This window comes from Acanthopagrus latus, chromosome 14, assembly GCF_904848185.1.
Source record: "Acanthopagrus latus isolate v.2019 chromosome 14, fAcaLat1.1, whole genome shotgun sequence".
NCBI lineage: Eukaryota > Metazoa > Chordata > Actinopteri > Spariformes > Sparidae > Acanthopagrus > Acanthopagrus latus.
This window is the reverse complement of record NC_051052.1, coordinates 8,920,873-8,981,820: the sequence shown is the minus strand read 5'-3', so window position 1 is coordinate 8,981,820 and position 60,948 is coordinate 8,920,873. Positions and strand designations below refer to the sequence as shown.

The 60,948-nt window shown below is 42.6% G+C and overlaps 2 protein-coding genes across 4 annotated transcripts; one reads left to right on the top strand and one right to left on the bottom strand.

Moving 5' to 3' along the window:
- Window positions 1-535: 535 nt before the first annotated feature.
- Window positions 536-31,252, bottom strand: LOC119032315 (protein phosphatase 1H-like). Of its 2 annotated transcripts, XM_037121339.1 has the most exons (10): window positions 30,219-31,252; window positions 22,711-22,900; window positions 19,684-20,055; window positions 17,015-17,127; window positions 16,791-16,875; window positions 14,827-14,945; window positions 10,770-10,833; window positions 9,647-9,754; window positions 5,829-5,980; window positions 536-5,358 (listed from the first exon to the last, which is right to left on the bottom strand). In XM_037121339.1, exons 1-10 carry the CDS (start codon window positions 30,452-30,454, stop codon window positions 5,211-5,213), a joined length of 1,587 nt encoding a protein of 528 aa, XP_036977234.1. In that variant the 5' UTR covers window positions 30,455-31,252; the 3' UTR covers window positions 536-5,210. The 2 variants fall into 2 exon arrangements, with proteins under 2 accessions (XP_036977234.1, XP_036977235.1); XM_037121340.1 differs by lacking the exons at window positions 536-5,358; window positions 5,829-5,980 and adding an exon at window positions 8,781-9,516.
- Window positions 31,253-31,263: 11 nt separating this feature from the next.
- il17rel (interleukin 17 receptor E-like) lies at window positions 31,264-51,438 on the top strand. Of its 2 annotated transcripts, XM_037121338.1 has the most exons (19): window positions 31,264-31,904; window positions 36,875-37,100; window positions 39,390-39,417; window positions 40,059-40,208; window positions 41,890-41,996; window positions 42,890-43,004; window positions 43,264-43,308; window positions 43,420-43,562; window positions 44,182-44,253; window positions 44,354-44,408; window positions 44,500-44,663; window positions 45,953-45,997; window positions 46,721-46,778; window positions 46,945-47,090; window positions 48,343-48,402; window positions 48,497-48,554; window positions 49,348-49,473; window positions 50,844-50,900; window positions 50,994-51,438. In XM_037121338.1, the coding sequence occupies exons 2-19, from the start codon at window positions 36,999-37,001 to the stop codon at window positions 51,113-51,115; spliced, it is 1,653 nt and encodes a 550-aa protein (XP_036977233.1). In that variant the 5' UTR covers window positions 31,264-31,904; window positions 36,875-36,998; the 3' UTR covers window positions 51,116-51,438. The 2 variants fall into 2 exon arrangements, with proteins under 2 accessions (XP_036977233.1, XP_036977232.1); XM_037121337.1 differs by lacking the exon at window positions 31,264-31,904 and having other exon boundaries at window positions 35,299-37,100.
- Window positions 51,439-60,948: the final 9,510 nt, after the last annotated feature.

Sequence of the window (60,948 nt, the reverse complement as noted above, 5' to 3'; positions counted from 1 at the left end):
TTAACCTCATCATCATTAAGACATGCGTCTGTGTTATTGTGCACATCCACTGAGTCCACAGCGAACCGTACGAATGGACCCTTTTCTGTCAGTGTGTTTTGCCATTGCTGAGATTCAGCGAGCACTAATGAATCCCTCTGCTCTCTGCTCTCAAAGTCTAAATAGTCTTTCGCAGGCCAGTTGACCCTGTTTGTTGGTTTTTGCTTTTCCGGAGAAGCCGGGGAATAGCAACAGCAACAATATTGATTAGCGTTTCTGTACTTCTGCTCCTCTGTTGCCTGCTCTTTCAAATTGATTGGGTCTGGCAAGCGATTTGGACCCTGAGCAGAAAGATTCTGGGAACCATCTGTGTGTCTGCACATAAACATTCGATTTTCTTAAATGACACAAACTACTTATTTTTTTGTTTTACATTGATCTTGAACATTTATTTTCCGTTTTTTTATTTTTCCGTTTATTGAAAAGAAACACTGAGGGTAAACATTTCCTTACCCCCCCCAACAAAAGTCAGAGATGCACAAAGGAACATTAAAAATCTTTTTTTGATCTTTTAGTTATACAAAATGTGCATTTCACATTCACAAATGGGTAGGTTGAGGGTCGCTCACTTAAAAATGGCTCCCCACTGGGTTTCAAATTCCTCTTGCTACAGAAAAAAACACGTCCCAGCCCTTCTAATTTTCCCATAATGAACTGTATAGTCTCAAGGTAGAAAAAAAAGGAACAACAGAGTCTACTTTCACAATAGAACAGCTTCAAAGTGGGAAACCTACAGTCAGGCTTGAGGGACAAAGTAAACTTTTAAGTCAAGCTTCTCAAACACAACAATCTCCTTCCATGTAATTAAAAATGTAGTGGAACTAATACACCACCTTGGGGGACTCCCCCACCTTCAACAGCCCGGTCACTTTAACTACACATGATAATAGAACCTGAGTTGATGTGCAGCAGTTGGGTGGCACAGTAGGATGAGAAAAATAAATTATATATTAATTCTTTGACATTCATCTAAGAGAAAAGGCTTAGTGACAGGTATATGGATAAACATTCAACGCATACTGACGCCCCATTCAGACACTGTCTCTGCATGTTCACAGTCCAAATCTTTCACTCACTTCACATGTCGGACGAAGCCTGGTTGTTTGAAACCGCTCTGTTGAACTGAGACACATGTGAAGACAATGGTTAGGTGGCGGCAGGACAGTTTAGACTCAACAAAGTAAAATAGATAATAATAAAAAAACAAGTTTTTTTCTAAACTTTGTAAATGTCAAACAGCTTATATGATGGAAGAACAGATGTAATGGGTTACAAACAACCACAAATCATGATGAATACATCATTTTAAAAATGAAATATTTCTTTGTCTGGAATGTACAGGAGGAAAATATGCACCATATGAACTTCAGGCAAAAGAAAATGACTGCTGCTTGGAGGAATGTAGACAATTGTCAACTGCAATAAAGTTCAAGCTAAGATGACAAGTAGCCCATGCAACAATGGCACATATCATGTGACGTAAAGCAAAAGTTCAACATTTTGGGAATTATGCTTATTTACTTTCCAGTAGATGAGAAGACTGAATGGTAAATATGAAGCTAATGCTATCAGACTGTTAACTTGGAAACAAGGAAACTGTTTGCCCTTTAAATCTGAAATGTAAAAATGTTGTAAAATAGTACATTTTCATTTTTGCACTCCAGTTTTTAAAGCAGTTAAACGAGCAAAAATATGTTCATTATGCTACACTAGGCTAAACTAAGCTAGGTGCACTATGTAGGAATTGGCCACCTGTAAAATTCATGCAAAAAAGGAGCCATATCACCAGAGAACTGCTATTAGCTAGTAAAGTAATTTAGCCGAGTTAGCTGTGCAGTTAGCGGCCCATACAGGGAGTTCAGAGCATTGGGTACGTGTTGGTGTTTAATCGCTAGCACTGTAGCTCTGGAACTGGATGGGAAAGGGTAGCTGGTTACACAATACATACCGTTTTTTCTTCACATTATGTTCATTCTTGAATGTATCCAACTAAAATTCTTACATATTGCACCTTTAAGATTACTAGCTGTCACTTCACGTTTCTTGCACACAAAAGAGTGGCTTATTAATCTTCTCATGTGACCGTCAGAAAGCAAATAGGCTACACATGTCCCAAATAGTTGAACTATTCCTCCAACAATGGCTTCCTCATCCTGGCACGGCACCATTTCCAAATTCTTTGGATTCAGTCTAACGCCTCTACGCCCTGTTTAATACAACAAGGAGACATCTTCACAATCTACAGTCAAGCCTAAAGTACGCCAGTGCTACTCCAAAACTCTACTTACCCACTATTGAGTAAAAAACACATAAAACCTCAGCTATCACTGCTTATTTTCAGTCATGGATTTAACCATGAAAACACGAATTTTGTTTTAATTATATGCTGTCAGTATTTCTTTTTTTCTCAGCTTGAAATCAAACTTTTCAAAAAACTTTTATACAAGTTTCTCCTCCCCCAGACGACTTCTCCTCCGCTTCATATAACCCAGTGCGGCTGGCTGAGGCTTGCAGCCCGAACAGATGCAGATTAATGATAAAAGGAGGCTGGAAAACACATGATTTGGTTTCGTGTCTGGCCATTACCATTTTCATTTCGGTCCCTTCCTTCGCAATCAATCGCACCCAGCTCTTACGCTAAAATGTCTGGAATGCTAACAGCGCTAAAGGGAAAAACAGCCTTATAAATTTATGCATTTCTTCTGCACATTTACAAACAAATAACATCACCACTAACTCGTTGATACATTACAGAAATACAAAGTCAGTCCATATAAAAACAAACAGCAGTGTAAACCATTGCACCGTCTCTCATATTCCCAGGCCTACAATATGTCACTGCACGCACTGACACACAGTCAATCACCACGTCTGGACGTAGCATATTGCTACTCCCAAACCTGTCCCTCTGAAGACAAACGTGATCTACACCAAGCATCTAAAGCCAGACGTGTTAAAGCAAAAGAAAGCTTTCAGAGTTTTGTGTTTTTTTGTAAAACTTCTGTTCGCCATGATTTTGATTGTATTTCATGATTTAAAATGACACGTAGGAGTTTAATTTAATCCTCCCTGCTGCAGGGAATATTCGCCTCTCCATCACTTCATGTATCACTGCTCCTTGGTCAATGATGCGGGTCAGCCTAAAGTGCGAGTACGCTGATGTACAAGTCATTAATTCTATGTTCAGTCTCACTAAGTTAATATTCCCTTGAAAAACCACAAATTCCCAGTGTATAGCTTAGCTCGTCTAAAATATGTCCTCTTAAAGGAACTGATTTACAGGAAGTTAGAACCAGGAGACTTTTAGCTTCGCTTAAAGGGGCAATCTCACAATTGCAGATGTATTTTAAGACGTCACTGCTTCCCAGAGATCCAGTGTCGCAGCTTTGCCACACCTCCATAACAACACCATATGAGAGCGATTTGCACAAGTTTCACTGTCCGCTGTTACCGGTCTTTTCGTTGTTTGTTGCGCCACGACCGTTAACAGTAACGTTGACCTGTTTACTCCCAACGCTGGCAGAGACCAGGACAAACAAAACTGTATGCGAACCATCTACTCTCTCTGGCCGACCGACAGACCACTGCTGGGTGGGAAGCAGCTAGCTTGACTCAGTCCAAAGGTTAAAGAACATCTATGAAGCTCAAAAGCTAAAATGTCATATGTCATTTATTTAATCCATAAAAACACATTTTAATTTGGAGGTTTTAGAGCTTTTTGGGCCAAACTAGCTAACCTTAACCCCCCTTCTAGTCTTTAAGCTAACTGTCTCCTGGTTGAAGCTTCACTTGTAACGCACATATATCAGAGTTGTACCAATCTTTTCATCTCGCTGCAAAAAAAGCAAAACAATGTAATTCCCTAAATGTTCAATCTTCGACATTTCATGAAATATAAAGCTAATCAGGGCCCAGTCGCAAGAAGAATATGCTGCTAGTCTAACGTTTCTGCAAGTTTGTATGCCTAAACCCAACCAGAGCACGAGCACAGTGTTGTCACGATATAATGTGGAAAACTTAACCTAAAGAAACGTAAAGCTGCAACATAAAGAAGTGTAAAGCTGCAACATATACGTGGTTTGCAGAAACGTGCATTACCAACATTTACTCCGGTGACCGGGTTATCTAATCACCATCTGACTAACCAAACAATTGATTTATTGATTGAATGATTGATTGATGTTTGTTTTTCGAGAAAATGCTTGCGTTTTAAGACTCAAAATCTGATTCAATAACTTAACAGCGAATGACTGAGCACTTCTCAGATCAAACTCTCCTCATAAAGATCAAGCTATATCTCCGCTGTTGGTCCATACAGTCTCATGAGTTCTCACTCCGTAATAAAAACTGCTCTCTGATCTGCCTTGCTACTGTGAGGTGCTTAATGTCAGGTCCTTGTCTCTTTCCTTCAGTGTCGACTTTGCTCAGTTGTGCACTTGCTCTGAAAAATGAAAACTGACTGCACAAGGTAAACCCACCCTCTCTCCTTTCCCTATTTTCCATGCAACAGTTTGTAATCTGAACAGCGATCTGGAAGCAGTTCTTCGGCAAGTGAATCCTTCAGAGCCACACTGTGGCGAAACAGAAGACACAGCTGACCTGTCAGCCTGGTCCGTGGTCACTCACGACATAAAGGAGGTAATCTTTTTTTTGTTTTTTTACAAACGAGTTGACTGTACAGTACAGCAGAAGAGGGGAGGACTAAAAGAGAAGGAAGAGGAGGAGCCAAGTATTGTACAGCACTGCAAGAGAGGTCAGAATGACAGAAAGAAAGAGGTCTTTTCTTCACTAGGGAGGAACATTTCACCTTTTTCAGCTTTCACATCTCTGCAGAGGCTCAGGGGCATTTTATGTAACTACCATCACTGATAACAATAATTTTCTCCATTCTTTCCTTTTTTTTTAATCAAATTTGATCAGGTCAGATTATCCCAGCATCCAACATTTGTGGCTCACCAATTCTGAACTCCTACAGAGATGTGAAACACCAACAAATCTAAATATCCGGATATAAGAAAGTCCTTAGGTCTTAGGAAGAGAGGAAATGTGCAAACAGCACTGAGGGAACTCAAAGGGGATTCTCAGCCCAGGACTAATCAGTCCTGCTGGTTTATAAGTTCCTACACGCCCTTCAGGTCCTTGAACCTTTCACAGCATCTGTGTTGGGCTCCTCAGGGCTGACGGTTTCCGTACATCAGTGGTATGATGAAGACCGAGATGTCATCTCCGGAGCCCAGGCGCTCATTGGTGATCCTCCAGCCTCGGTCCCTCAGCACACCACGCGCTCTCATCACCAGGTCTTGTGCTGCCATTGTATACCTGGACAACAGAGGAATCAGTGACTGTGACAACAACTGAACTATGGGTAATATTTTGCTGTGTGAAAGACAAGGTCACCCATTACTTGGGGTGAGAATTTCGTCATAATAACTGTATTATTTGCTATTTTTCTTCAAAATGCCGTCATTGGATTTGAAAAGATATTGTATCCACTCTGCACTGGTGAGATAAAACGTCTATTTCTGTCTTTATATGCCTGTGTAATAAAATGTGTGAAATATATGAGAGGAACTGATGCGTGGCCAAGGTTGGAATTTATCCTTGAAAGGCAAACAATATGTGCAACACAGCAGCACAATGTGCAGCAGAACAGCTTAACATTCAGATGGAATAATGCAGACGCTTGACATACACCGGAGAAACGGAACCGAGATGTTCTTGCATACAGAATTAAAGCGTCAAAGATGTAATTAAAGAGTAAGAAGAAGGACAAAAAAATAGCAAAAGACCTGTGCACGTCATCGGGGTCGCAGTTGGCCAGGAACGTGGTAACGGCTTCGGCTACTTCTTGGTTGGAGAGGACGTCCCAGAGCCCGTCGGTTCCCATTACCAGAACATCATCGGCCCCGTGCTCATACTGCATCAGGTTGTATACTTTTACCTGCATGACGAAACACGGAACATTCAGGATTTCATCGAGATCACTGCCGGAAGCAACAAACATAATTTCGTCATGTTATTTTACATCACGTCTTGTGACCTCCTGTAATACTTTGCTACTGAGGTACCCGTGTTACCAAAAAATGTAGTTGTTGGCAGAGCTAAAGGGAAAGTCAAGAGGATCACCAACAACCAGCTGCTAGCGTGGTAAACGTGTATAAAGAACATAGAATAAACTGTTGTTTGTATCATATTACTTTCTGCTTCTTTTTACTTTTAATTTAAATGCACAGTACATCATTTCTGCCACTGGGTCTTTGGAGCTCGACCAATAGGTCGGTTGGCCGATATTGGCCCTTAACAGATATTTCGCTATCGGTGTAAGTGTCGGGCTGATATGAAAACTTTGGTTTATTTAGAGATTGTAATGCAGCAAAAGTTGCCTGGGGTAATTCATATTACCTCAGTTCTGAGTTAGATGAATATTTTTGCACACTGATGTAATTTTTTGCAAACAGGTTTGTTATTTATCTGTGAAATATCCTGCCTCTGTTACATATCTTTGTTACATGTGTTTGCTAACCACACTTGGGGGATCGCTTTCAGAAAAATGTATTTACATTAGCCGTTGTTAGGTGACTAAATAAAATACAACGTTACCTCGAGTAAAGGTAGGATTTCTCTGGGTTTGAACATTTGTTGAAGAATAACGGAAGTACATAGCTCCAAGAAATATATACTGCAAACGCCTTGTTGGTTTGAAACATTTTGAGGCAGAAATGTAAATCTTTAAGGTGATATGTACGTATGTCTGACAACAACCCTGTGACAACTCGACTGGCAGCATTAGAAACCAGAATAATGACATCAGAATTCTAAAGTTACATCGGGTAGAAGATTTCTTTCAGCAGCTGGCACGATCGAGCACACTCAGCTGAAGTGGTGCAAGGATTTCAGCCGTAAATAAATCCATACTGACACGGCACAGGGCACGGTAGTTTCACCACTTAATGAAGTCAATGCAGTTTTCATTCACTGAAAGCATCTCGAGGAGCCACTCGAGACGTGCTGGTGAGAGGTGAAAGTTGTGTTTTTTGCGAGAGAAAGAAAGAGACGTGGAGTGCCGAGAGGAGTTAAGTCTGCCATGCGAACCCGGTATGAACTCCGGGTATTAATGAATTAAAGATCAAGCGGAGAGCTGTGGGAGGGAAAATGCAAAACTCTATAAGACAAACTACATCAGAAGACGAAAGCGCTTTGAAACCGGCGCCAGACAGTCAGACAGGTGAGCTCGAGTTCTCCTGCAGCAGAGGACCCCGCTCAGACTGGGACTGTAGTGCAGATAAGACAGGGGTAGAATCAGGTGAAGTCGTGTAACAGACTTCATGTAGGATGTGAGACAAAATAAGGGAAAGGACGGGGACGGCAGGAGGAACTTGAGTGAAAAGAAGAAGAAGCAAAATGTAACATCTGATTTTGGGATTCTTAAGAGGTTTGTTCAGATTGTGACTGTAACAGCTGAGGGGAAGAGAGTCTGAGGGGTTGTTGGGTTGCTGTCAGCCCAAAATGAAACACAGGCCGACCACAGACGTAAGCTGATACCTACCGTATTATTCTCTGTGCCTGATTGGTATTAGCAGCAGAGAAAGATCCATTTGTACTCCCCCTCCATTGTCAACATCTATCACCTTGCTAGAAAACAGGAAGGATTGGCTCCTCCACAGCAAACCAAAATCAAAATTCTATCATGACATTTCCTGTGAGCATTTAATATACAGGGTTAGAAATACTGCACTTAAAACCTCACGTTCTTTCCTTGATAGCAGATGCTTAGATGCAAAGAGTTAGATTGATACCACCATTGTATACATTATATGCCGTAAATTGGTAACTGGAGCCAGCAGCCACTTGGCTTAGCTTAGCTTGTCTTAGTTTAGCTTAAGATTGCATAAAGATTAGAGAGAAAAAAAAAACAAGCAAGCCTGTCAATTATTGAGCTTTGAAGGCGCTGGTATGCAGATTTTGTCACCATTTGACAAACCGGGTTAGCTGTTCCCAGCAAAGGTAATGTAATAAAAGCTAACTGACCGCTAACTCGGGCTACATATTTAAACACAGATGGGTTTCTTGTCAACCAGCTCTCTGCAAAAACCATTTTGCTCTGATAGTATTATTCTTTTACCAACAACTTTAAATTATATAAACACTCCCAATGGTAAAGAATCAATTTAAAGCACTGCAAACTAATGCAATATTTACTTTGACTGTGATTCCCCATGAAGCACTGTGTGTCTTTGAAGTCTGCCAAATGAGCTGAATGGAAAACTTTCTTCATTAAACATCTACAAAGCTCAGTTTTTGATTATTATTAATGCTGATAAATCAATTAATTATTTACATTGTATACATTGTTGTGTTTCTCTGAGTGTTGGTAGATCACTAAAACAGTGTGAAACCAATGGTGGGATTAAATCGTGCAAACTGCGCGCACATGTGTACACGTGTCAGACGAACAAAACGGCAACCCTCGCTACTTGTTGTACAAAAGCACCCTAGGGTACCTTTAAAGGGGCACTATGTAGTTTTGGAGAAGAAATTCAAACTCAGGATTTTTAATACTTCCAATATTAATGAGGTAATAATACAAACTCAGAAATATTTTTCTCATACACCAGCTGTTCTCTGAGGAAGATAAGCTCCCCAGAACACCGTTTGAAGCTAGAAAGGCGGCAGGGTCCGCCACATATAAACAAAGTCAAACAGTATGAAACTGTGTTGTCCTTTAAGGTCAGTTTGTTTATTCACTTTATTCAGTCATAAAAGCAAAGAGAGGTTGTTTAATTAGTTTGATTAGGCATAAAAAAAATCAGTCTTTCTCTTCTGATTAAAGTTTCCTTCCCAAATCAACATACTGTAGTGCAGTGTAGTCCAAGGTCAAAAATGATGCACATTTGTTTTTTGCTTTTTTTACTAATAATTATTCATTATTAAGAGCAAGAAAGAAGGTCTTTGGGGAAACATCATTTTTGTCTCAGCCAGCTGGAAGGTTGTGTTGCCAGCGTGCAGGCCGGCTGCCAGCCGGCTGGTGTTACACCTCTGGGAACCACAGACAAAGCAAATAAACTTGCGCTGTAAGCCTACATGTCACGGACAGATTGTGTGTTGTTAGTGGCACTGCAGAGTACCGACCACACCGGCGTCCCGGGTTCCGTCTCCAGCTGTTCAGCCTGCTGCAGCGGAGCACATGATCAGTGATTTAACCTGCACACTGACATGAACTGTGCTCTTTTCCCTGGTGAAAGTTGGTCAGGTCGCGCCTTCACCAAGCTAAGGTGGGAAAAACCTTTGTGTTCATGTTGTAAGTTAGATAACTTAAGAAGAGAAGCTGATGTTGACTGTTGCTCAGAGTCTGCGGCTCATGTGTTGTGGCTGCTGTGTGGGTCAGCGTGACTGTGTGCTCTTCCCTGTGATTGGACGCTGCTTTTTTGCCTCTATCGCAACAAGGTATCCATTTGCGCAGCATACTGGAGCGGTAGTCTATCAAATGAGTGCAATATTCAGGATAAAGTGGCATCATGAAAATAGGAATAAATATAAATCCCTTTTGGCATCAGAGGAGAACAATAAACAATTGATTTCAGTTGACTTTCACTTAGCCGGCTCTTACCTCAGGGCAACAGGAGAGGAACGGTTTGATGTAGATGTTGGAGTCGTGGACTTTGAGGTCGTGGTCACCGAGCCCGCGGGTCACACCGATGGTGGCCAACACCCGTGCCTGGAAAACACAGATTTCAGCATCAGTTTAAAAAAAAAAAAAAAAGAGAAAAGAAAATCTGGTTTCTGTCTACTTCGCTAAGAATGAGCATATGGCTATAGACATATTGACTGACAGTGACCGCGATGGCAGTGTTTCACCCTGTTTCCTCCCAGTCAGAATTTACAACACGAGTGGGTGGTGGAGCTGCTAATTGCTCGCAGTGCAGTCGCTTTTTTTTTTTTTTTTTTTTTTTTTTGTGAAAAGTGTATTAAACAAACAAATGTAACATGCAACACTGTCAGGGATCTGCGGAGTGTCTTGAGTGCGCTGAAACGTATTTTTCTATTCCTTGCATTATCAAATTCTCTCTCAATTTTCTCCCGCTCTTTCATCCCTACGTGAAACCTCCTCCTTTTTGCCTGTCCTTTGAATCCGGCAGCCACTCATCAGCTGTGTGGTCGTCAGATGTGCGTTCCTCCCCTCTCTGGCGGGGGCTCTTGTTACGTCTCTCTTTTGCATCGAACCCCCGGCCGATTGAAAAATATGAAACGAACACGGCCACGACAGAGAATTTCCAAGCGTTTTGTGCAATTTATTTGGTGGAGAGTGTTTGCAGTTTTTTTTTTTTTTTTTCGCTCTCCTCGTCTCATCTCTCCCCCCGCCGTCCCACTGGGGATTAACTTCACTTCTCGGAGAGACGACTGTCATCTCCCGAGTGGTGTGTGTCTGTCTGAACGTCCGTGTGTGTTAGATGTAGCTACTGGAGTGAAACAGATGGACCGTCTGCTCCCCTCTTCTAGTGAGGGTGTACGCTGACACACACGCGCGCGCGCACACACACACACGTATGCACAGTGTGTTACTCGCACATCAGAGACCAAGTGTTCGCCCACTCTCCGGGTGGCTGGCAGGCATGTAGAGTGTGTGTGTGTGTGTGTGTGTGTCAGACTGACAATGTTAGAGCAAGATTTTTCTCTGCAGTTATGAATTCTGGAGCAGAAGCGCAGAGCTCGGAGTCGACACACACTCTTACCTTCTTTCCTTCCCCATATATGAGCGGAAACTTGAGATCTTCATCCTCGACGGTCTTGTACGCCCTGTGTTAAAGGAAAGGGAAGAGGAGCAAGACAGTGAATTAATCCTCTGTCTTTCTGTCAGACACAAGGGCTCACACACAAACATTAAACACACTTTGGTACAATGAGGAAAGTGAGAAGAGCAAAAGGAGATTTCTCTTTAAAAGGTGCAATGAGGGCAACATATCACTCGCTGCTTACTAGAGCTGCAATTAGCTAGTTAGCTCAGTTAGCCGTGCATCTAGTGGTCCAGACTGGGAGCTCGGAGCACCACGGGGCTGTTGGTGTTTACACCGAGAGAACAGCAGCTTTGGACAGGGGCGGTGGGAGGCTAGCTGGTTAGCATGCTAACCACAGTGGTTATCTCTGCAACGCAATACACACGCGTCATAAAATCAGCTCACACCCTGGTCATATATTGAGTTCTTTTCCATTTCAAAATGTTTTCAAATAGAATTATTATACACCCTATGCTACGTTAGCTTCACAACAGATCCACAGTCGGCAGGTTCTACAGCCTCTCCCTCAGGTGCATTACTACCCATCCAGATTCAACGTAACCAACTGCTACTGCCACCGGTCCTTGGGCAAGGCACTGTGGGACTGATACTTCATAGCCAAAACGGTTAAATCAAATACAAGTATTTCAAAAACCAGAGGGTAATCCAGGCACTCCTAATATAAAAATGAGAGGATAATGTCCTTGAGTGCCTTGAAAGGCCCTATATAAACTGATAATATAACATTTCAGCCATCCAGTAGTCTCAGTATGGGAGTATGAAGAGCTCCACAGTTAAAATGAAGTCATCATTTTGTGTTAATCATTTATCATTCAAGTCTGCTGGTGTTTACTTCATCTGTTCTTTTAACTCCTAATGAAGACTACTTTGATTTTGCCTTAGAAACATAGACCAGTGTCAGTGGTTAAAAGAGTTTTCTGATGGGAAAACCTCAAACAGATTCTGATAATCGATTGTTAAGGCCGCAGAGTGTCAATTAAAGGAATTGCTTAAAAATGTGCATCCACACACTACGATCACTGATTCTTCTTTTAAATAATACAGTTAGGTACTTATTAAAACTGCAATACTCAATATTTTTATAATCTCAGTGGTAACTGGTGCAGCACAAGCTGAGATATCCTGATGTTCAGTCCCCAGCATGGGACTCCAGAAACACACTTCCAGTTTTTCTTACATGTCTAGTGTCAGTTTCTCTCTTTGCATTAAACACGTCGACCTTTTACATAAACGTATAGGTGGGAAACACACACAGCCACCCTTCTTGAGGGTTCTGATTCTGTCTCGGTGCATGAGAGCGGCTCTATAGAGTGCAATAACAAGTGTTGCTGCTGCTGAAAAATTTAGTGCGCCCAAGCAAACACAAGCAACAACAGAAAATGAGTTCAGAAGTGCACAAATGGAAGCAGCGGATCTGAAAACACACTCAGAACCGGAGCTTTGATGTCAGACTGAAAGACTCCGCGGCTCACGCTGATGTACTTAAACTACACAGATTAGACTTGGCGTCGCCAGTCAGCGGAGAATATCAACTTCAAACGGCTTCATATCTGACCAGGGTTCAGCCCAGTCTGTCAGTCGGTGTCTCTCTGCCCACTTTTCTGTCTCAAAACCGAGACGTGCACTTTCCCCGACCCAAACAGCCGACTTTCTCTCTGCCTGGCTTTATGCCTCCTGTGCCCTTGTGCTGCAGAGGTAGAGCTACAACTTCTTCATCCATCAGTCATCCGATCATCCCTGCTCATCAAACTTAACACCTCTGACAGAGAGACACAGCGGCGAGTCCCACAATGCACTAACTTATCTTCTTCCCTCTGTTTTATCCGGGATATTAAGGGCTGCGATGTGAGAATCTTTCACACTTTCACCATTTTCCTTCTTTGCATTTCAGACACGCATTTAGAACTTATAACGTATTCACACCAAACATCAACATGTTTCCTGTGTTCCCTGTCTTATTGTTTTATTAGTCAATATTCTTGACTTTTTGAGTTGCTTTTGCTCAAGGGCTTGCGTCAGAATTGGTTGCTTGCTAAGAACAAAGTGCAGCAGTCACAAGTGGAGTCATTATCTATCTTAGTTTTATTTAATCCCTCAAAATTTTCCTCCAGCTGGCTCGGTTTGTGACCCAGGCTTCAATTTCACGACGTCCCCTTGTTTCTTGATCGTAGTTTCTAATTCATATTCAAAATTTGCAAAATGCAAATTTCTCGTGTGGAGGTTTTTTTTGTTGAAATCTCTCTTTTGTTACGTTCTTTCATGTTGTTTTTTTTGTTTCTGATTGCCGCCCTGCAGACAAAAGCAGTGTGAGCGGCGCCGCTTGTGTCTAAAGATCTTGATCTGACTGGCGTGTGCATTTTTCTTTCATAGCAAGTGAAAGAAAAACGCTACATATTCTTCACAATAATTTCCTTTGTTTTTTTTTTGAAACACTGACGTTCTCAGGATTCATAGCAGGGAGTGAATGTATGTATTAGTTGCTGTAAGATTAAAAACTGTAATATGAGGATGATGAATCAATGCCAATTCATAGCTCACTTAGCCTACATTTAGCCTATTATAAGATTTCAATTAGCCGTTCACATTTAGAACATATTTTGAATGTAGCTTCTTATTTAGGCTCTAAAACGACAATAGACTGATATTTGTACATTAATGAGGAGTAATGCAAGCTTTAGAGCAAAATCCTGCTATAATAGGTTATACCATGGGGGCAGGGATCGAACCTGCAAACTTTTCTTCTTCTTACATACTGCACCTTTAATGTATAAAACTGCTCTCATTACGATGTCCTGGAAGCTTCTAGTTGGCAGATCACAGCCTATATAGTTCAAAATTTATGACGTCTTATTTAAAACCTTACACATGTTGAAAGTCTGATTTCATGCGGACCACACGTCGCCCACCAGAGCAGTATGACTTGGAGAAACACCCTCACAATAAACACTATCGTCTGTCTTTCAACCTACAAACCAACAAATTAGCAAAATGATTAGACAAGTTTGCGTTTTGTGAAACCTTCTTATACCTTCAGAGCGAAAAGCATCAAGGTTTCAACCAAAAATCTACATTGGAATCCCGGTTGGTGCTCACTGGGATTCATCTGGTGTGCACAAATGCAGCTCCGACCTGATGGCTCATAATGCCCAGTATCTGATGGGACATGTAAATAAGCACCTGTTGCTCACAAGTTTGCCAGGCTCTCTACCTTAAAGGTGATAATAATGACACCAGAGTGTTTAAATCTGCCCCACAACAACCAAGAAAACGCCAACTTACTAATGTAGGTTCAAACGACTTTAATTAACAATCCTGAAAAGCACTTTGTTGTTATCAGCGCCGAGACTTAAGGATTATATCTGTGCCAGTGTTGAAAATGTTCAAATAATAGCCACCCCTCCTGAGAAAACTGACAAAATATAAGACAATGACTTCAAAACTACTCTGCTGAAGAGAAAACAGCAGCAGTCCTTGCAGCAGCACATCCTGGCTGCCACATCTTCTGCTCCTGAGGGCTGGACTTATGGTGAAATATACATCACACAGTGCTGTATGTGTCTCTGCGTGTCAGTAAAAGCACGTCTCATTACCGGCTTCTACTGCTGCCACAGTCGCGCAGCATGGTGCCTTGCTAACCCACATAACGGCGCGCACACAGGACCGTCTCCGCCGTATCATTATATCTTATCAACTTAGGCTGCTCCCTCATTAGCTCGCTGCTGGTCTCCTCAGCTCTCACTAGCAGGAAAAGGGAGGCAAAGGGAGTGAGGCAGACAATGGGAATCTTTTTCAGGTTACTGTTTCATTTAAGGTGGATGCAGCTGGAGACGGCGGGAGTCTGCAATCCCAGAGCATTAGCGGGTTTCGTTTCAGAGGTATGATTCACACCGAGGCAGGGCCGTTCATCTTCCGCAGGGGGTCTCTGTGTGCCTCGGTGAAAACAGTGCGAGAGGTGGAAATGCAAAAAAAAAAAAGACGAGGGTGGAAAACTCACCAGCCATTCATGGTGAAGTCCCTGTAGAGCATCCTCTTGCCCACCTCCTTCCTCTGAACTCTCCGGGGAAATTCCAGGTGTGTGAACTCATTTCCTAACAGGTGAGGCTGCATGAAACCCTGGAGGACACAGACGGCGGATGGCCTTTCAGTCAGTCAGGCAGATAAATGTGCGGCAGATTTGCAGATCAAATGAAAGTCATCGCCAGTCGCTTCCTTTTTTTTTTTTTTTTTGTGTCCAGAGCCATTTCACTCTGTATGAGCCTGAATCGCACTGGAATTTTTGAGGATGATAATAAATGACACCGGAGGGAAGACTTTGGAATCACGCACTGAGCCGAGCACAATGCGCTTCCTACATTGTTCAAGGCTGTTGTGACTGATGTGCAGGTGAGTCGTGAAAGGTTCTGACCGATGACTGAGGGATTGAGGTTTTATAATCATCAGCAGCAGCCAGGCGCGCGCACACACACACGAACACACAGAGAGGAGGGGTGAGCCTGAACGCGTCCATGTCTGCGGCAGAATGTTGTTAAGGATTTCATAAAACAGCATGTAAAATGAACTGTACTGAGAGATATTTTACAGTTGAAAAGTAAACTTTGGTGGATAAAACCACGCAGTCCAGACACAGTTTTCTTCTTTCTTTCCTCTTTTTTGATAGGATGGCTCGGAGAATCTGACTGGAAAGAGAAAGAGAGAAAACGGTGGCGAATAGCAAAGGGCCGCAGTCTGGGATCGAACATTGGACCTTATGTGGGATTCGATGGTGATGACCATGCCGGTGTACCACGCAGCCACGATTTCTCTCTTAATCAAAGGTCCCGTATGGAAGAAAGTGAGATGTCCATGTCTACACATGTCCAAATGAAGCTTGTACTTTACCACTTGAGGTTTTTATCAGCTTTACATCATACCATGTTTTGGTCACCCAACCTTGGAAAATTTGCTAACTTAAAGGTTGGATGACCAAAGCATGGCATTCAATGAAGCTCTCCTGATAAAGTGCACGCCTCATTCAGGTTCAAATCCTCCCTGTAGCTTTTGCTGCATGGAGTGATATTTTGCTTTCATTTTGAACCAGAGTGAGTTCTTTGGATGTCTGTGAAATGTCTTTACGTAAAAATGTCACTTAGACGTTACTAGTGAACATTAAAAAAACATTTCTCTGGCTCTCCACTGGACGTCTTTTCAACGCCGTCAAAGACGTCTCTTGGATATGTTTTTGCTTTGGAAATGTTTTGCTGACAAACGCTGCCTTTAAAACGAGCCGTCAGGACTCCCGCGATGTTTCAAAGCCCCTAGAGCGGCCATGGTTTGCAAAAACACCAGCGGAGGGGATGGGAATTCAATTTGACAGTGGTGGTGCCGGCTCAGGCCTGTGAGAGCTGTCCAATTAGAACACACTCCTTTTTTTTCTGTTTTTAAAGAGACAGGCACTAACACGGAGAGAGGGTGAATAGAGCTGCTGTAGCAATGGACAGCTTGACAGAAATAATGTGTTTTTGGAACATTACAGCACGTAAACATTTTCAAGTCCGTCACCACAATAAAAAATACCAACTTGAAAATGAGGAAAGGCGGGACCCATTTGAGAAAAGGAGGCATGGAAATGCAGAAACATGAGTCACTGCTGACTGCCACCGACTATAAAAAGGTCAATCACAGTCGGCTATTCACAGCTGACGAGCGTGTTGTGCTGTTGCTCTGCTCTGTAGGAAACTGATGGACTTCAAAATGCCTTGCTGGTTGTGTCGCTTGTTGTGTGAACACACGGTGAGAAACTGTGGCTGACGATGACCTGTGTTTCTGTGGTCAGCTACAAAAACAGTGTCCCCCAACAGTTCCTACCCATGTGCGGAGCGTTATGTAGTTTTTTCTATAAGCTAACATGGCTCTGTGTGAATAGCCTTATTATACATATTTGCTGAGGCTACAGATCAGACTCGGCAAGAGTTTTCTTACCAGGAACTGGAGTCGCTGTCGCTCAGATTCTGGCGTGAACTCCGTTGACATTGGAATGATCTCATCGCTTCTAATAATGATCGCCCTGCAGACACACACAAACAGTGCTGATGCACATTCAAGCTTGCTCTCAAACAAACTCAACGCAGCTTTATTGACATAAACTGGTGCAGGGGTTTGCACTGACACTGTTCACTGAGAGGAGGGATCACAAGCACACACACCTGCTGTCGCCTGCGTTGCCGACGTACAGCTTCCCCAGCAGGTAGAGGACAGTGAGCGCCGTGCATCCTCCTGTGATGCTGTAGCCTTGCTTCTCCCTCTCGATCTGGGCGTCCTGGGGAAAGAGAGTTTTGTCAATCTTTAATGAGACAACAGGAAAAAAAAAAAAAGAAAGAAAGAAAGAAAAAAGGGCTTTATAAAGCCTCCCACGTCCTCCTACATGTTGCAGTAAAAAAATTTGGAAAATGTCAAGTCAAAAACCACACTGCGGCTAGCCCACACAGGCAGAAGTCGTGGCCTTCGTCTATTCGGCAGCACTCGTGCGTATGACAACGAGGCCATGAGGGAGAGGTGGAGGAGGATAATCAAGCGCAGGATGAGAGCGAGCGGCCGGACTGAGAAAAATCTGATCAACTCTTTTGAAAGACAGGCGATGCGTGGGTTGTGGAGTATTGATCCGTTTAACCCCAACCTATTGTCGACCGCGTGTCAGCAAACAGTGCATGAATAATGCAGAGTGTGATACATGAGAAGGTCTGTGTCTCAAGCTTCATGCTGCTCGCACACACAGACATTAAGGTGCAAATAACGCCTATATATGTCATTGTTCCTCACCTATTCTACATGAAAACTTCTACAACAATCACATGATTTTTCTTGCAGAAACCCTGCAGACAGGAGCCCTCTCCACCCCCATGAGCAGTTTTTCTCCCTCCCCCTGCAGGTGGACTTCTTTTCGACAGAGGCCACAGCTTTAACTGATGCAGAGATAATCCCCCGCAAAGAACGTCAAATCAAGTGTAAGAGTGCTTCTTTTTTTTTTTTTCCCTCCACGAGGGGAGGGTAAGGATAGCAGGGGGTTGAGCTGAAATGAGCTTTCATTGTGATCTTTTTCAGTCTGGGTACCTAGGGGTCCAGCCTGAGTCGTGTGGGCTGTTTTCCATTGCCATCTAGTGGTACAGCTGCAGAAGCTTTGGCTCGAGTCTTCACAAAAGGAAAAGACACACACAGGACGGGAAATGGTTCGGAAACGCACAACTGCACCATAAGAATATAATGACTTAATGGATTTAATTAAGAAAGAAAATGATTTGAGACGTTCGGTCAGATGCTGCCTTTGACCCGGAGAGTCTAATGTGTACGGCTGAGCGGTGTTTAGCCAGCAGCCGTTTGTTTCGTAACCCGGCTCTCTGAGGCCAGATGTCTGAATAAACTGCAAACAGAGATGCTAAAGGTTAATAATCTCTGCAAAGTGTGTGTGTGTGTGTGTGTTGGTGGAAATGTGGTCAGAATATCAATGTGTGGCAGCAAACGCAACAGACCAGCTTTTGTTTATCTGTAGTTATTTACATGCGTTGGCTCCTTCAGTAGCTATGTTTACATATCTGCTTAGTATCCATGCAAATGTTTACTGCATGCATGTTGCTTCTGGGAAAAAAAAGAAAAAAAAAACAGTCTTTAAGGTCTATTCGAGCAAGCTTTTCCAGGAGAGCTCATGTGAACCGCCCTGTATGAGTGTCACGTGCGGTGCATTCACATGAGATGAGCAACGTGTATTTGATGCACTGATGTTATTGGATATGATGTGGAGGCATCAAAGTATCATCAATGTTTCAGGAGCAGAGCGGCTGTTCTTCAGCAGCCATGTTATCGATACAGCACAAAGGTGTTTTTTTTCTTCACTTCCTGCACGCGTTGAAGGCATAAACACACATTTGCAGCACATTCAGGTCAAGTGAAAGATGCTCTGCGGCTGTATGATAACGTGCAACCTCTTGTTGCTCCTAGCTGTCTCTGTCATCACCAGTTTTAACAGAAACACAACCTCTCTCACACACAACCTCTGCAACCGTTGCAAATTACTAGCAATACTGCCAGTTTTATTCCTCACCTGCAAATAAAAAAAACTGAAAGGAAAACATGATGTGGTGAGTCCATGTCTTTTCCAGTGTTAATAAAATAGGTAATTCATCCACATTAAATTAATTTGAGGATTTAAATGTGCAAGTATTGTGGGATGGCTGGATTAATCTCAGTATAGTATGTATGTGATAAGAAAAGAAATTAAAAGTTTAAAAGTCAAACACAGATCGACTTATCTGAAGCAGGCCTATTACATTTGTGTGGATTCACATGACAACTTTTAGGTGGTTAACAGATAAATCACAGCCTGTGAACTGAAACAAAGGTCAATACATGGCAGAGTGCGTGGGCTTTCACGGCAGATATAATCTGACTTGTCACAGTACGAAAAGCAGAGGTGGAAGTCATAACATTAATGATAGTGCTGTTACATTAAAAGTCCCAGTATGCAGCGAACAAGGGCCCTGAGCCATTTATTAGTTATTAATCACACCTTTGCTTTTCCTGCCGCGACGCCTCAAAATGTCATCGCAGCCTAAATGAACTGAGGTGGATATTTTCACAGTGTGGACCTGAGAATAGAGGACGAACAGTGTCGGTGCCGCAGCTGCTGATGACGGGGCGATGACAGGATCGGACGACTGATCCCTGCAAGAACATTATGAACACTTGTCTGGAACCTCACAGTCGTTTCTCTTTATGATGGTAACATTACGTAATGATGCATGACAGAATGAATCCAGTGAGTGTGAAGCACCGTCAGGATGACTGGACTAAAATCTATGGCGACCTTGCACCTGCCCCTCACCATCTCTTTGAAGGCGTTCTCTATGGCTCCTATCACCAGGCTCTCGTGCAGGATCTTCTTCTCGGTGAAGAAGCGCGGCGGGGGCGGGGTGCTGCACGGGGACCCCGGCGCACCTGCGGCCCCGCGCAGCGACGCGGCCCGGGTCAGCGCTCGGTGAGGGACTGGAATGTTGCCCTGGAGGTAGGGGTTGTTGTCGGGCTCCTCGCCAAGGACGGTGGGGGGCGGGGAGGACATGTTGCGAAGGATCTCGATGACGGCCTGGAGCTGGCAAGCGATGTGGTGCTGAAGTAGGCGGGAGGCGACGACTGCTGCACCTGAACCGGCGTGACCGTCGAACAAGGCCCAGTAGTGGAACACCAGGCCTTCACTCTCCTGCAGAAACAAAAACATTGATTTTCATTTCATTTCACATTGTTTCAGAGCAGCAGCTCAATTAGACATGATGACATTCGACCAGACATTTAAGACAAAAATGTATTAGATATTGATATAATATTGCTGCATCACAGATGTTTTCCTATTGGCACATATGGTGTCTAATATGTGCTCATATGAAAACGTTTGAATTAGGTTTATTGCAACATCCGGCCTCTGTCACATACATATCTTTGTGACGATTGTTGGATAACTACATTCAGGAGATCACTGCAAACACTGTGTACTTAAGCATTAATCCTATGCATAAAAGAATATCAACTAAGATATCAAAATCTGAATTTTTTTCTCCCTCATATAGGTATCGGCTCCAAGTTATAATTTCTTTGGCCCAAAAAAGGCCTGTAACAAGATCTATCATTTATTATAAAGCCAAATTCACCGGTGGTATTTCGGTTAAAGATCTTCTTTCAATACACATTAACAAAGGTTTATATGGAGTCTTGAGTGTGACAAACAGACTGCCACCAAAAACACAATTACACTTTTTAGCATTCAATTACAGACTCCTTAAAAGCATCATGTGGTTGTCCAGAAACACCTGTTGAAACTTAAACCACTCTCAGGTGTAAAATACTTTTTAAAGTTTGTGGAAAAAAAGTAGATTCCCATTATGACGAGTAATCTGTTGCTGTAGCTACTATTGCTTATCGCTTATTCTTACAGTCTCGTAACAATTTGTTGGAGCCACATTTTTAACATATTTACAAGGGGCAGGAGGGACAGTACACATGTCACAACACTGCACATTCAGAGTGGAAAAACCTGAATACACTTTTTTAGGGTTTTAGTTATGGAGTCTTGAGTGTCCCGACCCCCCCTCTAAGCATTTGATACAGACTTCTCAAGAACATCTCACAGCTGTCTGGAACATCTGTCTAAACTTGAACCACGCTCAAAACTACAACACTGTTTTTTAAAGTCATTCCCACTGTGACCGATATCCTCTGTGCTAAGTGCTATCACGTTTCCTTTGAGACCCATTTCATGGATTTACAGGGGGCAGAGGCATTGTTAAAAATGTTGAAACTCTGACAGTGGAAAATTTGCATAACATAGGCACAAGAGCCAAAGTGATACGTTAAAAAAAAAAAAACACACAAAATGTTAACCAGGAAACACTTTGCATTCCTATGCAGTGATGTGCTTTATTCCAAAGAAAGATGTGAGTCGATGGAGGACACAGTTCACAGAGTCGAAGGTCACTCAGACAAATCAGTGCCCATGACACCCAACAGTGACAAATATCATATGAATGAATATGATTTTCATATCATATCTGAATCATTTTGTCGTATTTGAGGATTTAATCTTAATATTTATCATTGCGCAACATTGGTACAGATTCAAATCATCATCATCGTTACACAAAATCCTCCCCCGGCTCACCACGCCATACTCTCGCTACAGTAATGTGATCTTTTGAAAACAATTTAAAAAAATGACAAACGCTAAATAAGTGATGTTGGAGTCTGAGTTGTAGTATACGCGAGTCATCTCTGTGAGGAGAGACCCGGGAGAAAAACATCATGAGTCATTCCGTTCATTAGTGCGCAGGTGCTGCAGAGGTCAGTCCTCCTTCGCCCTTCATTTTTCCTCTGGAGGCGGGAGCCCAGAAGGCTTTGTCAGGTCCGTGCCGTCACACACTCTGCTTGGTATTACCTGACCTTGATTCCACATTCTCTCACTTTGTTTTTTTTTTATGCTCTCGTTTCCGCTGAAGCTGTCCAGCAGCGACCTACTGCAATTATACTGATATACTGATATATCCCTGGACATTTGGAAGGAGCTTATCATTCCCTGACAGACTCGCGTACCAGGCGTCCCCAGTGGGTGTATCCATGGAAACGTATAACACAAACATGTGGGGGATTTCTGAATGAACCATCATGACATAACTTGAGATCTGTCTCATCTGCTTCCTCTCAGACAGAGAGCTGTTCTCACGGATTCTTTTTGACTGGTGGCCAGTTTGCGGAGGCACCGAATGAACATCTACATCAGAGAAAGATTTAAGTCAAAGCACAGGTGGTGTCAGGAGCTGAAAGGATGAGACAATTCATCGATTAGTGGATTGAGAATTCAGAGTATTCTGCGAGATCCACAACTATTTTGATAAATGATAAATTGTTCAAGTCAGCCTCTATACAGAGTGATCAGATTATAAAGTAGTGAGAAGGGGCAGAGCATCCACATGGTGTGATGGACCTCTTTTCATTATGTTATGGTAGTCTGAAGATGATGATCTTGTGAGATTTTATTGAAAAAAAAATGTTAAACGACAAATTGATAGATTGAGAGAATAACCTGAAGATTAGATCACAGTTAAAATTAGTCATGGTGGTGGTTTTTAATTTGCACATTCGCACATAAACACACTCCAGCCCTGACGTTCACCGGCACTCCGACTGTTTACTGCTGAACGGCTCCACTACTTAGGTCACCGCTCGCTGTGTATTCATGTGTATGCCTGTGAGCATAACTGTTTATATATGCGTAATGTACTGTATGTGCGCTGCAAACCCTTTGTGCATACACTAACATGCTCAATGGAGTGTGTGTGTGTGTGTGTGTGTGTGTGTGTTTTCTTACCTCTCCCAGCTTGCCGTACTCCATACGGAGCCCCAGGCCCTCTCCGTTGGGCAGGGAGTTGCGCCTCTTGGCTGTGGGGGTCTTGCTGGGCGTGGACGGGGGGCAGTAGCTCATAGGCCTCCTTCTCGCTACCACCACCTCGCAGCAGGCCTGGTCCTCATTCAGCGCACTCTTGCCGGCATTTATGACCCTGCGAGAACACACACGAGTTAACTTACATTTTACCTCATCTGCAGCAACTCAGAGGTCCTGTTATGTAAAACATTTGGCAACATTCTATCAGGCCTCGATTTTTTTTTTTCCCAGTTGAAATTTTAGCTACGAGCAACAGATGCACCACTCGCTGTCTGACAGCTGTGATCTGGGACAGGCGGACGAATGAAAGCCGACATCAGATGCTTCCCGTCGGATGAAACGGCTCTCCAGGTCTTTCATGGTTATCATGGCTCGCTGCAGGATCACAGCAATTAGTCTGAGCCACAGCCCGAGGTTTGTGCGCGTACACCCGGCCGAGCAGCGGCCTTTGCACATTTCATTTTCGCAACGAGGATCAAAAAAAATAAACAGAGCTCGTTTGCGGTACGGCTCTGCTGGAAGGGTCCTGATGCGTGGGGACCATCACTCCTGGGACAATTACAAATCTTTGTTTGTGCGTTGACTGTACATATACGCCTAAAGCTCTGTGTGCGCTGCCTTATTCATCTCTGATGCCTTATCTAACTAGGTAGCCCCCCAGAGATGGTACCGAGAAGATATATAACCCAGAAACAATTAGGGACAGCCACACGATATCTGTGAGGTTTGCATAAAAGTGGTGTCTCTATTCTTTTATTAGATCTCAGCATTTTTCTGTGTTGTCGACACAAGCAGTATAAGAAGATATATATGAGCGGGGCTGTGGCCAGGATTTTAAATATGCAGAGGCCATTAGACCCACTATAACACTGACCCTGTCTCTCGTCAAATACCCCGAATTTCCACTTGATGCCAACAAAAAAAAAAAGGTTGGAAAGTGGATTAACTGCATTAGTCACACATTTTTTGTAATTAAGTTAACCATTTATATTTTCTGGAAGAACGAGGGTGCAGAGACAAACAGGTTTGTTTGATTGAATCTGTTAGTCTGGTCTGCCTTGCTCATTGATCCTTTTATCTGACTGAGGTTTTTTTCCCCGGAATACTGGTTCAAACGGCCAGTAACACAGTTTTTGGTGGAGAAACACGGAATGTGTTATATTTGTTTTTTTGTCGGTACAAAATTAAGACAAAAATTCACACCAAAAGATACTTGAATGACACGTGAGGTTGCAGCTAAGTGAGCAGCGAAGCCAGGGAGATGTTTCGTCATTAGGTTGACCAGACTGAAATAGTCTGCTCAGATTCTTCTTCATCTCAAAACACTAAGTTATAACTTATATACCTTCTTAGAACTTCTGTGTTGTGCTTGTAGCCGGTTGTTAGTTATCAGACTCCATTTCTAAGATAACGTTAGCTTGGTGTTGCTCTCAGTTCGGGACTGAGGTGAGGCACTCATGGACGTGAGTGGGATTTCTGATTCCGGTGCTTCACAGAAAAATCCACAGTCCAGCAGTATTGAACCACATAAACAGATTATACAGGCTTGCGCAGGAAACTCAGAGAAATGGGGAAGGTCTAATTTTTCACATGAAGTTACAATCGCTAATATATGGCCAATAAAAAAGTGATTAATATGTGTAAATGGCTGAAAATTGTAACATGCTGCCCCTTTACATTTAGAACTAATTACATGCTGAACTAATCACCAATCAGCCTAGTGCTTTACTTTGGTTAGGTTTCTACCTGTGCCCATTTGTTTGTTGGTTTGTCAGCAGGACTACACAAAAACTACGGAACGGATTTCCTTGAAACTCGGATGGATTGTGGATCTGGGCCCAGAATAGACCCCAACAACTCTTGGTGTGGATCAAGATAAAGGGACATATCCAGGAATTTCTTCTTACTTTCTTTATTACTGTGAGATAAGATTTTTTTTTAGCATAGATTGCTGCATTTAGGTGGCTGGTATCCGTTTGTGTGCATAATTTAATGCACATCCTGCGTCTGATGATAACCTAAACCTAATAATAACATAACCTTGACATCCACAGCGTTAGCTATGGCCCAGGCTGTGAGGTCCGCATAATTACTTGAGACTTTTGGATACACAGCACAACAATTTAAAGACCATGCATGATGCAGTTTCTGCTTCCACTAACAACAACTGAGTAAAAAATGTCTTCATCAAAATTTGGGCATGTAGCTTTTCTGGGTCACTGTAATTCTTTTCTGGCTATCTGAAGGGCACACTAAACCTGCTAAATGATAGCTCATGATAGATCTTGGACTACCAATAAAAGGTGAAAACGGAGACGGTGGAGAGCTCCAGTGAGACTGGCAAGTGTGACAGATATCTCTGGAGGGTGTTTTGTGTGTGTGTGTGTGTGTGTGTGTGTGTGTGTGTGTTTAGAAATTGGCATGTCTATTTATAGACCCAGACTGTGGATGTTGTCTGCGAGGCAGCATCATGCTGGCTTCTCTGCCTCAAATGCTTGTTAACCTTGTATAGGAAGAGAGATACTTCGCCAAAGTCAATACATGTGTTGATAATATGTTTATATAATATGCATTTTATGTCTCATTTTTGTTGGTCCCATTTTCATTGTCACTATAATTTCAGGCTATGCTTTACAATATGGCTAATCCATGTGTACTGTACTCTGTATGGTGATGCCTGTATTGTATAAAACACAAAATGTCCAGAGGGCTGGTCCTCACCCTGACTACTCAGCTCTGCTTTCTAACTCACCGCTGCACCCATAATTATCGTACAGCATGTCCTCTGAGTTATTACGGCCATAAAACACCCTGACGCATCGACCACTTTTGAGCTCGTCTATATACCGAAGTCCAGGAAGCCTTTGTCTACTTCATGTCATCTGCGGTCAGCAAACACTGTAATCCGATGACCTCATATGGGTGTGTGATGAGATCACATCTGTGTAATTTTACACTACTGGTGTGTGAACAAAATACATGTTTAAACACAAACTTTTGAACCCCGAATGTAAAAGCTGTTAACAATCCTCAGCCTTCATGGCAACTCTGCGTTTAATAGGTTAAATCAATAGTGGATCTTTCTGTGTCACTCTATTTAATGGTGTGTGCAGCTGCTGCTTGTGTGTGTAAAAGTGTGTGTGTGTGTGTGTGTGTGTGTGTGTGTGTGTGTGTGTGTGTGTGGTTGAAAGTACTCTTGCATCTAATTCGTCCTCATTTCACCATTTGCAGGAAGAGAATGATTGTCATTTCATTTCTCTGCCAATCACATTTTTGTTCCATTCGGGACAATTAGCTTTCCTCCCATTAGGAACAAAACCTAATTTCCCCCTCCACTGTCAGGCATTTAATGCCCCCTTTGTTTCTGTACCCTCGGCAACAGATTCTGGGCCAGACATTCGCCCCAAGGATGAGATAATTATTTTGTGAAGCACAATGGTACATAGCTTTGCCTCGGCTTAACACGGTACATCAAAGGAACAATAACAGCAAAAGAGCTACGAGTGAAATCCTTCGACACTCAAAACGCCGTGCTTTTTCTTGAGGGGTTTTGTCAGGATTGCGTGGCCATCTGAATGTGCAAGATAAGAAAATACAAAGTTTGAATGGAATAAACGATGGCTTAGATATCTTCTTTAATTGTGTAGTTCTAATGGGACTGTGAGGCCCAAAACTAAAAATCTTGCATTTGTTTACAATGATAACGGTAGTGTTGTTTGGATACCATTACCTGGAATGGGAAATGCCTCTGAAACTGCCTGAAATGATAGCAGGTCTACTGTATGCACCAATCCAATAGCATATCATTTATTCATTAGGAACATGACCCTGCTACTTTCCAGCAGCATACTGCACACCTGTATGCTGCTTAACTGATAATTTACCATACAAGTGGACAATATCTGTAAAAGGCAGACGGCTTGTGTAACCTCAGTACTTAGTACAGCTGTTAAAAAATAATAATTTATGTATATATGAATATATATCTATATATGTATCGGCCTATAGGCTAAGAAAAGTTCAGGTATTTGAAGAGAAGAGTGGTATCATAAGCTACATCTCTAGTGGTATGTTTGGTGGAAAATACATAAATTCATAGTCAACACTGGGTTCTTCATATCAGTCAGCAGTAAACAACAGCACCTACTCACGTCTAAACCAGCCCGTTCATTTCGTTAGCTGATATAAACAGCTGTCTCTGGCAGATTTTACTAACTTTAGCAAGCTAGCTAATTAAGCTAGCTCCATGAGCTACTTGAAAATGCTTTTGCAGACTGATTTGCTGCATCAATCATTTTACTTTACTCATTTCAGTACAGCTAAAAGGTTTACTGAGTAGTCTGCTTGATAGCTACCACGACGTGCGATATTTTGCTGAGAGATGCGAGACTAAAACTTAATGTCCCAGAAAAAGTCAGCAGAGGACATGGGAACAAGATGTCGGCATTGTTCCCAGAATTGTCAGTGTGATAACGACAATGCAAAAATCAGACTCTTGTTTCATTCTTTCTCTATTAAGCCTGTTTGCCGCAACGTAGCCTAGCTTACATGGAAAAGCGAGGCAGAGCAGAGGTCAGACTTTGCTTATTGTCAGTATTATCACGCAAGTGTTTGAAATTGTTTTACTTTAAGTTTGTGGACTATCAGATATGTTTAACTAAGATAATGCCATCTTGGGTAACAGGTATGGGTGGGATTTTTGAAGGAGGCTATAAACCTAGCTGCTAACGACAACCTGAACGTTGATGTACATGCATCAAGGACAAACTTCAACAAAACAGGAAATATTACACATTGTATGAGCTCTTGGTAACAGCGCTTTTCTAAACTGCTCTTTGGCCTTTGAAGTAACGTGAAGTTCCTGTTAGGTCGTAAGCTAGTTTGCTGGGAAGAGTGTTTTTGGTTTTTGTTTTTATAGGCCAACCTATATTTTTATACCAACAATTGTATTTGCCACAGCTCCATGCACAGCGCTTCAACATATGGAGAAGTCCAGTGCATGGCAGGATTGATATGGTTAAGCTACGACTGGACAATCCCAAAATTTCCCAATCCCTAAATCCGGAAGGGATTTAATGAATAGCGAATTAGGCTATGAGCAGATAAAAGATTAAACTATGACTCGAGTTGTCTTGGATATGCCTTTATTCCGTAAAGGGAAAAATAAAAAAGAGCCAAAATGGCTGCTGTAATCATAACACAGGAGGCTTTAATTACAGCTGAATGCTGACACAAGCTGAACTCATTAACCACACTGGTCCCAAAGAGACACCTCTAGCCTGCTCTGACTACCGACGTGTGGTGAGTGTGTGTTTAACACTGAGAAAGAAAGAAAAGGAAGATATGACCACGGGCCTGGTGAACCCACAAGTAAACCCTCAAGTATTAAACTGCTCCTTTAACCTGATTTTTATTCATAGCGATTGAGTGAAAGTGTGCCTGAGTGACACCTCTCACTCTAAATATTTTCTCCAACCCAGTCCACATTTGTTCTGTTACAATCTAGCGGGAGAGAGGAGAGGGTGGGACTAGTTCTAATAATATCTGCAAGTGAAAAACCTTGCAGGATCAGAACAAACAATCTCCTGCAAAGAAAAAAAAAAAACAGTTCAAAAGACCTTCAGGGGAACTATTTATAAATATTCAAGCGTAGTCTGCACTGTTAGGCACGAAAATAACGTGTTGATATGGTAATGATGCAGTAATGTTGCATTGCTAATTCAAATTTGAACTAAAAGTATCAATGCAACGTGAACAAAATGGATGCATTTTAAAGATCTACTGAAGCAGGCATGCAAACCAGCTCGTCCCGGGCCATTCTTTCTCTCAATGCCAATACCTAACAAAGCTCCCAGTCTGGACCACGGACACAGGAAACCTGAATACAGTGTTAGGAGACAGAGCCACATACATTCCTATAACAGCTGCTCAGTCGTGCATGAAGCCAAAAAACCTTGATTTCCCAGTATAAAAAATGATTTAATCTTGCATCTGCTCTACACTTTGTTTAGTCTGTTGACACCAATTTACGGACTCTTCTTTTACGATGTATGATAACGGCAAAAAGTCTTTTTCATGGCCACAGTCACTTTAAGTTGTAATTACACATTTTGACCTAAAAAGAAAAAAAAAAAGGCTTTAAAGGTTGGCACTCTTCCTGGAGACATGGTCTGGACTGTTAACTGACCGTAACTGTCTAACAGCGGCTGAAGTTGGCAGCAGTTAGCGGTTGCTCTGGTGATAAGCTGCCTCTTATTCATTTTGGAGTATGAATTCAAGAGGTGGCTGATAACATATCGCACCTTTAAGGTGGCACAGACATCAACTGATAACATAACAGAGTAAAGTAGGCGTCGTGTTCCTCTTTCTCTTTATCTACCTTTTGTCAGAATTGCTCAGGAACACAGTGATAACTACTGATTAATTACTAGTAAGTTCCTGATTTGTTGCTTGGTAACTCCTCAAGAGTCTGTGTTATCTCACTGTGAAATGTTAACCACACAACACTGCTGGTATCAGGGTGGAGACGGGGCGACTCGGTGATACATTGACCGAAGGCGGAAAACAGTCGATCTGCTGATAGCAGCTGTAGCTGGGAGACTCTTGAGCTTCTTCTCCAGACACGTCTGCCTCAGTTACAAACAAATGGAACAGTTTCTGTCTCAGGCGAAGGTTTATACCACTTACTGTACAATAAAGAATGCAGGAAACACTTGCTACTGGACTGTGTATCGTGTACAAAAGCAGTAATGACGATAGTAGACACACTGACTATCGAACTTCCTTATCTTGTGCTTCTCTAAGTGGCTGTTCTAACTGCTGTGTGAAACATGACGTGCTTCCCTGCTTTACCATCTACATACTGACAGGAACAAATGGCAACCAGCTCATCACTTGACCGCACCAGCAGTCTGGAGCCAGGACGGCCGAGCTAGAACGTGTGCTTGCACCTTCATGAACTGGTTTGCTGCTGTACATCTGAAGGCTTTCGACATGCAATCCAACAGGCGTCCAGCCAGAAATAGAGCCCAGTTCTAGACTAATACCCAGATGCAGCTGGTGGAAGGTGCATCATCCTCTCTGCATGAGAAAAAAAAAACCCAGCTTGGGCTGTGATCCTTTGGATGTTATCCACTTCTAGCTGCACGCAATAAAGAGTGGAGAGTGCAGAGAGAGAGAGAGGGAGAGAGAGAGAGGGAGAGGACGCTGAATGGGATGCATGCTGGAGATGGAGATGGAGATGGAGATGGGCGTGGGTCACAACAGGTGCAGCTGAGAGTCTTTTCAGACTGTTTGAGGGGACATTGGCTGTAACTATGTTCACCTGCAGGCACCCGGGCCTCCATTAAGACTCCACACACATGCTTTCCATTAAATGCCCCGTGTGATGACACCCGCAAAGACAAGAGCCGCTTTGACAGCAGGTCACTTACTCAGCGTATCCGGTGGCCCACGGTAATCTCCTGGTTTCCTTCAGGATGAGGATGGGCCGGGCTATGTGGTCCGCGGAGCACTCGATCTCGTCCGAGGACAGTCCAAGAAACTGAGGTCTGGTGTAGGGGAATTTCAGCGGCAGCTCGGAGCCAGCGTTGCCCCTCTCGCCGGAGCCGCCCCCGGCCATGATGCCGCCCATGAACCCGGCCACGGCGGACTTGACCCGGGTGAGCATGTTGGTGGCGCGTCGCGGCGGGGCGTCCGTCGGCCGGTGCGCGGCGCCGCGGCTCCCTTTCCCCGGATTGCCCCCCAGCTCGGCCGCGCTGGTCGACGAGAGGCTCGATGGAGAATAAAGAGGCGACGGAGGAGGAGGAGGAGGAGGAGGAGGAGGAGAGCCTCAGATGGTTACAGCTTCATTCATTCAGAGAGGACGCGACAGCTGCAGCCGGACGGGGAGGACGGTGAGAACGGCGAGGATGCTTTTAGTGGAAGCCTGCACAGCCCCATGGAGAGTCATTGATAACAGCTCGGCCGTCGTGAACGCGGAAATACACAGAAGATTAACGGGTCACGTGACGCAGCCGCGGACGCACACTGCAAAAAGTGTTCACGCTCACCGGACTCGTGTGTGCGCTCCCGAATCAGAATGTAAAAGCACGGAGTGATGTAAATTAACCAGGGGTGTCAAATAAATGCGTTTTCATGCTGTTTGGACATGAACGAAATGTCCAGGAATCCAACAGAAGGAGCGATGCGCTATAGATGTATGACAACTTTATTTTAAAAACAGTAAAGCAATTCACAGAACAAGAGAAAAGAATTGGCTAAAAAGAAAAGAAAAGAAAAGAAAAGAAAAGAAAAGAAAAGAAAAGAAAAGAAAAGAATTTAATGTATTATTTTGAAACACTACTCCAAGGCTCTGAGGGCTAAATCACTCGCCGCGACTGAGATTTTTTGCAGCGCAGGATGAGCAAAGATTGATAATTCTTCCAGTGCAGGGTGAGCAGCTTACAGCGGCTGGCAGCAGGTTAAAGGTAAGTCAGCCTACGGACACCGTGCAGCCTGTAGGACTCGCTGATCCCCGGAGCTCACGGGGAAAAGGAGCATTTCCCCCCGTTATAATTCAATCAGCGCTCTGCGGTTCGACCTGTCAGTGCAGAGAGGCCCAGATCACACCCCGCTGTGTTATCGAGCTGCCCAGACGAAAATAACCACGTTATTATTAATACTTGGTACTTTGCGCTAACATGACGGCTGGCACGAACTGCTACAGGATCACGGCGGAAGTATTTTGGATGTACTAGAGGAAGACGTCTGACTCATTTTTCCCGTCGAAAGATATCTTTGGTGGAGTTCACGGACCCTCTTTCCCAGGTCCCACCTCCACGCCGAGGCCGTCCCCTGCCTCCCACTCCAAGTGATTTCCCCCTATAAATCTGGGACCTCTCAAATGGCTCAGCAGTCTGTTGTGCAGAAAAAACAAAAAAACAAAAAAAAAAACAAAAAAAAACCAACACATTTTCCAACGCGTCGATTTGTCAAATTATTAAAGAGCCAAGCAGTTTGATCTGTGCGTAATTACGCGTGGCACACTCCGGTCAGAGCACCTTCTCCTGCCGTTGATGTCTAGAGCTCGATCAAGCGAAAGGAAAGGATTTCATTCAAGCAGCCAGCAAGGATTATTGGTAGGAGATAACATTATATACGTCTCCTTCTTCTTCTTCTTCATCATCATCTAATGTTTCATCTTCTTCATCTTCTTGTAATCATCATCATCATCATCATCATTTTCTTCTTCTTCAAATTCTTCATCTTAACCTAATTCATCTTCTTCTTTATCTAATTCTGCTTCTTCTAATTCTTCTTTTTCCTCCTCCTCATTCTTCTTCCTCTTGAGAAATCAACATAAGAATTCTAGTGCTAGTGATTCTTTTTTATTCTTCTCTTTTTTTATTAAGTAAAAACAAACCCTTACATTTTTTTTCTTTTCTTTCTTTCTTTCTTTCTTTCTTTCTTTCTTTCTTTCTTTCTTTCTTTCTTTCTTTCTCCCTTTCTTTCTTTCTTTTTTCTCCATGGTAACTTACCCTTACCCCCTCAAATCACTATCAGCCTTTGTCATGTTTCGCAGACTTATCCAGGGAGTACCCTGCCCTCGCCCTGAGACAAGGCTGGGATTGGCTCCAGCAGCAACACCCCGCAACCTCATGGAAAGGGATAAGCGGTTCGGACAATGAAATGCCATGACATGTTTCGCAGTGTTTTCAGGGTACAAGGTCAGGATTAAAAACAAAATGAAGTGTGAGTCCTTTTGAGCCCTGCTACATACGTTTTAGACAACAGAGTCTCGATGGTGAACTGAGGAGGCTCGCAGCCTGAAGAAAGCAGCTGCTCTGTGGTCCGGTGTAACGGCAGTGGGTGCTTCTGTATCTGTTGCCAGATGGCAGCAGGGTGGGCTGTGGCTGTGACCATGGAGGGTTCTCAGTGATGGTAATTCCATGGAACCTATAACTGTTCGCCCACTCCACATCCACTGATGTAGACAGGGCTGCGTGTCTTTGCCTCCTTCTCTTTCGAAAAATCAACAAGCATCTCTTTGGTTTAGCTGACGTGTGCGCCACTCTGCAAGGATGGGGATTTCCTCCCAGTATGATCTCTCATCGTCGTTCAGTAATGCAGCCAAACAAAGAACCATGACTTCCCTCAGACTGTGACCGGTGAAAGATGACAAACACTGACTCCGACACTGACCCCTTAGGGATGGCGACCGAGAAGACCTTGTCGTGCTTGTGTTTCCTGTTTAACGTTGAAACCGCTTGTGTCGTGTTTTTCTTTCCACGTCTTCTCTTGGTCTGTTTTTACACCTCCCATATCTTATTGGTTAAACATTCCCCGAGTATTTAAGCCTGTGTTCTTCCCTCAGTCTTTGTTGGTTCAGCTGTCAGTCCTGTGTCCTCTGTGTCCCCACTTTGTTCTCCGTGGCTTTTTCTTCCTTGCTTACCATTTTTTTTTACTGCTGCTTCTTGATTCTGGACATCAGTGTGTTAAGGCCCACTCCCTCGTTTTCAACCCACCTGCCCCTGTGTGTCTTGCTTTTGGGTCCTTCGACGAGTTGAGAATGGGACTTTCTTACAAGCCTGTGAGACTAATTATTCACGGGCTACATGCACGTGTGACATAATTTTTATCATTCAGTAACCCAAAGCAAATGTACCTTTAAAAGTCATGATGACTGTAATACACGCTGAGTCCCAGTAGATAGCGCCATCGCACAGAAGGAGGTGGTTCACGCCTCTGATGGCATTGTTGTTGTACATTAGCAATTATATAGTGTTTCTCTGTGAGATAGTGACGAGGGTTCTGAGGAAAACAACATCTCGTGTCAACAGCTCTTTTGTGATCTCCAGGTCATGTCGGCGTTGTTTTGCCTTGCCAACACTTTGTGGAGGAAGCTCAAAAGAGTCACCGGGCAAAGTGCCAAATGGAAACAAGTCCATTGCCTTTTGTCCGCTCCTTAATTGACACCTGTCATTCTAGCGGGTGTTCCCAGTGGCAGGACAAAGCTGCCTAATCACGTTCTATTTTTAGGCTCACGCGTTTATGAATTACAATGACAACACGATGTTGCTGTTTTTTTTCTCAGGGCGTCTCCTTGAGATCAAACTCTTGTAACAAGATTAAATCAGTCCTTGTTTACAGATCTTGAGCACCAAGAATCACTTTTTTCTTTGGAGTCCTTAATCAGTTAATCTGTTCCATTGGCTCATCTCTTGCACGGTCTGGTGCTTTCATTTCATTGCACATCACCACATTTAAAAGAAGAGCAGCCTCTGACAGTAAAACACAACCAAAGGTGTTGCTCTCGCGGCGCTGTGAGGTCACTGCAGGAACACATAAACTTTTATTACGGCCTCTTTCACCCGCTTTGACCCAAGTTTTGATAAGCAGTGATAATCCGTCATCAGAACTGGCCAAAAAACCTGAGATAAATCTTTGAGGCGAGTGGTAGGAGTTGACTGAAGACATTCCTTGTCTCTGGACAGCACATTCTGCCCCTGGCTGTACAAGATGTTCTTAGTGATGGATGTAAGAGCCGGTGCCATCGGTGCTGGTGTTGAGTTACGCTCATGGTTGACTTGCTTCGGGGCTGCGAGTTACCAGGTATTAGGGGAAAATACAACAATACTGAAGGAAAGTATAAAAATGAAACAGTTACAGTTCATGTTCAGGTGATTTAACAGCCATGTCGCTTCAACTTGTATACAAATAATGTGATTAGCCCTTAGCCTGACTTTTATGTTCCACGTAGTACGTATGCCAGTGTCCAATTTTGATTGCATGATACACCAGTCCTTCCAATTAACCTCTGTAGAAGACAGGCGCAATCAAATACAAAGTTCAAGGCCCATCCCAATACTCCTCATGTCACTACCACTTTGCCCTAACCTTCCATTTTTGCCTGCTCACATTCTTGTCCCAGTTTTTGCCATGAGAACTGCCATTTTCAACAGATTATGGTTCCCCTTTTTTTTATAACAAGCATAAAGCAATTGGCTTGGTAGCTTACTATCATTTGGCAAATGTCTGTCAATAGACAACTTCTATGCTGCTGAACTGCCCTGTTGCTTGATAGAATAGGTGTTAAAGTTCATTAGGTATACAGGTACATTTCACAGGGACAGATATCAACTGCTATCCCTTGTAAGCCCTTTTATCTGAGGGACGAGGGGGCTCTCAGAAATGACAGGGTGGGGTAGTTAATGGACGTAATGTCTCCACGTCACTTACAACATTTCATTTTTCCTTAAACCTAACCAACTATTATTTGTCTTTTTTAACCAAGTTTTCCTCCCTAAAGCTAACCAAACAGCGATTGCTACATCTTTACGTTTGTTACTTCTGCTCTCTACCATCCACAGAAGGTGGTGGGACGGTGGGATCGGTTGATTGCCTGCACGCAAGATTGTGCTCCTGCGATTGCATTGCACGCAATTTGACAGTATACGTATGTGTTATTTATATGCCAGTCAAAGAGAAGGAGTTGGATGTCAAGACGTTAAATCACTGATATAATCTGCAGGTCCTGTCGGCTCTATGGCCTTTTTTTTTTCTATGCGTCTTTCAGCTCATGGTTTTGGTTTTTGGGTTCTTGGTTTTGCTGTTTTGGGTTGACTGTTGCTGCTCTCTCAGTGTCATGTTTGGCCAAAACAAGCACCTAGGTGGTGAAGGAGAACAATTAACTGCTGAAAAACAAAATATTTCCTTGCGTAGTTCATTGAAAGATTAAAGGAGAGTAAATATTAATTTGTGATATTAAAAAGTGACAGTGTTTCTAATCTGTTTCTGCTGGATGTGTAAATAAGGAGCTGAACATTAACACGTTAAAGGTTACAGCATGTCATTGTTTTGTCCGCAACGTGTTTCCTCTGCAACCAAGTAGCCACAAAATGGATAATTATCCAAAACGAGTATTCTTGTGTATAATCCTTTTATTTCACAGCTTCACAGTCTAAGGTTCCAGCTGCTGTCTGCCCCACAGTGCACTGCATGCCATGTAAGGGCATGAAGTAACTCCCAGACAAGAGGAAGTTTTCAGTGTGCAATCACGGGGGAGTTAAATGTCAGGGGGTGACTATCATGACTAACTGAAGCTAGCTTCAGCTAACTGAAGGATTTTTCAGTGGTTTGCCTTTATCAACCACATGTTAAGAAACCTAACCCTGGACATGAACCTTAAGTTCCCCCTCCCCCCCTCTATAACTAAATCCTCAAATTTAACCAGCAGTGTTATTGCATGTAGCAGCAGTCCTACCCTCCCCTGCCCTGTAGGGTTCAGAGAGAGGTTGTACAGGGTGAGCACAACGTAATCAACATCATGCTTGTATTGAGTTTCAGCCACCGTGTTTTTCTCAGGAACTCCGTCTGAATGGGATTTGACTTAAGGGTATGTACATATACAGGAAACTTCGGAAGAACTGTTAACTTCGGAATAAATTGGATTGAATGGAAGCAGTGGGGGAAATCACAACACAGAATAACTTGTGTGTGACTAAGTGACAGTCAAATAGAATGTTTTTTTTTTTTTAAGGGGAGAACTATGTTGTTTTGGAAAAGAAATTCAAACTCAGAATCATAATATTTACAATATTAACGGGGTAATAATACAAACACAGGAATATTTATCTTTACCACTGCTGAATAAAAAAGGTCCCCAGAACACTGTTCGAAGCTAGAAAAGGTGTCAGGGTCCGCCACATATAAACAAAGTAAAAACAAATTATGTTGTGTGTTTATTTAGGCAGGCTCTTCTCTTCTTCCCAAAAACTACAAAGTGCACCTTTAAGTATGTCATGGGTGCCAATGAGTAAAATCAAATGGAGGAGAGGATGTGCAGTGTCACTGCTGGCTCATTACTATCAAACTTTATTGGAAGTTTAGCGAGGAAGAAAGGTCCCACTTGTTTATTTATGTTTCCCACACAGAGCAATAATGAAACGCTTCAGGCCCCGCCTCCACTCAAGAATATTTAAGTCCACCGTTTCCAGCTGCTTGTCTTTCATTTGGAAGCTTGGCTCTGCCCCAGCACACACATTTTTAGGGCAAAACAAGCAACAAACTGCTCGTCCAGACAAGGCTGACCCCTATCTCACCCTCCCAGGAAGAAGAATAAGAAGAAGAAAAGAGGAACAGGGAAAAGGGAACAAGAAGAACAAGCCGCAGGAACTTGAGAAGAAGCAGAGCAGCAGCAGAATTGTGTGTGTTTGGCTAGTGGTTGGTGGAAAATGATCCTGTGGGCTGCCTTGGTGATGTCTCACTGGTGCTTGGGTCTGAGTGGAGCTGCAGGACTGGAGAGGATAGAGAGATGTAGCACCAGGTGTTCTCAGGTAAGACTGCATCCTCAGACTGTACACTCACCCATCGTCACCGAGCTGCTAAATATAGACGTCCTATTATTAACCCCTGCTGCTTATACTACAGTACGGCAGCTATGATTGACTCTACCACTACTGCTACTCATTCCTCTATGAGGCTCTGTAAACAGTCAAACAAAGAAATAATGATGGAGTTGCTCTCACACACTGCTGTATAGTCAATGCCTGACACTGTGTGACTCACCTGCTGACTCACTGGGCATGTGAACAGAGCCGGGATACATCTTGCACGCTGGACTGCACACATGCAGCATCTGACGCACACATCCACAGAGCAGGCGTCTAGTGCTTAAAGTGCACTTACTTAATCATTTACTCAAACCAGAGGAGGAAAAAAGCAAACAAAACAGCTGCAGATCTAGTTGATTGGAGAGTGGTAAGGTGACACCTGTAGCCTGTTTATTTCCCTCTAAGCAGAGGTTGAATGTAACTAATTACATTTGCTCAAGAGCTATACAAATTACATTTACAAGATACTATTTTTTTTAATGCAGCACTGTACTCCTACTCCACTGCATCTCAGAGGCAAATATTGTACTTTGTACTTCAGCCTCTTCAAATTTTGGTGACGTGAATGTGATTTTTTTTTCTGATAAACTGAAGGATGATGCGTTCCTTTACGAGTTGAAACAATTCTCCCGCCTCTCCTAGCCAAGTGACTAAAACTGTTTATTCATGAGACAGTCGACTTCTGACCCTCACCAGGAAAGCAACGCTACGAACATGTGACGATCTTACAAGGAGGGGGACTTAAAATGTGTTCAACCTCGGACAGCTCAGTAAAATGCAACATACACTTTAATGCAGCAGTAATTTTCATTCAAAAACATATATGATAATATTGATATGATATTAACTAACTGGGACCACGAGTACTTTTACTTTCGATAGTATTTTCAAATTGTTGTAGAACTCAGTGTTGTAAAAAGTACTCAAAAGTCATATCTTGGGGTAAAAGTAAAGATATCGTGTTAAAAGTATTTGATATTAAATGTTCTTGAGTATCAAAAGTAAACGTACAAGTGAATAATACATATAATACAGATCTGAGATTCAGTATTTTCCCTGTTTTCAGAATGAGTCTTTTTGTTTTTTCAACTTGGAGAGTAACTAGCAATTAAAGTTACTGAGTAAACATTGTGAGTAAAAAGTATATATAGGCAATATCTGCCTCCAAAATGTAGCAGAGTGGGAGTATAGTGTAGCAGAAAATGGGAATATTCAAGTACCCCCCCCCCCCCCCCCAATTCTTTCTGCTGCTATGGGGATATGAATTCAAAAACATAAATCATGGTCTTGTTGTTACAACCTCCAGTGTTGACTATCAAAAGATCCCTAACTATGAGGTAATGTGAGTTTTCACATACTTTGAGGCTGGATATTGTTTGTTCTTAAAACAAAACAGAGCGGCACCTTGGAGCTGTGGCTTCTAAAGAAATACCAGTCACAGAAAACAGCAGCTGAGAATTTTAATGATGTGCTCTGAAGCATCTGTGATAAATGATCTCTCCACGTCATATGGGAGGAGGAATAACAGCGTCTGAATATCAGGAATAGTTACATGGCATGTTTTGGGTGGGCGCGGCTCAGGGGGTGGAGCCAGTGTCTTGTTATCGGGAGGTCGCTGGTTCGATACCCCTGAGTCTGCATGTCAAAGTGTCCATGGGCAAGACGCTGAACCCCAGACTGCTCCTGATGTGCTGGGCCACCTTGCATGGTGGCTGCCGCCATCAGTGTATGAACTGTATGTGTGAATTACTGTAAGTCGCTTTGGAAAAAAGCGTCAGCTAAATGTAAAAGACATTTTCTTTTTGCTGATTTATAACCAAGGGTGTGTTTGCAACACATTTTGGAAGCAAGCCCAGGAAAACAGTGCTGCACTTAATGACTTCAGTAATGCACACTGCCTAGCACAGGCTTGTGTTGCAGCTGCCCTAAAAGTACAAAAAGTAAAGTAGAGTAACTGATTGCAACATGTAATTACCCCTTGTATTGGGCTGATTGCTTGGACCATAACAACCTGCAGCAAGATGTGGTTATGAACTGGTTGGGTTCTGCCTGAGGGAACAATGAGGATGTAAAACGCTCCTTATCTGGGAATTCCCTCCTCTGCAGAGCTCGCCTTTGCAGACCTTTGTTCTCTTTGTTAAGAATTACTTTAAGGCAGCTCCAACTGTAAAAAGGTTCACAGAAAAGAGAGTGCTGTTTCACATGAGTGCTCTCTCCATCTCTTCCTTGCAGGGCCTGCACTGCAAGAACAAGCCAGATTGTGAGTACAGACATGGTCGCCGCGTCACATCTGCACTCATGCATGCACACGGGATGTGGCTTTTGCACAATGACTCTGTGTGTTGCTGCCAGAATCGCTGTCATTTTTATATCACTGTTATATTGCCAAAGAAACTGTCATCAGACCTTGGAATTGGTCTATAAACCCACATTACAACCATCATGTGAAACTAGAAACCCCTTAAATCATTTTTAAAGATCTGAGAGTAGGCACACCCCACCTATCAAAAGGTATGAGAACATTTTAAATGCCTTACTTCCTGCACTTAAGATAAACTCACAATGTGCATGTCTGGCAGGATGTGGGCATCATATTAAACCACTGAATTGACCCCCTAGTGGTGATAAAACAAAGTAGGCACAGACAGGAACAGACAGGAATCACTGTGTCTTCATGATGGAGGAGGAATGCTAATGTCATTTGTTTTTCTCATTTAGTAATCAAAAATAACTGACATGAAGTACACACCCAATGTTCTAACTTCCACCGAACACCCACATGGAACACCTTCAGTTATCTTTGTTATGATCGTTAGCAGAAAAAACCTCACTGCATCAGGGATTTCTAATGAAGGGCGCTGAAAGATAACGTAATGCGCTTTTTTTTTTCTTTTCTGGCAGCTTTGTTTCCTCCTCCGTGTCAGACCCCCGCCGATGGCCTCGACACGTCCTCCGTGTTCCACAACATCAGCCTGTCCCCGGTCATGAGGTGTGAGGGGAAGCAGAAGTGCTCACTGCACCTCAAAATCAAAACCAAGTTACAACTTCATGGTATGTAAATGACGTGGACATTTACCAGATGGTTTAATTAAAGGTGCAGTATGTAAGAATCAACGAGACAAAATTGGGGGCAGCAAATGAACAGAATAACAGCCCACTGCTGTAAACAGTATCTACCATTAGCTGGTTAGCTCATTTAGGCAGACTGTGTCCTCAGCACAGCGGGGGAGTGTTGATGTTCACATCGCTGGCACTGGAGCTTTGGACCTGGATGAGTCTGGTTAGCTGGTTAGCATGCAAAACTGAATAAAAATCTCTTCATCATAATATCAAAATGTTTTTTCTTCACAGTTGGCTGATTATTTTGTTTAATTTCTCATGTTTTCAACCAAGATTCTTACAAATTGCATCTTTAAAAACCTTCCTCCTACAGTGACCATTTTGAACTTCATTCCACAAGGTTTCCAAAAATCCATATTCTTAAGATTTTTTCTTCTGTTTTGTTTGAAATGGATATTTATGAAATGTGTTGTTTTTGCTAAATTATGTTTAGTAAAGTTTTGATAAAGTATTCTGATGATTAATTCCAATTTATGCCAATTTAGTTCATGGCACTCAACAGAAGAACATATGTGATAGTTGTGACTCTCAGGGAAGTACATTTTCCAATGAATCACTTAAACAATTTGAATGAAGCCACTATTAAAATATATGGAAATGTGTGACCAAGTGGCAGTATTGGGCAGGAATGCATCATTCAGTCAGTGAAGTATTACAGTAATGCGATTACTTTTCTCAGTAAATATAGAGTAAGGGATTTTGTGGACGTGGTTCCTGATTAGATCACACTGTGTGGTGCAAAACAGACATTTTGGTCACCATGTGCACCGCTAACCTTCCCCACAGATCACAAACCAGTCGCAAGACTCTACGGTTGGTGGTTTGAATCCGTGAGTCAAGTGGATAACGAAAAAGCGTTAGTCACCTCACAAACTTTTTGAATATAAATGTCATCATGAAAACATCTCCTTGCCCGCCACGTCACACTTAGCATCAACAAGTGTCGCATTACCTCCAGTTGCTGAACTGTCCCTCGGCCGATCCATTAGTAGTTGCCATGACGCATATGAAAAATAGTCTAGAAGGTATTTACGCAGCACTTTAGCAACCAGTGACTTTATATGGCAAAAAAAAATCTGTAATTCTCTGTAACTGACCTACAAACGAGCAGAAGTTCTGGCTTTACTGATTTTAACTCTGTCGTAATGAGGAAGTTTCCAAAGGAACTCCTCAGGTGTAGTCGAGCTGACATGCGACCAGTCATGGTAAAAGACGGTTATCACTGATGACACAGATGAACGGTAAAGGAAGTGTCATTCATAAAGACAAACACTTTCCCCGATCAGACTTCTGCTTTTGCGCCATGAAAATATCAGCTGACGTCTTCTGTTCCTGATTCCTGGACAGAAAGCGCCTGATCTAATAAGGCGTGGTTCAAAGCACACATTGAGGCACATTTGTCTGCACTGCGCTGGCTGGAGCAGGGAAACTCTGATCCAGTTGGACTCTACCAATAAAAAGTGACACACGACATCCTTCCTGTCATCCGAACTAATGCTGACTCACACTGAAATGCACTACTGGTTTTCTGAATGTTACTGTATGACAGCTGTACTTTGTGTCTTCAAGCTGTCCCCCAGGCCTCAGACTTTTATGCAACTCTCTCCCCCAGAGTCCGTCCACGGTGTGTCCATCTGCACCATGGCCACGGGGATGATGGGCAACTGCCGAATTGTCAGCTTCACAAGAGCGTCGAGAGAAAGGTTGTCTGGACAGCAGGTAGACAGTAAAGAGCACCTCATTTGATTTTTTTTGGGACATTTTGCTGTGAACTGTGATGAGTTAGTTTTCATTCTCAAATTTTCATGCAAAACCATTTAGTAAATAAGAGTTCAAACAGTTCATGTTTTCAGAAATATTTTCCCTCGTACTTGTAGTGCTGTTTTTGGTTTGTGTTGCTACGTTTTGTGGTTATTATCCCTAAAGATAGCTGCCTTCTTTGGATATAGCGGAATTAGATGGCAGTTGGCTTGTGGCGCTCACAATGCAAATACAAAACTACAATAGGAAAAACATAGGACCAGTGTCTCTTTCCAGAAATCAGGACCAGCTCTGCTCAGAACGAAGCGCGCCTCCACTCGCGGACGAGACACTAGATTACTAAGATGGCTAATGCCACAGCTCAGCCATGGAGGAGGAGGCCATCAGTGTTCACATCCTGTGCAGTCACAATCACAGTCACGCTGGACGAGGACTCAACTGTCGCTCATCGTTAGCGTAGCGGAACGTGCATTGAGTCACATCTTTTGGACCGTTGCGATCTCAGTCCAGCAGCATCAAGCAACTTAAACAAATCGTCTGCAGGAGAAACCTCTTATTTTTCACCCATGTCCAATGAAAAAGTGACAAATACACGTAATTTGCTACAAATTGCTACATAGTGTCTCTTTAAGAGACACAATTACACTGCTGACAACAGCAAATTGTTGGGAATACGATTTTTCTGTGAAATCTCAGACATTTTTTTCATGCAAATCTCCCATCACTCGGACTAACACACTTGCTAAGTTGTCAATTTGTCATTTCTTTGTGCGCAGTGAAATTATTTGGTTTTGATGTTGGTCCAAACATCTTCGTCTGTCTTTATTTTTCCCTTCTCCCTTCGGCTGCAGGTGGAACTCGAGAATGATTGCGCTGACCTTTCTCCAGGCCAACAAGTGAGAGTAACAGTGAAGACGGTGCCAAGCTACTGTGGAATTACCTGGTCAGCCACCTATGAAGCTCCAGGTATATGCAAATTTGCATAACTATGCAAACAGACACTCATGGGATCATGACTGTAAAGTTACAGGAACTCATCCCAGGTACTTCCTTGTAATCGACAGAAATATCAGAGACACTTACACCCCCTGTTATGTAGAGATGAAGGTAAAATGATTCATGCGGTAAGGAGAAAACAATCATGGGTAGACTATTAGGTCAGGAGTTATGTTACAGTTGTCTTGCTGCAACCTCCTCAGTTAGTAATCAATACTTTTCTCCTCAGGATGCGTTGGGGAAGATTTGCGAAGACACGTCCCAGAATGCATCAGTAAGTGCACATTCTTTTTTTTCCCAGCCGAGAAACCGCTCTCAGAGGTGGGATCTCACGTACGTCCATGACCGAGGCCAACAAATCTCACGCTCGCAATGTCTCTTTCAGCTGGCAGGCTGTCATACGACGTGGACCCACAGAAGAGGGAGCTGAGTGTCCGGGTGTCGGACATGCTGGAAGATTACAGCTACTACCTCCGCCTGTGCCGCCGCAAGGATTTCATCTGCGCTGGCACAGGCGTAAATAAACTGGTTAGTGCCTCTTTTTTATTGGAATCCGACCATGGTAAATGGCAACGCATGGTGGACGGACCACAGGATCTTACTTACTTACTTACTTGCTTTCTCTTTAAAAGATCTTTAAGAAGCACAGTAACCTACATAACACACTGATGGAAATGAAAAAAACAAAAAGCATGTTAGTTCTCCTGCACAGTTGGCAGGATTTGCATGAAAATGAAGAATCCTATCCAAGCGTAAGCCTTGTTAACGTCCCTCCGAGCAAGTTTTGGCTGTTGAAAGCACGTTTTGTCACTTAAATCCCTTTCCTGGAAACTAGTTAGTGAGTCAGTAACCCATTCATTTTTTATTTGCAGAGCGGTCGTAATCTACTCAGTCACTGACTTGCTTTCTTTAACTCTCTGCAAATCTGAAGAGATTAAAGGTGACTGCCGCTAATTAAAATGCTGATGTTTTATGCGTCATTGATATGGAGACATATTCTCCACTTGATAAAAGAACAGTAATTAGGCTCCCTGTGACAAAAGGTGGCTTACCAATCAGGTGACTCAGGAATCCCAAGCAGTTGGCCAACACCAACTCGTGCTAATGAAAGATGGCTGAATGTCATAATGCTTTGGCTGTCTTCCAGATTAAGAAGGAGGAACCCGTGAAGAGCGTCATCCTGCCATACGCCCGGCCTTTGCCCTGCCTCTGCATCGAGGTAAAACACTCCTGGTTCCAAGTACTTGCAATCTGTTTACATTAGTCATCAGAGCCACAAAATCGATTGAACCTTTAGTAATCTTTAACATTCTTCACAGGGATGGTCAGCAGTGATGGATGCCCCCAGAGTGCAGGTCTGCCCCTTTACAGACCGTGAGTCACCTAATTGCTTTCAGTTGTTTTTTATGACTTCATGAGTGATACCACGTCATTTAAAAAAGAACGTGACCTCGCCTGCCTGCAGGTCTCGAGGAGCTGTGGTCAGAGATAACCTTCGACCCACTGGCGGGGACGCTATCGTGGGAGCCCGCCTGTCCGGTCGCAGCTGTGGTCGCGCTGTGTCAGGAGAGAGAGGACGGCGGCTGTGTGGATCTGCCTCACTCCTCGCGGAATGTCAGCAGAGAAAAGGTACAGCACTTTTGCTGAAGTGCTGGTCGTGTTTACCTGCAGCGCGTTCCCGACTGTTTGGTAAAGTAGCTTGAAGCTGATGTACGTGTTAGCCAACAATGCACAGGATTAACACACTGCATGCCAGGGATGCCACGCAGATTAAAGACTTGGGTCGTGTCGTGTCTCGTAGATTAGGCTCGGCTCATAAAATTAAAAAAAAAAAAGAAAAAAAAAGGAAAAAAGTTAAGTGTCACCTTTGTCGTAATGACACAGTGTCATGGGTTTGAACACATCATGGTTGTATGGACAGGAAATATTATGCGAAGGACAGTGACGTTGGCTGTTTATGCCAAACACCCGGTATTACATTATTCTGCAAACGTCTTCCGTAGTTCCGTCCTTATGGAATAATTCATGCATAAAACAAGTTGTGACAACAGCCGGTGTGTGTGTGCCGCAGGTTACTGGTCATTTCCAAAGGATATCGCACAGTGTATGATCACACCTTTACAATGGTAACTGCAGTGCTAAAAGTGGGAAGCTGTGCTTTTGTTATCTGCAATTTTTAGAATTTGTGCACTGATTTACAACTGTACTAAACCGGAACTATGTACGTGTTAGCCAACAATGCACAGGATCATAAAATAAAAAAAAAAAAAAAGGAAAAAAGTTAAGTGTCACCTTTGTCGTAATGACACAGTGTCATGGGTTTGAACACATCATGGTTGTATGGACAGGAAATATCATGCGAAGGACAGATCTGATAGTGGCTCGTGACGTTGGCTGTTTATGCCAAACACCCGGTATTACATTATTCTGCAAACGTCTTCTGTAGTTCCGTCCTTATGGAATAATTCATGCATGAAACAAGTTGTGACAACAGCCGGTGTGTGTGTTGATTTGTTTTGGCCTGGAAACCTATTAATTACGCTTAGTCAGGCTTCTAGAGAGCGTTCGTTTTAAAAGGACTCAAGGTGAACTCATTCCAACCTCGCTACAGGAGGACCTGCTCAGCTGGGAGTCCTTAGAGGAAACAGAGACTGTATATTTATACAAGATCTTCGCTGGATTAAACCAGAGGCCGTGTCACTCGAGAAGGGAATTCTCTGTTGATATAAAAATAGCCGGTGACGCAGAGTCTCCATGAAAGCTGAGTTTGGCTGACCTGATAAAAACAACTACGCCTATACCAAAACACAACATAAGTAGTTTAGCATTTAGTCAGACTGAAACTAAATATTTTTTACTTCTGTTTTTGAAAATGGTTATGTCATTTCTAACCCTCTCCATCAATTGTTGCTTGCCAGATGACATTTACTGAAGTGGATCCACACCCCCAACTGTGCATGAAGGTAATGATCACCTTTCACCCTTTGGCTCTTTCAGTTTCAATGGAAAGAAACAATAGCGCTGATGTACTGTAAATCATGTCAGTAGGCGACAGAGCCAGAGTCAGGAGGTTTGAGGGACAGGGGCCAAAAATTACAAACAGGCTAGCTTTGTCTTAAATTCACCTACCACCACCTCTAAAACTTAACACATCATATTTTGGTCATTTAAATCAAAGTGTAGAATGACATGTTGGGAATTTATGGGGGGTTGCTGTTGCCACAGTCTGTTCTTGGTTAGGCACAATAGTCTAGCTTCCCTGAATCCCTGCTTGTGTGATGCATTAGTGGTGCTGTTAGCTTGATTTTGCTCTCTTTACAAAGAGCCAGGCTACTGTACACGTTGTGCTAAGCTAAGAGAACTGTCTATAGGGCAGTAAGATAAACTTAGCATCTGGTTGCCGCAGGTTACTGGTCATTTCCAAAGGATATCGCACAGTGTATGATCACACCTTTACAATGGTAACTGCAGTGCTAAAAGTGGGAAGCTGTGCTTTTGTTATCTGCAATTTTTAGAATTTATGCACTGATTTACAACTGTACTAAACCGGAACTATTTTCTGTGGGCATGTTCTCTAATGCAAATTCTCACATTTAGATTCCTGTCTCAGTACAAAGCATGATGTTTATGGGCTTGATATGTTGGATGAAGAGATTTACAAAATATAATTCTTCAATCTTCTCCAGTTCACTGCAGCCTCTCAGTCCTGGACCAAGTGCCCCTTTGCAAATGGACGATTCCAAGGTACCACTTGTTTGTCACATCAGCGTGCTAATCATATTGTCATTATCACGCAGAAAGCCATTTCCGAGCCACATTTAGATTATATTATGAAGCTAATGATGGACATAATGCAATACGGTGTTGGGAAACTGGCCATGATAATGATAGCTGTGCTATAATTTTCCAGCATGGGAGATTGTTGTGACGAGAAAGCAAGACCGTGAAGATGTGCAGATGTCGTCCCAGATCAATGCAACATTTGCTGTTGGGCTGTGTGTGAAGTCTGGAGGGTCTGCTGGGTGTCACGTCACGGAAACACAAACTGTTCATGTGGTAGGTATCACACACTTGTGGTGCAGATTCTAAAAAGATGTTTACATAATTCCGTCATCTTGAAGATGATCATAAATGTGTGCAACTGTGCAAGTAAGTTATTCCAACACATATTTATGCGGCCTCTTGCGGCTGTAGTAAGTATTACAGCAGCAAAGGAGGAAGTCAGGTAGTGGAATTTTGTTGCCTAAACCTAACCATTTATCGTGTATTGAATGTACTGAATATAGAGCTACAAACAACAGCAATAGTTAGCCTAGCTCTGCACGGATACTGGCTAAAGGGAGAAACGCTAGCCTGGCTTTGTCTAAATTTTAACCAACCTGGAAAATGTTACAGCGATTGTTGGTGCCAGACCATTTCATGGCACACAGTAGCTTTTCTGAGTCACAGCTAGATTAAAACTTTAGAGATGCTGTTAGCTAGATTTTGTTACCTTTGGAAAGAGCCAGGCTACTGCAGACTTTTTGCTGAACTAACCTAAGCTAAGCTAAGCTAAGTGAACCGTCTGGAGGACAAATTGGACGATTTACCATGCATCTGGTTGCCGTAGGTTGCTGGTTAACATATTTGCCACAAACTGTGGGCAACTTTAGACCACTATATTTATCAATTTCTTTCATTTCATATCAGTTTAGTGCTGGGTTAATGCGACTGTGACAGTTATGTTGTCAAGGAGTTATTGATTTTCCCATCCTATTCAGTCGTTTAGATATGAGGATATGTTGGATGACCTGCATTATTTGTACATCAGTGACCCAGTATGGCCTGTATGGTAACACTGCAAGGACGTGCCACAACATGCTGGTAATGTCTTAGTGTCTTGTCTGATTCCTGTTTCTTCTGTATTTTGCTTTTTGTTTGCCGGGAATACGACACCTTTCATTTAAGGTGGAATTTCCACAAACCACTGTCCATAATCAACAAATCAATTAAATGTAGTAACACCGTTAAATGGTTGTTTGACTTAAATAAGGATCTGCCAACACATCGGCAGCATAAAACGTGCAACAGCAGGTTTTCCGTTATTGTTCTTGCAGGAAATGTGTTCCTGCTTCTTCAGTTCTCAAACATTAAACTGTAATGCTTCATCAGTCGTCCGTCTCCGGAATAACTACGGAACAGCTGCCTGGCTGGCAACAAATAAAAGAGAACATATAAACAAAACAGGATGTCAGTCATAATGGCTTTCAATATACCTGCAGAGTTAAGCTCCTAAGGGTTTTTTTTGTGTCGTTTGTCTGTTTCTCAGGAAAAAGGCAAAGCTGTCGGATTAAACCTGGCAGGGGAACTATGCGGCTCCTGTCTCCAGGTGTGTTTGTGAAGTCAATATGACCTTTGAGGTACACTATACTTTCACCTTTTTAGGCAAACAATGACTGAATACATGCTTTGAAATTGGATAGGTGACGAGGCTCGATGTGAAATTTGCTGCCACAGTCAATCACTGTCTTAAGGGATGTGGTAAGTACATGTTTTTGGGGGTGCTTCTGCTCCTTATGTACTAGAAATAAATTCATCCTTCTCTTCATTTCTCTTCTCAATCCTGGTTTATCCAACTCTTCCAAATCTTTCTCTTTAAATATTCCAACCCGAGGCACCTCATCAGTTTGAAATGTTGATGCTACTTCTTCTTTTGAAGCATATTGAAGCTGTAGTGAGGCATACATTTACAGTAATGCTGTGCAATTGCAGTGGACCATGATACAATTATGTATAAACATAAGGGCTTTGAAGAAAAATTGATAAGATGAACTGCATTTGTTTGTCACGCAAAGAGACTGAGAGACAGAATGCATACTGGTTGTATCATTTATCAGCAGTTCGATAAAAACAGGATAGACTTATTACCTTTCATAGGATTCACTGATTAACATGTTACATCTGATTTGTTTACTATATACAAAAGCTGTTTCCACTATCTCAGCTAAACCAAGCCAAGCTAAGCTAACTTTGTTCTTAGCTCTGTATTCCTTTTAATACAAGTATATTAGCAGTAAAAAAAAAAAAAAGAGGCAGATTTCAAGAACATTTCTCCCCTTTAACAACCAATTGCCGACCGTTTTGGCATTTAGGACAACATGTGATCTACATATTTGGCTCACATGCCCCATCATTCAGTCTGCAATTGTGTGGATCAGTGTGTGGATCCAACCGAGACTTTCACTGTCGCCAGGTTTATACATATGTCAGTATGTGCCACGTCTAGCCTGAAAATGCTGTATATTTGTCTGTAACCTGTGAATTCTCTTGGCAGATCCATCAACTGACCCCGTAATCTCCAGACAAGCCTCTTGGGACTTGACCTGGGTTGTTGTACCGGCTGGAGTTTTTCTCTCTGGCATCATTATTGTCATTCTGGTGCTGCACGTCCTGTTAACCGGTAAGTAGAGAATTACACAACCAGGCTGAGGCCTGCGGTGTTGTTTACTGTGTTGACATACTGCTATGTAAGCACTTGAGCCAAAATTGATCTTGGCTCAGTTACAATGTCCACCCTTCAAACTCACAGACGTTGTATGCTCCTGATAAGTCTGTCGGGGCAAAGGGCTGCAGTGTAACAGCCTCGGATCACACTTAGTTGCTTGGCTCAACAGACATGAGCACAATTCATAGTGTTGAAATGAAATAAAATAAACCGCTCATATCTGTGTTTGTTTTTCCTCTCACTGATAACTAATTTCTAATTCAATGTTGGAAGAATTTTATCTTTATATATACTTATATTAAGCAAACATGGCCATATCACAGTGTAAGAATACTGTCACAAGTAAAAATCTGCATTTATAGTTTACTAAAAAGGCTCACTCAATATGACATGTTGAATTGTCTTGGGGACCCGGATGTTACTCAGTGGCTAAGTTGCATTCAAACAAAATGCATTGAATTTGTGTTACTGGTGGAGAAAATCTCATTATGCAGAATATTCAATTTTCAGAATAGTGTATAATACATGATTGTGCTATGATCATTGATGCTTTAATACATACATCGCTCATTTCATACTAAACCTCCTGCTGATGAGTGATAATAATAATATGATAATACACCAGCAATGATTTGTTGCTTTTGTTTGTTTTTTTGTAATTCATCTGAATCTGAGCAGTCACTAAATATAGTGGCACAACATGGAGCCACTTCAAGCAACATTATGTGTTAAGGCTGCGATCCTACCCTCTCACTGAAGTTACACAGTGCAGAAACAAGTGATTGGGCGGGGGCAGAGAGTCATAATTGATTTTGAAGGTTGATTTCAGGTAAAAAAAAATGTTTTAAAACAAGTTACACAATGTTGTACAAGTAACTCAAAATCGTACTGAAGAACAGTACTTGAGTAAATGTTGCTTTCAACCACTACTTCTCGTATAATTGTTGTTGCAATCAGGGATAAAACACACCAGGTCGAGCATAATTCTACACAGGTCATACTGTATTATAACACATATTATTTAGCTGCACATTTTATGTCTTTCCATGAACTTGTGGTACTGTATTATTGGGATATATTTGTTTATTTAAAGTGTACCACATCATCTGTAAGATTATACAAATTGACCTTTTTTTAAATGAACCGGCTATGGATGTCTAAACAGGACTCACTTTGTGAATTTATGGCTTACGTTGACCTAAAATTACAAAGCCGTGGCTGTGTTGGGTATCGAAAAAATGCACGACTCATTTAAATAAAAAGCCACGACTGAGTGTGTACTATAGGTCTATTTCCTCATCTGATTCCCCTCGGTTCTATTTCAGTCTATCAGAGGAGGAAACAAGAGAGAAATGGAGACTGTTCTTTGGAAAAGCAAACAGGTGAGATTATCACAAACTTCTTCTTCCTTTCCTATTTGAATAAGCAGCATGTGCGCTTTCCCATACCTAACCGCTGACCCTTTGTCCTGTCAGGTCCCTCTTTTGAGTGTGTGGTCCCTGCATTTCAATCTCAACCTGTCCTCCACGGAGGGGTCCTCATACCGGATGCGCTGCAGTATGGGAACACAGAGAGGGCCAACTTAATCTCCAACTGACCAAAGAGACAGCATTAGAGCATTCCTTTACAATTTGCAGTAGGAGACTGTAAAGATTGTTACACAAACCACATAAGTTCTCTGTTGAATGCAGTGTACAATGTAGGGGCAGATATTTCCGATGTTATGTATGTTACCCTAGTGTGTGTGTGCTCGATAGAGCGCTTGCCATTTTGTTGCCGGTTGTTGATATATTCTGTGTGGTGTTGTCTCTTTGGGTGAAAGTCTATGTGAATTAAGTTAAAATGTTCATCCAGCACACAGCTAAACGGTCATTTCCTGAATTTAAAAGTCTATTTTCAATAAAAAATGCCAAATGCGAATGTTGGAGGGGAATGATTCACTTCTTTTCAGTTCAGCATGGTCCAAAATTTGAATCGCAATAAACATTTCCTTATAAGCTTCCTTGTATTAGAAGTCAGAGCAGTACATGCAGCAGATCACTTACAGCAGTTTCTGATATGACAACTAGAAATAGTAGAAAACACGACGGAATCCCCACTCAACACAAAGGCGTAACCTAACTGGTATAAACCATTGTTGCGTCCTACTCTACTGTGAGGCGCTTCCCAGTTGTTTGACCCACACCCATACACAGCAGGTCACCTCTGGCGTTCAAACCTATCAGTTTCCAAGAAGTGAGTTCTCACCTGAGCTCTCACACCTCTGTTTGCACACTTGTTCAGACAAGCCGGCGTTGTTTCTTTAAGTGGTGATTCACTTCCTCCATCCTTTGCATATTTTTTGTATTTTTCCAACATTCACATAACTCTTGGAGGCTCGAGAAACATCTCAAGAGACAATGAGCACATTATAAGGACGGATGAAAACAGCAGTGGTAACAAAAAAGGTCTTGTGATCAATATTTTTATAATAACAACGTATCAAATGACTGAAATGAAAGGTGTTGCTTGTGCTGATGAATCCACTCATAAACAGCACCTGGTTCTTCAGCTCTGGAGTGTTTTAGCATCGTTCAGCTCGCTGTTTCGGTTTCAGTTCTCAGTTTCACCAAGCATCTGTCACACACTTCTAATAAAACAGGTGTGCCCGACCATTCTGTCACCAAATGACGGACTAATAAAGTTAATAACTAGCAGGTGAAAAGAGTGGAGAATTTGGCATCTAAGGAACCATGGAAATCCCTCAGAAGTGAGTGACGAACAAAACACGGCTACAAGGAGGGTGAGTGTTTGACTGACATCCATTGTGTGGACACAAACACTAGTAAAGATGAACACTAGTGTTGCTCTGTATGTGCTGAATGTGCAAATATCATCTGAAAGTTTATCATAGAACCTGGCAGAAAAGTCTATTAACACAACTTTAAAAAAAAACCAAAAATGCAATGGGGGCACCAGCAAGCAGAAAGGGCACTGGAAGGGCATCCACCAGAGCACTTTTGCTTTGTGTTTTTTCGAACATTGGGGCACCAGTATCTCCCCTCAGATGCACTTACTGGGCCTCTGAATTCCCCAGACATCACTCCACTTAAGCATCAATGAGACATGCAGGAACAAGTTCCATCCCTGGAGGCCCAACCAGAGACTTGTCTCCAACCCGCAGAGTCATGGAAACAAGACCTATGGGGTTATATTGTGGTGCTTATCACAAGGGCTAGGTGGTTCTTTTGGTCCTGCGGGTGGTGAGGTGATGCCGCAGTTGATTGGGCTTGTTCCTGCACATCCCACAGGTTGACTGGACCAGAATCTGGAGAATTTGGAAGCCAGGCTGAAAGGAGCTCTTTTCTTCAGGCCATTCCTTAGAAGTTGACTACTGGTTGCCACTGGGAAGCTCCACTTCCATCTTTGTTTGTACTTGGTTTGCTACAGTGTTTGGATGGATGGTATGTGTCAAGTGGCATCAGTATAACTGCCAGGGGCTCATGGTTTTCCTTCAAGTGAAGTATTCAGATTAAAAGTGGCAATTTACACATTTTTTGTGAAACCATTACTTGTTACTTTCTGAATCTTTACACAAATTAGCATGCTAGCAATTAAAACTTTGAACTGCTGGTGGCACTGAAAAGTTAACGTAGCCATTAGGATGCATCCTCTGGGGGCCATGAATGTGAACGTATTAAATTGTATGGGAATCCATGCAATGGTTTGACCCACGGAGGTACAGTAATGTGTGTTGACTCAGTTAGCTTTATTTCTTTAAAGCACAATATAGTTTTGGGTAAGACGGAGCACCTTTTATTAGGGGTACTGTTTGGACACCAATTGACCTCTGATTTGCCATGGGCCGACTGGAAAAACAGCCAAGTATCCTCTTTGGCTGGACAGGGACTAGATGAAAGAGAGCGCCAGCTCCAGACAAAGGTACTCACATAACTGCCTTCCTGCTACAGTCTCTTCCTCAACCACTTAACTGTGCTGCCCGCATCTTTTTCTGCACAGGAATTTTTTCCACTTGGTTTACATAGGCAAATGATGCTGCTCCACAGATGTACCAGTACCAGTAAGAGAACAGAGGCCTCTCTGTGCAGTACTTACGCAGAAGGCTTTCTTGCACGAGGAACTTGTTACTGTAAAACCTCTAAATGGGCCAGTCTTCTGGTGTGCTGCCATGCATTTCCTTGTTAGATTGCTTTTGAACAGACAACATGTAAAACACTGGAATAAAGTCCTTCTTCGAAACTACCCAAATTAACCAGCTCACAGGAAATAGGATTGTGAAAAGAAGTGTTTATTTACATTCTTTACCACATTACACACAGACGCAAGGACTGTGAGCGTCACATAGACAGATTCATGTTTGCTCAACTGGCTTTTTTCCCAAAACCTGTATGCACCGGGAATGCTTCCTCATAGCAGAAAGGACTCGAGTCTTCTTGCATGAATCATAAAACATGTCCATGTGTGTGCGGGAAAATATGAGCGACCTTTACCTAGTGTCATATCAGTGTGTCATTATCTACCGTGGCTTAGTCACATTGAGGAAACAACTAAAATTGACGGTCAGCTTATTGTTGTTAATTATGATTGTAATTCATGGTGACTAAGCAAAAAAATCCTCTGCAGGTATCAGGTGGTGCTTTAACCCAGAAAGGATCCTGGACCTGAATATAATGCTGGCAAATGTTTACTCAACTTTTTAAAGGGTAAGTCCACCCAGTGGTTCCACATGTAAAATGATATTGCATGTGCATACCTGCCCTTATTTTAGCTCAAGTGCCGATGAGATCATATGATCGGCCCAATAGGTGTCATCAGCTGAATCGGTGTCAACAGAATCAATGTTTTTCTTTTTGCTCAGGATCTATCAAGAGCATCATTTCAAGAAAATCTTATTGCGTGTTTTGAGCCGTGCTAGCATCTCGGCTGTATGGATAGCAATTTTGATTGGTCATTGGTCCAGTCTTACGACTGCTGGGTCCGTGCATCACATCAGTTCAAATATCCATCTTAAAACAAAACACAAACACAATAAAACAAGACAAAAAGCAAAAAAACAAAAACAAAAACAAAAAAACAAAGTAACATGATGTTGCTTTAATGATGCCTTTTGCAGCTATCGTATCTAAAGTGAGAACAATGTCTTATTAAAGTTAATAAATCTTTTAAAATGCACTTATTAACAGACTTTTGCTTGTGTCTTATAAACCATATAAACTAAAAGCAACAAACATTCTTTACCATGCTGTAATTAATTGTAATTGTTATTTCCCTTCATAATGTTGTAAATGCTGTCCTCTAAACACCGGGAGGGACAAACTGCTGGAAAAACACTGAATCAATGCAAGAAAAAAGAGATGCGTGTAAACCTGCACACAAAACCAAACAACAAACGATGAATGACACAATCACAGAACAAATGAGAGATTGAAGAATGAAATCAAAACCATAGTGTGTCAGTCTACCGTGACTGTCCGTGCGAGATTTTAACTGAAAGCTCAGACTTACAAAGCATAATTGTGTCATTATGTACCATAAACAAGGCATCATTCAGCAGACAGCGTGGGCCTCACTGAGTCAGAGGAAAGGTGCATGCTGGTACCTGATGGTATGACATCAATGGCTGTATATCACACTGTAAAGAATTACTCAGGATACAAACAGAAGTTTGGCCAAACTCACAAAAAGGGGGAGAAGCACACAAGTCACACCGAATGTACAGCACCATGTTTGTATTCATATATAAGGTAAAACTCTCTATTTGATCCATTTTAAAAAAGGGAAACAATATTGTTAACAGTAAAATTACAGGTAACTTTGGTCTCTGCTTGACAAAATTATAAAACATGTTTTAAAATTTTTTTTTTTCCAAGTTTGGCTTAATATCACTTCACTAAACAAAAATCTAAAACCAATATTCACTGAAAGATTCGGATTCAGACTGAAGAAAATATGTATTTAAAAAATACATATATATTTTAAAAGTGTGGAATATATTTTATTTGCAGAAATAATGAATGGTAAAAAAAGCTGCATAGAGAATACTGTTAAATACATGGTGAACAGTGCCATCCTCAGGCCACCTCCTCCACAAGATTTTTTTTTTTGTATTTGTGTATTTTTTTTTAAATGAATGACAGAACATATTGTAGTATTTACCTGTTAATCTGTTTTCATTTGAGGTTGAGTCAGAGGCTGGAGTCATGGTCAGCTTTAGAACAGCTATGTTGACTATATTTACCATTGAGATGTTAAAAGCTTAATAAGTGGACAAACAACATTCCACAAACTGCACACGGGCAGTGGTACAACTCTAAACAAAAAGTTCTCAAACTATCTAACTAACTGCAAACTAAGGAGGGTATTTTTTTTTTTAACCCCAGCAGCAGATCTCCTGACCTCTAACATCAACATCAGGTGTGGCATCACAGTTTTTACAAATCTATTGTTCATTGTTCATTCTCTGGCTATACTAAAAAGTCACAAGTATTAGCTGGTTCCAGTGCAAATAAATTAAAAGTAGAGATGTCTTTAAAACTGATCCACAATCGACAGGGTTGGGAGGGTTACTTTAAACATGTACTCGAATGGAGTTATTAATAACCTGTTAAAAAATGTTGTCAGTAATATCATCCAAGTATCACAATATTAAAGTACTGTGACTTGATTACCAAACCAAACCAAACATATGCAAATAATTACCAGAGAAAAAAAATCTGAATAAAATGACTTTTATCTAATCTTAACTGTGTATTTGGTTTAATTTAAGACCAGAGTGATCATTCATTAGTTAAAGATTGTAACTCTGTTAATAATCCCCCTTTTTACTGAACGCGTCTGTAATGTAATCACATCTTTTTTTTCCTGTATTTTACCAAACACTTACCTTTTATGTAAACCCGTTACATGTATTCCATTACTCCCGATCATCAATTGGTGACCGTCCAGAAGCAATAAACGGTGCAGTGTGTGCTCGAGACTCAGCCCTTGACTACCTACGTTTTCACAGATCTACTTTGTTGCATTCGCCCACAAAGAAGGCGTGGCATCAACTATTTGAACTATTTGTACTGTTCCACTACGACATGTTTTAAGGTGTATGGTATTTAACAGGGACTTACACTGTGAAAGACACACACACATCAAACTTTTAAAGTCTTTAAAATTTGATACTGTTCCACAATCCTTCTGGGCTGAGGGCAGTAAATGGGCTACAATTTATTTATGTTTACTTTCTTTAATCTCATATGAATCGACACCAACATGGCAAGACATTTTACATCCAACTTCACTTTCTCTGGGTAGACAACAGCGCTTTCTCTACCTCTGTTTCACAATAAATTTAACCAATGAGCTGTGAGGCAAGGGGTCAAGACATTAAAAGTTACAAGTATATGTTGATGAAAGTTCTCAGCCATCCAGGTCAGGGTAAATCCTAGGTGCTGTATCGAAGGCAGCTGGACTTGTTTCAGTTTCTCGAAGATGTTTCACCTCTCATCCAAGCGGCTTCTTCAGTTCTTACTACCTAGAGGGGAGCTGCAGGATTTTAAACCCTGTGTGGGAGTGTCCTTACAGAGTCGCTAGGGACACATGCGAGCTCTGAGTTTCAGTTAGGGCCAGGCCACTTGTGGGTTGTTGGTCCAACCGGCTTTCATGTGGGTTGCTAAGGCCAGGTGAGCCCAGGTGTGAATGCTTGTCAAGCTGCCTGGGGAGAGAACTCAGTAACTAAACCGATTTTGAAAGCCTGCCAACTCCCTTCCAGTTAGTTAGAACTGAAAAAGCCTCTTGGATTAGAGGTGACACGTCTTCAAGAAACTGAGACAAGTCCAGTTGACTACGATACAGCGCCTGGGTTCGACAGGTAAGAATACAAATAGAATGAGAGTTAAAGTTCTATAATTAACAAATAAATAACGGTTCTACACGAAGAGTAACCCAACACTGTAACTCTAAATCAGTACCGTCAATGCTTTACTGCTCAGCTTGATAAGCAGCACAATCGTTTTACTTCATTTAAATAGTAAAAATAACCCATAGAGAATGTGCACAGGACCATCCAGTTCCCACAGGCTGTTCTATGTTAGCCACAAGGTGGCGGTGTTCACCAAGACTTGACTCGGAAGGAAAGGCAACACACAAGACACAGTGCGAAAATCATAGCACAATGTTGATGAATAAGAGTTTGATAGTACACTTCAAACTCTTGAACAGTTGTGTATTTACATAAACATACTCATTTATCTTTACTCTTCACTGAAACTCTCTTGTTGTTTCTGCCTTTTGTGCTCCTTTGTTGCAGTTTGTTCTGTTCAATTGCTTCTATTCTTTTTTTTCTGATCATCTCTACAAACATCTGTTTCTACATGATCTGTGTATGTGTTCAGCATGGAGGGGCCACAACTGTGCATCATTGTGCAATTCTGAATTGCACAAGGACAAATCAAACCTTCAGCAGCACCGGCAAGCTACCGAACACTGTGATAATATGTTGATCAGTGGTGTTTCTCAAATGGTTCCTTTTATCTTCTCGGGGTTGTTTCTCTTAAATTCATGGTTTGCTATATTTCCCAGAATGTCTTTGGATCAGTGCGTTGAATGGATTCACCTGTAAGTTTAACATCCAGCCTATATGGATAGAACATGAGGGTTACTTTGGGAACTGCATTACAACCGGAGGCTGCGTGAGTTTACATCTATTTTTGTATAAAACTGTTTCTGTTTAAAACTCCAACAAAGAACTCAGTCAGAGTGTCTCCCTCTGATCTCTTCAGCTGGTTGAAACGTTTCCTAAAATTAAACTCTGTTGTAGCTTTGCTTGAATGATCTGAACATGATGTCATGCTGTCTAAGCAGGACCGGTTATCCACTGGGATAAAAATGCCAGGTGCGGTGCCAACAGCTGTCTTTGGTGGACTCTTTCAAAAAATGATTCGAAAAGAAAGGAAGAACTCAGCAGAAGAAATGGGAGCGTTTCTCAGCCCGGCCTGATGCACAGGACGAAGCTTAAGGCCTTCAGGTGAAAAACAACTATTCCTCTGTCTTTGTCTCCATCTATCTGTCTGTCCATCTCTGCCTCTAAGCCCATGCAGCGAAAGAATGACAAACAGGGAGAGCCAGAGACAACAGACAGGGATGAGCTAATCCTTGTTGTGTATAATTCCAGACATTCCGATGGGGTGTTGTTCCCCAGCTAGCTAATCGGTGAGCGCCCACGCAGCGCTCGCGCCGGGGCTTTGCGCTAAACAAACAAACACGGGCCTTTAGAGCCGCGGAGGGTGGAAAGCTGGTGTCAAACAGGCAAGCATTCACATTGCGAGGCACTCGTGGAAAGACACATATCTGTAAAACACATAGGTACACATAGGAGCAGAGTTGGGTAACTGGGACAAAGGTGAAAGGTTCATGGGTGGAAAAAAAAAGAGAGTGGGTGGGGGGATGGGAATTACATATTGATGAGGGGGATTTGCTGTCACTTTGGCATTTAAGATAGATAGAAAGCATAATTTCACACCTGTACGCACTTTTAAGTTCATATACCTTCACTTCTTAAAGGACACATACTGTTTTTTTTTCTTTTTTCTTTCTAGTGCCTGTAAAAGATCTTGAACCTTAAAAAGGTCAAATAAGCTCCTCTCTCCGACAGAAAACACTGAAATACATCGTCAGTGGTCCTGCCTTTAACTCTGTGACTTCGTGACATCACACTACATCCCAGTGTTGCACATTTGCATAATTCGCATCTACAGCGTCCACTTTGGCACGTGAGAATTGATTGGGCTCATCTGCTCTGTTGTTGGCGGTGGTGAACATGCATGTGTGAGCTGACCAATCAGAGCAGACTGCAGGGTGCCCTTGAAGAGACAGGAGCTAAAACAGAGCGTTACAGACAGAGGGGTGCTGCAGGTGGTGCAGTATGTGAGGATTTTCATGGAAAACATCCAAAATAAACACACATTTTCAACAGAATGTAAAGAAACAACAGCTTTGCTGTGATGAATTCACATTTACTGATGCAAAGCTCCTGAACAAGAAGTGTAACTATGGACTCTCCATTGCTCCGAGCTTCCTGGCCAGACTGCTAGCTGCATGGCTAACTGAGCCAACAGCAACAGTAAGCATCACTTAGTGTTTACTCCAGTGATACACTGCCCCCAATTGATTTGGAATACGAATTTGATGGGAGGGACTTTTCAGCTTGGTGCATGGAGTCATACGGCTCATACGGTCACCAACGCAGCCCTTCTCAACAGGTGCACCACGCTGGTGTTTTTTTGAAACGTCTCGCCCATCATCAACGAGTCTCAGCGTGATTGTGGCCTTAGATTTTAGTTTGAGAGCTGTTGAGAACTACCAGGTTTATATAGGCCACTGGGTGAAGAGGCACAGGAGGACGGGACACAACATGAGTACAAAGTGAAGGGATAAACAGGTACACAGAGGACGAAGAGGGTAATAGGTAGTGTGGGTCTAAGTGGTGACACGTGACAACGTAAAGAACTTCCTGCAGATGAAAGGATGGAGAGACGGGGACGGACGAGCAGACAGGAAGCCCGGAGAGAAGACGACAGGCCCCGTCAAAGAAGAAGAGACAGGAGGGCTTTCGAAGAAAAAAGTGCGGCGCGCGTCGGTAGGTCCTGTTGACGGGGATAGGAAAAGCTCTCCCGCACACAGAGGCCTCTTTGTTCCTTTGTGAGTCATTCTAGAAAGGGCACAGCTGTAAACAGTCGAGATCAGTCCATTAGGCCCCCGAGGTGCCAGAGCTCCAGTGTTGACTGTGTATCCGGAAAGAAACGGCAAGCTTGAGTCATCAATAAACAGAACAGTCAGATGAGTGTGTAACGCGCGTGTGTGCGTGTGTGTGTGTGTGTGGTGGGAGGAGGAGGAGTTGGGGTAATAGGAGGCAGAGAGAGGAGGAGAGCAGGGTTTAGGGGGATAATGGTGCAGAGTAGCACGGGGCAGTGATCTCATGCCTCTCCCAGCTGGCAAACAAGGCTTTTTCCATGGGTTGCTATCTCTCTGTCACCCCTCTGCTGTCTCTCCAAATCCCTCCCTTTCTCACACTGGCAACTCCCTCTTATCCTCTCTCCCCCTCTCTCTCTGCTCAGTGTTTATACCGGAGGGAAATGTTTAGTGGCGATTCCTTCCATCCCCTCCCCTGACACACACACAAAATCAAGCCCAACCTTTAGATTTACCTCCTGCCTTTTAATTAGCAGTCACCTCGCTCATTTTCGACAGGACTCGGGTCAAACCATCAGGGATCGCACCACAAATGCCGGGTCACTGGTAGCCCAGCAATAAAAAAAAAGCTGTGAATAGCCAAAACGTAGCCCTGGGCGAGTGACCTCGGTGGAGTCACTGGCCTTTGTCATCCTCGCTGACCTCTGACCTATGGTGACCCCGGCACACGCCAAGCCTGCTCCCGACTCCCGC

Excerpts from the sequence above, each read along its gene's own strand:
- LOC119032315 (XM_037121339.1), bottom strand. The coding sequence starts at position 30,454 with ATGCTCACCCGGGTCAAGTCCGCCGTGGCCGGGTTCATGGGCGGCATC. Across the intron at positions 14,946-16,790 it reads GACAGCGACTCCAGTTCCTG|GGTTTCATGCAGCCTCACCT; the intron begins GTAAGAAAACTC and ends TGTGTCCTCCAG. Across the intron at positions 10,834-14,826 it reads GACTTCACCATGAATGGCTG|GGCGTACAAGACCGTCGAGG; the intron begins GTGAGTTTTCCA and ends CCTTTAACACAG.
- il17rel (XM_037121338.1), top strand. The coding sequence starts at position 36,999 with ATGATCCTGTGGGCTGCCTTGGTGATGTCTCACTGGTGCTTGGGTCTG. Across the intron at positions 44,254-44,353 it reads TGCCCTGCCTCTGCATCGAG|GGATGGTCAGCAGTGATGGA; the intron begins GTAAAACACTCC and ends CATTCTTCACAG. Across the intron at positions 50,901-50,993 it reads TTCTTTGGAAAAGCAAACAG|GTCCCTCTTTTGAGTGTGTG; the intron begins GTGAGATTATCA and ends TTGTCCTGTCAG.